At 37.9% G+C, this 60,948-nt stretch overlaps 3 protein-coding genes across 3 annotated transcripts; 1 reads left to right on the top strand and 2 right to left on the bottom strand.

The window, feature by feature from the left end:
- Window positions 1–2,317: 2,317 nt before the first annotated feature.
- LOC141480318 (uncharacterized) lies at window positions 2,318–19,151 on the top strand. The gene is made up of 2 exons (XM_074170228.1): window positions 2,318–8,942; window positions 18,245–19,151. Exons 1-2 carry the CDS (start codon window positions 7,821–7,823, stop codon window positions 18,245–18,247), a joined length of 1,125 nt encoding a protein of 374 aa, XP_074026329.1. The 5' UTR covers window positions 2,318–7,820; the 3' UTR covers window positions 18,248–19,151.
- A 3,892-nt stretch (window positions 19,152–23,043) lies between these two features.
- Window positions 23,044–23,931, bottom strand: LOC141480256 (uncharacterized). The gene has a single exon (XM_074170130.1). It carries the CDS (start codon window positions 23,929–23,931, stop codon window positions 23,044–23,046), a length of 888 nt encoding a protein of 295 aa, XP_074026231.1.
- Window positions 23,932–31,841: 7,910 nt separating this feature from the next.
- Window positions 31,842–32,480, bottom strand: LOC141480255 (SCAN domain-containing protein 3-like). Its single transcript, XM_074170129.1, has one exon. The coding sequence runs from the start codon at window positions 32,478–32,480 to the stop codon at window positions 31,842–31,844; it is 639 nt and encodes a 212-aa protein (XP_074026230.1).
- Between the last annotated feature and the right edge of the window lie 28,468 nt (window positions 32,481–60,948).

Below are 60,948 nucleotides of genomic sequence, written 5' to 3'. Positions count from 1 at the left end.
TTGTTCGTTTGGCCTGTCCTCGGTTGGCCTGGGGGTTGGCCAGACTGGGACCTCCGGAGTTTTACGTTCTCTGGTTGGTACGACTGGTACGCCAGTTATGGACGTCGTTTCCATGTCCATGGACGTTGTTTCCGCGTCCATTCTGATTTCTTCTAAATCATTTGTCGTTCTCTTCTTGGTTTTTCGGCTTTTTTTGGTTTCCACTTTTTGGAAACCTTCGTCGTCCGTTTCTGTCTCGGTTGTTACTACTTGGGCTCTTGTCCTCTTGGTAGTTTTGTTGTCTTCGTTTTTCTCCTTGTCCGTCTCGGGGGCTGTTGTCAGGATTTTATTGGCCTTATTTTTGTCCTCGTTGTCCTTGTCCTTTTGGGCTTCCTTCTTCTCTTTTTTGTTTTTCTCTTTCTCCTTTTCGGGTGTATCTTTTTTCTGGTCCGGTTTGTTTTCCTTCGTTTTCTTCTGTAGTTCCTCCTTGTCCTTTAGGAGTTCATCTATTCTTCCTTTCATGCTAAGGATAATCTCCTTCATTGCGGTGATGTCTTCCTCATATTTCTTGTTAATTGCCCATAGCTGCTTATTCTCCTCTCTAATTTCTTGCTAGGTTTCCTCTAGTTTCCCGTGCTCCATTTTTCAATGGGCTGGGTCCTAAAAGTCTGTAAAAGAAAAAAGAAAAGAGAGCTTAATCGCTTTCGCTTTAATCGTGTGCTTTCGCACACACAGTTCTGAAAAGAACTAGCTTCACAGTGTTTAGGTTAACGCAACACTGTAAACGTTTTATAATCGCACTGATTTTAAAATTCTAACGTAGCACTTTAGGTAACACTTCGGCTTTCGCTTCAATGCTTACACTTCGGCGTCTCGAGTCGAACTGAATTGTGGGTGGCAGTGGACGGCTGCTCACCGGTATTTTACCGTCGACGATCACCGGTCGGCGTGTGTGCCAGGTCCCGTTCCCACATGTGGTTCACTATTGGAATTTGGACGACCGGTACAAAGTCGGCCGTCCAAAATCGGCCGATATTCTATTGGTAGCGGGTGCTTGCACACTCACCGGATTTGTATCGGTCAAACAATCAGTTGCTTTGTTGTCGTAATTAGCACGCACTATCAAAACGAAGTTAATGCGTAGTAACTACAATTTCACCGAGCATTCGAGACTGGAATGGTCGGTAAAAAACCGGTGAGTATGCAAGAGTGTATTTAGTCATGTACGCCACTACTTCCCGGTACTGCCGGCGATACAGTGGCAGTGGACGGCTACTCACCGGTATTTTACCGGCGACGATCACCGGTCGGCGTGTGTGCCAGGTCCCGTTCCCACAAGTGGTTCACTATTGGAATTTGGACGACGGGTACAAAGTCGGCCGTCCAAAATCGGTGTGTGTGCAACTAGCGTTAGGTACAACAAACACGCTTGAAATGGCCACTTGGGACGGAGTTACAAGACATGCCTACCTCATTTTATGTTTGTGGAGTTACACAATTTTCTAAAATGGAAATTGTGACTGAGTTGAAAGATTGTAGAAAACCGTTTTAGGAAAGGCGGTTACTTGGGTTTCGCACTAACAGATGGCAACATAATATTATTTCGGGTATAATAGGGAGTTAGGAGCTTTGCTAATTAAGGCGACGAGATGTGAAATGTTCAATGCTTATATTTTATATCTGTTATAAAATATTGCACTGGATCTTATGAAAAGAAATATTTTTATCATATTAAAATATCATTTGTTGAATATGTTTTCAAATCGCAAGGTCCAGGAATATTTTTCAAGAAAACAGGTGTGAAGATTGCTTTTTCATTATATCAGTTACGAAACATAACAACTAGGTCTCATCACAAGGAGTATGTGCCTCATACCGAAATATTATTTGTTGAATCTGTCTTTAAATTGCAAGGTTTATTGAATTTTCTCAGGAAAGCAGATGTGAAGTGTTCAATGCTTATATTTTATATCTGTTATGAAATATAGCACTGGATTTTATAAAATGAAATATGTGCCTCATACTGAAATATTATTTGTTGAATCTGTTTTCAGATTGCAAGGTTTAAATTTTCTCAGGAAAGCAGATGTGAAGTGTTTCATGTTTATATTTTATATATGTTATGAAATATAGCATTGGATATATAAAATGAAACATGTGCTTCATACTGAAATATTATTTGTTGAATCTGTCTTCAAATTGCAAGGTTCATTGAATTTTGTTAGTTAGGAAAGCAGATGTGAAGTGTTCAATGCTCATATTTTCTATCTGTTATGAAATATAACACCGGATCTTATAAAATGAAATATGTAGGTCTTACTGAAATCTGATTTGTTGAATTGGTCATCAAATCGCAACATTCATTGAATTTTCTAATGAAAGCATATGTGAAGTGTTCAATGCTTATATTTTATATCTGTCATGAAATATTGCACTGGATCTTATAAAATGAAATATGTGCCTCATACTGAAATATTTGTTGAATCTGTCTTTAAATTGCAAGGTTTATTGAATTTTTTCAGAAAAGCAGATGTTCAATGCTCATATTTTGTATCTATAATAAAATATTGCACTGGATCTTATGAAAAGAAATATTTGAGTCATACTGAAATACTTCTTAACGCACATACGTAGTTTTTTGCACGGCCGAGAACTGCGAGAAAAATATAGTAGATAACCAGGAAATATGAAGAAGGAAGTCCACAACGAATTGCCATTCTTAAACGTATTGGTGAAGAGGACCGGCACTAAGTGGGAAACATCTGTATAGCGAAAATCCTCACACGGGACAGTATCTGAACCACGAATCCAACCACCATCAATCGTCTTAAAGATGAATCATCAATACTCTATTAGATCGTGCTTTCAAGCTCTGTAATACAAAGGAAGGTCTCGAGAAGGAACTATACATCATCATCATCATTTGTTGAATATGTTTTCAATTCTCAAGGTTCAGGAACATTTTTCAAGCAATCAGGTGTGAAGATTGGTGCGTCATTATATCAGTTACGAATCATAACGCATCAGGAGTATGTGCCTCATACCGAAATATCATTTATTGAATCTGTCTTCAGAATTGCAAGGTTTATTGAAATTTCTCAGATATGAAATGTTCGATGTTTATATTTTATATATGTTTTGAAATGTAGCACTGGATCCTATAAATTGGAATACTTGGGTCATGCTGAAATATATTTGTTGAACGTTTGTTTGAAGGTGGTTGACAATGTTTCGAGGTGTATTTATCAGTTCGGACTTCCATTGTCTAATATAATATAAATTGATTTGAAATCCCTGAAAAAAATAAAAGATTAACCGAAAATAACAATTTTATTAATAGTAAAAATTATACATGTCAAGTATAACCTCTGTGATATTTTGATAATAATTATAAGGAGTTCAATGTGAAACCAATTTTCCAATAATGACTATCCATTGAAAGTATATATATTGGTCTATATTAACTATCTTATAATATGGTGTAGATAATAGTTACTAGTTTATTATTCCAAATTACTACTTGAAATAGATTTGTTTAAGATTTCATATAATCTATCGAGCATGCACTTTAATCGGATCTATATATGCTTTGGGAGGGTTTTTGGATAGAAATTTAGAAAATTTTGTGTCAATTCCCTTTGCAATTTTATTAACACTTTTAGTCCACCAAAATAAATTACAGCGAATTATAATTTGACAAAGTTTTTTGCCTGTATCATGTTGAGGACAATTAAGAGGCTGAAAATACAATTTATTTGTTAAAATGTTCTCCAACATGCAGTTCCTAACCGAGGAATAATGTAGAAAAGATAATTAAGAGACTGTCTAACTAAGAAATTCAAACACTGCCCCGGTCGAATCAAATGACCTCGTTCATACTGTCGAGCATCTATAAAATCGTCATCCGACTCTGAGTTATACCTAAATAAAATATTTCTTTTACAATCATCACAATTATTAACAATTTTGGATTTTAAAAGAATTCTACCTATTGACCCACTCATGTACTTCAATGTACATCTTGCCAATTTTGTTTTACCAATATGTAAATTGTCTGGTATGCCAGGTACTAACAAAGTAGAATCATCTAAAGGATGAACCCCAGCAACATATTCTCCGCACAAAAAACTTCTTAAATCATCGAGAGCTCTTGTTGACATATCTCTTTCACAGTTTGATCCTGGCGAGTGAGCACACATGAAATTATTTGCTAATAAAGTTTTGAAAGAACTGATGAAATGAGAAACATCAGGTTTTGTATTTCTAACTCCATGACTTCTAATGTAACTAAAAAAATTTTCAAGTGCATCTTGATTGAATGCTGCCGTTAATATATATTTGAAATCGAATTTAGTTAGGAGAATATTTTTTAAATACAAAAATCCACGCAAAGTAAAATGTAGATTTTTCAAAGTAGGAGGAAGTATAAATTTATTTTTCTGTAAAGAAAAATATCTCATACGTGTTATAAGTGGCAAAGCTTCTTTCCAAAACTTGGAATGTCCTGAATGTAAGTGCACATTTTAATCTTTTTGCCTCTGGTTTTGATTTTCTTGAGACATTAAGACTGTCAAACAGCTCATCCAAAAATAAAATTAAATCGGCAGTGTGCTCTGCTTCAGCAGGTAAACTATGGTTGTTTTGATATCTGATACAGAAATATAAAATGGAATCAAGATCATAAAAGAAAAAAAGTAAAATCTACTAAAAATAGGAGGATTTATTGACATTATTGCTACATAAATAACTTCGAAAGCCAAATAAACTAACAGTTGATCACAAAAAACACAGTATGTGCCTCATTTGGATAAGAAAAGAAATAACTTTACAACAAAATGTTATCACCTTTGAGTACTCCTTATGAAAATGATTAAGGTTGTAATTATAAAATGCAATGATCAATCAGTATTCATTAAATAAGCACAATTACAAATAAAAATAACAAATATATCTTACCCCAATGTGCAATTATTTTCATTAAAGATCCGACACTGTAGCTGAAAACTGAGAACAGGTTTCAACTTTCATTTTATTCATCTTTGATTCATAAATATGAGCATCTGTTAATTTGTAGCACATTCCTAAAGATGGTTCTGACGAATCGAGTTGATAAAATATATTTACCCAGATAATTAGTCTTTCAGTGCTACCATCTCTAGGTACCTGAGAATATAATTACACTCATCAGTGTCGGATGTTTCCCTAATATTAACATTTTGGCGGGAAAGCGTGTGTTACTTTTCTATTGTTTACAATCAGTATTCTGTGGTATTGAGATCAAACATACAGACGAATACCAAAACAATTGATACAGGACAATTGTAATATGTTTGTTTCATTCGAACAGTATGATCGCAATCTCCATATTTGACTTTTGATTAAATTGAAGACAGTTTTGTAGGATATTGGAAGGATAGATGTGGTTGATTGGTAATTATGAAATATGATGATCTCAATAAGGGATAATATTGAAAAGGGTTTGCTGATAATAACATGTTTGTTTGACTTGGCTTTTTCGATAATACCGAGATTCATAATTATTGAAGTGATTTGCTAAGGAATATACTGCTATTTGGTCAAAACTAAATTTTCATGTCTGATTTCGTCAATTTATATCAACAAAATGTATTCAAAAGATGTTAACATATATTTTTGAGTTGATCTAAAATTGAAGTAGATCAAAACCAGTTTCAGTTATAAATTTTTTTCGAACAGCTTTTATACAACATAATTTAATGGTTATGTCAATTTGTCTTCGTGAAGTCAACATTGATCTTTCCTCTTTGTTATGTAGTGATTCTACAAGATAACGGATGTCATAGAAAAAGTGTGTTTTTATTAAAGATAATATTTTGAGGATCAATAAAAACATTCCAGTTAACTAATGATTTAAAACAACGTCTCACAAAATGTCAACCGAAAAGATATAATTTTACACAATATAGAAATATTTTTTTATTGTTGTCTGGTGTTTACAAAATATATGATGCAAGAGTTAAATTTAATATTTCCAGGAACATAAAAATGAGGACGAGGGTTGATATCATCAGGTTGGGAGTACATCGTTAAACAGTTTTCTTTTGCTCGTTTCCACACCACCCTGGAGGTAGAGCTGCCGGAGCGTTTGTTTTCGAGATTGTAGAGGAAAAACATCGCAAATAGCTCTATATAAAACCTCTCTCGAAAGAAAATAGATATGTGATTTAATTTGAAATAAAATGATAGTAGGGTTCACTTTTCTAACAGTTCTGTTTCGATTCACAAAAATTCACCTGTATCTCAGCAACAAGATAATATGTTAACAGAAATTTTCAATGTGATATATGGTTTTCACTTGAACATCGAATGTAAATCAATATTCATAGATTTTGAATTGAGTAATGTCCCCATGGAAGAGTATGGTAGGTTTTAGGAATTAAATAGCCTTTATCATCGTTAGGATTCAGGGCAATCTTTGTTTGTTCTGTTGAAAATGGGATTTTATTATTTAAAACATGTTTAAAGGCACCCATTCATTTACAGGCCGCCTTCAGGCCGTGGACTGTCGATCAAGTCGGCCGTCGGCGACCTTATTGAGGCCACACATTACTCAGGCCGCCTGAGAGATGAAGCCTTCAGGTTTCGGCCGGACAGGTCGCAGACTGCAGGCGGCCTCATATTTCACTACACACGTCAGTCCAGTTGATCCGAAGCAGGCGAAGACGGCGACACAAAATATACCAAAAAGTATCAAATATGATTAACTTCGAAAAAAGAAGAAAAATAGCGTGTTTATTAATAGTGTTATTACTATTAGAGAGACCACCTCGACAAAGAAAGCGATTTTGGGTGAAGGATTGGCTTCTTGAAAGAGAACATTTGTCACACATGCAACTAATTGAAAAACTCCGTATGTCTAGTACAGATGATTTAAAGAATTATCTTCGTATGGGTGATGTCACTTTTCAAAGGTTATTAAAACTAGTGAAACCTTTTATATCGAAGAGAAACACGAGAATGAGGAGAGCAATTAGTGCAGAGGAAAGATTAATTGCAACACTACGGTTTCTGAGGATTTAAAGTTTTCAACGCTCATTTCTCCACAGGCACTAGGAGTCATTATTCCAGAAACCTGCAACATAATTTACAAAGTATTGAAAAGAGAATATTTGAAGGTAGGGAAAAATAAATTTATTTCTCAAATTATAACAAAAATAAAAGACGTTTGATGTGAATAGGAGTGTACACATATTTCTTTTCATTTCTTGAAACTGATCAACTCCGTTAACTCTGGCGGGACATCTTGGACGGGTGGCTGATATTGTCGTTCGAAAACGCATGGCTGATTTGGGACTGGTATCTGATGGTTGTTTAGATACGATGAGTAGGATACATTATAAACAGTCTCGTTAACAGATTGGCTCAGTACAATATCAGACTCACTAGTTAGTCTATTTTGAATGGCGTAAAAAAGGGTTTTATTAATCAAATGTTTCGCGTACAGTCTCTGTTCTTCATTTAGTCGACGAAACTTGTGGGCGACGTTTTCTCCTATTGTATCAAATTCATCAGACTTGTCCTTCTCGGTCAATGTACCGCAAATCTTGTCAATAATTTCCCGTTGCTCTGTTAGCATTCTTTTTGAAGCAGGCACTTTTCTAGAGGAAGTTGTATATGTTCGAGAAGGGGTCCTACTACACCCGGTCTCGATTGGAGTTTCTGAAGAATTAACTGGCGTGATATTCGAGTCTTCAAGCTCTTCGTGAACCATTGATGCCGGACTGTTGATATTCTCATTGTCTGACTGAACTGTTTAAAAAAGGGTACTTTGAGTTTGTACACGTACTTAATAAACACTTTTTATGCTAACAGTACTCATTTTATTATCATTATTATTTCAGTTTCCAAGTACATCCGAAGACTGGCAAGTCATTGCGAGAAACTTTGAGAGTAGATGGAATTTTCCCAATTGCGGAGGATCTATTGATGGCAAGCATATCAGAATTGTCCAACCTGCTAAAAGTGGATCGTATTTTTATAACTACAAAGGCTACAATAGCATCGTCCTAATGGCAATTGTTAATGCCGATTATGAATTCATTTATGTCAGTGTTGGGTGTAACGGAAGAGTATCTGATGGAGGTGTTTTGGAGACGACAACTTTCTATGATAAACTGATGCAGGGAACACTGGGTCTGCCAAGTAAGGAATCGACGAAAGAAAACATGACTTTTGTATTTGTAGCAGATGATGCTTTCGCATTACATGAACACATAGTTAAACCCTTTCCTCAAAAAAACTTAACACCAGACGAGCGGATTTTCAATTATAGATTGAGCCGAGCCCGGCGTACTGTTGAAAATGCATTCGGAATTCTATCTAACCGATTCAGAGTTTTTCATACGTCAATCAATATGAAACCTGAAAAAATCAATTATATACTTCTTGCATCTTGTGCTTTGCATAACTTTTTACGACGACATTCATCAAACTCTTACTTGCCCAAAAATAGCATCGATACTGAAGTACTTGATACAGGGGACATAATAATGGGAGACTGGAGAAGTGATCACACATTAGGAAACTTACAACATGGATATGGACGCAATCTTGGGGAACCCCAAGAAAAAAGGGTCTGGGTAAAAAGTTGGCTGCGAGATAGAGAGGCTAGCTCTCACATGTCGTTGTTCCATGAACTGAGGCTGTCTCACCACGAGGATCTGGTGAATTATCTGAGGATGAGTGAAGAAAATTTCCAAAAACTTCTAAATTTGGTTGCATTGAAAATCAGAAAAATGGACACTCGTTTGCGCCAGGCTGTTACTGTCGAAGAAAGGTTGACTGCAACTCTGAGATTTTTGACAACGGGTCAAAGTTTCGAAGATCAGAAGTTTCCCACGCGAATTTCACCTCAAGCACTTGGGAAAATCATACCCGAGACCTGCAAACAACTTTACCTGGTGCTAAAGGATTCTTATTTGAAGGTAAGATTAAATTAAAAAAAACTTCATTCATCTTATTATGTTTTATTTTGCTCCATTACATTTAAAAATTATGTAAGCAGATATGTAATTGTGTATTGGAAATTATTGAGAGAAAAAAATCAGATAAGTATTTTAAATGATAACGGAAGTATTTTAATAACGTATTTTAATAAGTATTTTAATAACGGAAAGCTAATGCGCTTTTAATTCAATTCAATTCAATATATTTATCATATTTTGTTTGGTACAATATCTACTATAATAAAAATACATCGTAAACCCAAAGGAAACATAGAACATACCTAAGCAATGAATGCTTGTATCGTAATGTTCCATTCTTCCATTTGGGTATCTTAATTTACTTTTTTATACACTGCGAGTTTCGAACAATAAAAATGATAATATTGATAATATCGAGTAGATGAATTTGAAATTTATCATAAGATTAATTTTATATTAGTTAGGTTGGTTAAGATAATGGGAAAGAGAAAATAAGAAAGAATAAATAATAAATTATAGACTAATAGAGGAGTGTGTATCAGTTGAAAATTAAATTTATAAAAGGGTATTTATAGAAAGTTCACAGAATCTTTGAAACAGGAAGATATTTAATTAAATGGATTTCTGCTGATAAGTACACAACAATACATGGAAATTATTTCACAGCGCGAAGACAATTCGTACGCCGTAAGTGTGTCAACTGTAACTCCCTGACTGTCCTTCGATAGATGTCTGGGTTTTCGGAATTGGCAGCCACCTGCTAGGGCACGGCAGGGTCGGCCCAAGGCTGGGTAAAAGGGATTTGTTACAGTCTCCCCCCCTGGTCTCGAACTCGCCTCGAGGAGGGACCAGTTCTATTGGCTGTATTCTTCTTCTTCTTCGGAGGTCTCCCCCTTTTTCTTAAACCAAGCGCGGGTTTCTCAACCTCGCTGGCTTTTGCATGGGTGAGAGATGAGACATGGTAAACTCCCAATGGTGTGGTTTGGTTATCGGGATGGGCAACTTCATAACTGACTGCGGATACTTGCCTCAGTATCTTGTACGGTCCATCTCTTTTCGGATAAAACTTTGCAGTGAGTCCTTTCGCAGCATTGCTAAGCGCGTGTGTCTGCACCCACACTAGGTCACCAACCTTGAAAGGATCCACATCTGTTCCTCGGACATCTGCATAGACCTTTCGACGGTCTTGTGCTTTTTCATTCAACGCTTTGACCTCTTGCCAAGTGGTTGAAATTTTCTTTAGATAAGAAGTTATCTGGGGAATGAAATTCTCGGTATCCGTGACGACCCTGAAATCATGTTTCACGTCGTCAGGAGTTCGTAACTCGCGCCCAAATGTTAAGTAGGCAGCAGTCTTTCCTGTAGTTTCACACCATACGGAGTTCATGGCAAATCTGGTCGTTGCAAGCTTCTCAGGCCATGATCGATGATCGCTCCCCACCAGGATAGCGAGTCGTGGTTTGAGATCACGATTTTTCCTCTCGACCATGTTGGCTGATGGGTGATAAAGAGGGGTAAATGTCTCCTTGATGTCCAAGGTATAGCATACCTGTTGCATAACAGCGGATACAAACTGTACGCCGTTATCGCTAATGATTTTTCGAGGAAGTCCATAGCGGAAAAATATTTCATTAACTAGAGTGAGGGCACATTCCTCTGCAGTAGCACGTTGCAAGGCAAATAACTCGACCCACTTCGTAGAAATGTCTTCAACAATGAATATCCACCTTTCTCCACTTGGTCCTTCCGGTAATGGTCCGAAGAGATCTATTGCTAGGGTTTCAAATCTTTGCGCATATACAGGAGTTTGTAGAAGTCCACCTGGTTTCTGGTTTGTGGCCTTGTAGCGCTGACAATCTAGGCATTTACTTACATAGGCGGTCACGTATCGTCGCATCCCTACAAAGTAATACCTCTTCGCAATGCGTTGGAGAGTACGCTCAACACCATAATGAGCGGCTTCTGGTGCATCATGATATTCACTTAGAATTCTGTCTCTTTCATGAATAGGTACTACCAACTGTGCTTCTTCTTCATCTTCTTCTGGGAAGTAATGATATAGTACTCCCTGGGACAGGATATAACCTCGATCTGTCCACTTGGCAAATTCTGTATCCGAAGGATCTTCGAAACTTTTGATTATTTTTGACAGTTCAGGATCTTTCAATTGTTCGTTTCTTATCTCATCTGCCTTCCTATGAGGCAATTCGATAATAACCTCGCACAACTCGCAAGCCACTTGTTCTTCATGGTCGCAAGGAGGACGAGATAAAGTATCGGCAACAACGTTCCGCTTCCCTGGTAAGTACCCTATCTTGATATCGTAACCTTGTATCAATAAAGCCCATCGTGCTAACCTACCAGTAGGAGATTTCAAGCTGAGTAACCATCGTAGTGGTTGGTGATCGGTTTGCACGACTATCGGGGAACCTTCAACGTAGCCTCTGAATTTTCCTAGGGCCCACACCACAGCTAAGGCTTCCCTCTCTGACATGGAATAGTTTCGTTCTGCGGCATTCAGCAACCGGCTCGCGTATTCTACAGGATGTTCATCTTCTCCTTCACCTTGTAGCAATACGGCGCCTAATGCATAACTACTTGCATCAGTACGTATAATGTATGGCTTCGTCTCGTAACTTTGTCTAAGTATAGGGGCTGACACCAGCAACTGCTTCAGTTTTTCAAATGACGTTTGGCATTCGGGAGTCCACCGCCATACTGCCTTCTTTTTCGTTAAATCGCTGAGCGGGCGAGATACTTCTGCGAAGTTTGCTACAAATCGCCTATACCAGCTAGCAGTTTGAAGGAAGGATTGCACTTCTTTGACGTTCCGTGGTGGTAAACGTTCACTTATCGCCGAAGTCTTCTCGGGATCAACCGAAATACCTTCCGGAGTAATGTAATGTCCAATGTATTTTACTTTGGCACTCGCGAACACGCACTTCCTACGGTTGGCGCGAAGTTTAAATTGTTCAAGTCTATCGAACACGAGCTTCAAGTCATGTAGGTGTTCTTCAAATGTACTGGAAAGAACAATTATATCATCCAAATAGCTGAGAATCACTACACTGCCGAGACCACGTCGAAACTGGTCCATTAATCGTTGAAATGTTCCGGGAGCTCCTTTCAAACCGAACGGCATAAAAAGGTAACGATATGTCCCGAAGGGCGTAACGAAAGCAGTCTTATCTTTGTCACGATCAATAACTCTCACTTGATGATAACCCGATCGTAAATCAATCGTGGTCATGTAGAACGTTCTTTTGGCTGCATGTAGTAAATCGTCCATTCGCGGAATCGGATACGAGTCACTTGTTGTTATGGCATTCAGCCGTTGATAGTCTACGCACAGTCGAATTCCCCCATCTTTCTTAGGAACGAGTACAACCGGTGCGGCCCACGGACTTTCGCACTCTTCTATTATGCCTTCAGCTAATAGTCGATCCAATTCATTTTTCAGTAATGACTTCTTAGCTGGGAACATTCTATACGGAGGTAAGGCAATCGGAGGGTGATCGCCAGTGTTGATGTGGTGCTGTGCATAGGGAGTCGGTTCTCCCCCCAGACTGAATGTATTCTCGTGCTGATTCAGAAAGGGTTGGAGTCGAGAACGTTGATCATCTGTGAGCATGGTTCCTTCTTCCGGGCGCAAGTTATCAGCCTTTCTAGTTTCGGAAGTCGAGTAGGAAGCGATATCGGAAGAAGTGGTGGCAGATTCGAACATCAATTCGTAACGAAGCGATTGGTTTTCTGAGAAGTACCACTGCTTGTTATGAGCGTCTAGGATAAGTTTCGCATCCTGTATGAAATCTATGCCAAAGAGAGTTTTATTAGGCGCATCTGGGAAGATGATGAATTTGGTAGGTATATTCTTGCCTTTGACCTTCACGTCAACACAGGTTACAAGGACATTCTCCATTTTACCTTGACCATCAGCAAACTTCACCAAAATATTTTCTTCAGAAAATGATTGGTCTTCGCGTTTCAAAATATCATATAATGCCTTACCAGCAACACTCTGTTTTGCCGCTGTGTCTATGAGACCTTGACCGTAATGTCCTAAAATTTCTACATGAATAATTGGTCGTGAACGAGGAGCAATCAGCGTGTCGATGCTGAAAAATTCCATTGAAGACGTTTCAATATTATTACATGAAGGGCAATTAGTACGAATGAATCCTATCATACCGCATCCATAGCACGATAATGGAGAACTGGTATTACTCCGAGAAGTACTATCTGATGTAGGATTGGATGAACTAGATCGAGCGGTGTTCGAATCACGGGTGTTATTTTGCTCACGCGCAGATGTTTTAGGTTTTCCGTAGTCCTGAGAATTTCTGTTTGAAAGTTTCCTACATTCGTCTTTTGTGTGGCCTATGTTTTTACAGTATTGGCAGCGAATGCGCCTTTGAGTCTCTTTAGTGTCTTTCGTCGCGACCTTGTCAGTACGGTCGAAAGTTTCTTCAATCAACCTTGAGTTTGTCAAAAGTTCACTAAAAGTTTTTACTTTATCACGTGGAACTTTCTCTCTTATTCTACGATTCAATAACCCATAAACCATATCCAATTGAACCTCTTCTGTAAGAGTTCCAGAAGGAAGCTGTGCTAGTATTGAACGCAGTTTACAAATAAAAATGTCTGTTGGAGTATTTAGGTCTTGCTCGGTAGCGAATAGTTCACGATAGACTCTATATGGTGGTTTTTGTGGACCGAATGTGGTTTTCAATAGAGCTAGCGCATCATCCCATGTTTGCACTGTAGTCTTTACGCCTTGATACCACTTTGCCGCGAACCCATCGAATAACATCGGAAGTCCTTTGAGAGCATTTGCGTCGGATACTTGAGCACAATCTTTATATATACAAACAGCATCAATGAAAGCATTCACATCAGAGTCTTTAGAACCGTCAAAACGTGATAAGCACTTCGAAAAATTACCGCCAGTAGTAACACCCTGTGTAGTGTTACCTGCCAGTGATATTCGCGACATGAGTTCCGCGAATTGTTCGTTAGTCAAAACTACGTTTGCCATTGTATTTCGTTTTTGAGTACGTTCCTGACGTTCAACCGCACTAAATTGTCCACACGAACGTAAAAAATACGGGTGACCACCCTGTTGATCCGTGATTGTACTTGGTTTTCACAAAGTTCAGCGAGTCAAAAGTATAAAGCGTACTTATAGTTTTGCCGCTACGATGAATACTATACCAAATTCCAGCTTATTGCATCCCTGTTTTCGCTTGGAAGTCCAGAATTACAAATCACCAAATGGCACACACTTATATTTTAAATATCCGAACAGATGAACTGAATGCACAATAAACGAGTCATCAGAGTTCTTAGAATTGAAATCCAGAAGCAACGACGAGCACGTTGGTCGTTTCCAATTGTTTGATGTCCATCAATCGGTGAAACCGGGAACAAAGAAACAATTCTGTATTTGTCACACACGGCACGAAATAAAACCGGTAAAAAATCCATTAAGAATCTTACAACTTTTTCAAATATTCTGGCCACTAGTTGGAGCGCCACTATAAAAGGGTATTTATAGAAAGTTCACAGAATCTTTGAAACAGGAAGATATTTAATTAAATGGATTTCTGGCTGATAAGTACACAATAATACATGGAAATTATTTCACAGCGCGAAGACAATTCGTACGCCGTAAGTGTGTCAACTGTAACTCCCTGACTGTCCTTCGATAGATGTCTGGGTTTTCGGAATTGGCAGCCACCTGCTAGGGCACGGCAGGGTCGGCCCAAGGATGGGTAAAAGGGATTTGTTACAAATTTAGACTATTGTTTTCGAGAATGAAACTTTTAATGTTTTGTTTGTAGTTCGCCATTTTTGTTATTTGCTTTTCTTTTAGAGGTAACTTATTGTATAGTTTAGGTCCGAAATAGAATATAAATCTTTGTGTATGACTTTTTCTGAATTTGGGTATTCTGATAGATAGATCCTCAACAGATCTTGTATATTTTTCAGCAAGATTTTTTTCGTAGTTCTGTTTGTTTTTGAATATCCACTGAAGGCATTGATAGGAATATAGACCCCTGACATTCAAGATCTCGGAATTTTTATATAGCTGATGTGTTGAGAATAACCTAGGTTTCTTCAATATAATTTTCATCAAAGTGTTCTGTGTTGTTTGAAGTCGTTTTATTGTTTTATTATACATTCCACCCCAAGCATTTATACAATATCTCAGGACAGATTCCGCTAGAGATTTATACAATATAAAGATATTTCTTTTATCCAAAATATCTCGTAATTGATAGAAGCTTTTAATTAGCAATCTGAGTCTTTTCACTACGTAATCAGAGTGCGCGTCCCATCTCAGATGCTGATCTATCATAATACCTAGATATTTTAGTGCGTTTTTGATTAGTGCGTTCAATTTATTTCTATATAAGTTAAATTCTTTTTTAAGCTCTACTGAAGGAGTGCGTGTCAAATTATTTTTTAGTTTATCTCTTTCGAATGGATGTTATAAGTCCTGATGTGATCCATGGTTTAATTCTGTAATGTCTTTTTACGGGTATGTTATGATTATGGGAGGCTAATTCAGTGTAAAATTGGAGTTGAGAAGTAAACCTGTCATAAGCTTCCTGGGCATCTGAACACATGATAATATCTTCCCAGTTTTCGCTTTCCAGATATTCATTAAGTTTTATGTAGTTGACTTTCTTTATTGACCTATTAATAATGGTTTGTGTGGGTATATTTTCTTGAAATATTTCTAGATAGGTTGTGTAATGATCAGTAAGATTTGTATGAAATATGACAGGCGTTGTTATTAAATTTTCCAAACCCTTTTTTTTTCTTAAAAATATATGATCAAGAATACTTCGTGAATCTTGAGTAACACGGGTGGGCTTGTTGATAAAGGAAAAATAACCATATTGCATGAGAATATTTACATATTCATCAATATATGTTGAAGATCTATCCATCAGATTCAAATTTATATCACCCATGAAAATATTTAAATCTCTTTTTCCAAGGGAAGAGAGATAGTTACGCAAGTCATCTATGTAGACTTGTGTGTCAGTTGACGGTAATCTATATGATGCTGTTAGTTCTATACACAGGTTGTGTATAGATATTTCTATTGATAGTAAGTGTGTTTCTGTCAATTTGACAATTGTAGCTTTTGAGTTCATATTCTCTTTCACGTATACAATAACACCATCATTTTGATTTTTTTCGAGTTATTATAATATATTATATATCCTGGTATTTCATAGTCACTAATTGTGTCGATATTCCAAGTTTCAGACAGAACTAAAACATCAGTATATTCGTTTAATTCTTGTGAATATATTAATAGCTCATCAAAATTTTTATTTATACTCCTTATATTGAAATGTGCAATTGATAACACACCCCTCCCTTTGTCCTCTCTTATATCTCCTACAAAATAGTCTTTGATGTGGTTATATTCTAAAGTTTCTATTTCCTCATTCTCATCTAATAAATTAAAAAATTCTAACATTGTAAGCACTTATGCCTATGGATCGGAAACAATGTCAAATTAGTAAGTATTACAAGAGGTACACTCCCATGCGATATTTCATTTTTATTTAACGAAGCGAAGTTTTAATACGCACATTATAGTATTTGTATATAGATGAATATATTATGTAAGTATATTGATAATTCCAAGAAATATTAAAGATATAAGAAAAGAAAAAAAAGAAAGAGGAGTTTTTAACTTAATAGTACATACAATATCATTCAGGATACGAAAAGTTTGTTGTAATCTTCATGTGATTTGATGATTGAAACTTTCCCATTAAAGGTGACGTAGATTTTTCCCGAATCAGTCCATGTGTTTCTCAGAGAAACTTTTTCTATAACTTTGTTGAGAATTCCGACTTTCGTTTTGGTGAGGTCATCACGGATAACTACTCTCGTACCTTTAAGCAATCTTTTCTTTGTATAAATCATTTGCTTAATGAAATAATCACTGAGTTTTACGAATATTCCTCGAGGTTTAGTTTCAGATTCCTTTTTCCCTATTCTGTAGCAAATAATTATGTCAGTATCTTTCAACTTGATAGACATTTTTGAATTTAGGAACTTGATCAATTCTTCTTTCAGGCTTTCCTTCGGTTTCTCTTCATAGTTGAACACACGTATATTATTTTTTTTCATTTCCTGCTCTATGCTGTCGTATTTTCTTTCCATAATTTGTTTTTCAGAGTTCATGGTTTCTATAACGCTGTGTAGAATGGTTATTTTCTCATTGGTATTCTTCCTGAAGTCATTGAACTCGTTTTTCAATTCATAAACATTTTTTTCAATCTCCTTTAGTTTTTGTTCAATAGAATTTGCGACTGCTTCGGCGACACTATCTGCTATGTTTTTCATGAATGTTTTGTCCTTGAGGAGATTCAACATTGCATCGTTTACAGATGATTTTATTTCTTCTGATAAATCCCTTGTAAAAACCATTTTTGATGGAAAAAAATGTGTTATATTTACTATTACGTAGTTTTCACAGGAAAAATTCACAAATAGAAATGGGTATATAGCACTTCATCAACTATTGATTTTTGCTCGTTTTATGGGAGCGACACAGATATACGTCTACTCACGGCACATTCGAACACTCGAATGGACAACTATTTTCAGACAACTACTTCAATAATAACAATTCAGACAACTGGTTATCAGAGTCAGCATCAGCAGATACCAAGTATTCGTTTGTGGTACTTCCCCCTCCAGTTCTCGGATTGAAGTTGTTAGTAGTCTGGGAGAGGTTTTCATGTTGACCAAAGAAGCAGGGAATCTGTGTTTCTACTCGACGAACTGGTGTTTGCGGCTGTACGAACTTGAGACCCAGGAAATCAGTTTCCTCTTGAAGCCTTCCCTTCACACCATGCATCAACACTTTGTTGATTAACATTTCAGTTTTTGAACTCCATCCATATGGCGTAATTTCCATGCGACGTTGAGCCCAATGCCATCGAACTCATCGTCCTCCTTCAAAGCTTTCAAAGCTGCGTCGATAGCATCTTTTCTTTTTTTCTGATTGCCCGATTTTTTTGTATTTCCGGATGAAGTTGATGGGCCTGATGAAATACTGTCAGACCAACTGAGGCTAGCAACTGGGGAAGGGGGCGATACTAGTTGTGATGACGTATGGTTTGAGGTTTCATCCTGACTCTCCTGGAACATAAATTGAATAGAAACTTTAAAAGCTGAATAACATATAATATCACATAAATAACATATAACATAAAATATTAATTAACATATAATACACCTTGTTTTATATTTATTATTTGTTTCAGTAACCAAACTCTGAAGAGGAATGGCGACAGACAGGGAAAGATTTCGAAAACAGATGGAACTTTCCTAATTGTGGAGGGGCCATTGATGGGAAGCATATCAGAATCAAGAAACCTCCAAACAGTGGCTCATATTTTTATAATTACAAGGGGTTTTGCAGTATAGTTTTGATGGCAATCGTTAACGCAGACTATCAGTTCATATACGTAAACGTTGGCTGTAACGGCAGAGTCTCTGATGGAGGTGTAATTGAATGTACCGGTTTTTATACGAAGTTACTAAACAAAAGTCTCAATTTGCCACCGAACAGTGCCAACAAGGCAAACCTCAATTTTGTATTTGTAGCTGACGACGCTTTTGCTTTGCATGAAAACGTACTTAAACCATATCCACAAAGACAATTGACTTATGACCAGCGCATATTCAACTACCGTTTGAGCAGAGTTCGCAGAATAGTAGAAAATGCTTTCGGCATTCTGTCAAGTCGTTTCCGGATATTTCACACAGAAATCAACTTGAAACCAGAAAAAATAGATTTCATTGTGCTAGCAGCGTGTGCTCTTCATAATTTTTTGAGGAAGGAAGCAAAACCGTTGTACATGCCATCAAATTCACTCGATGTAGAAGATATTGATAGTGGGGAAGTTATTCGAGGGGATAGGGATGAAAATCAGATGGTGGGTCTACGACAGGGATATAATACACAAGTTTCATGTGAAAAAGCAAAGGAGAATCGTGATAATTACAAGAACTATTTTGTTGGAGAAGGTGCAGTTTCCTGGCAAAACAAATTTGTCACCAATTAGGGTGAGAGGGTGAAATATTATACTGTGAAAATTTGTTTGTACTGTTGTATGTATTTGATATGAATTAAAGAATAAATTAGAATAGAATAAAAATAGTAAGTTACGAGTTGTGATTCCTCACTCCCAATTGTCGCTCTAGTTTCTTCATGGTCGGCTGTAAACAATAGCAAGTCGAAATACCACAGTGATGGGGTATACGCGTCATGTCCCGATGAGCCCGACTTTTGCTGTTTTACTTTCTTCAACTCTTTACGGAACGCACATCTCAAGTTATTAATTTTTTTTTCACTGTGTCAACGGTGGCTGACGGCACAGTTTTTTGATACAATTTCAACAACTCTCCGTACGCCTCATCCCGCGATCTTTTATTTGCGTCCTTGACTTTCCATAAACAGGGGTAGGCCCGATATAATTCAATAAATTCGGAAATGAAAGGAGGTTTCCCGTCCATCTTTCCCCGTCAGTCCAATCTCGGCTGGTGAATGCTCTCACGAAAATTATCTCACGCAAAACTGATGGAAACGGTGACAACAGATCGCTTGCCTGCAGGCTGACAGTGTGTGGTGGGGGCTGCATGAGATCATTATCGGACAGGTCGCTGCCTGTCGCGAATCTCTCATCCTATCCCCGCCTGCCCGGCGACCACACACCTTCAGTCCGGGCGAACTGCAGTCCATTATCTTCAGATCAACTGATAAATGTGTGGGCAATCCCAGCCTTACAATTATCTTCAGTTGAACTGACAGTGTATGGAGCGCTTAAGTTTTATGACAACTTGAGCTACCCTGAAATCTGTTTCTTGGCTGACTGATATTTCTATATCGAGTGGACACTGGAACATAGTTGCAATATCTTCAGCAAACCGACCTATCTCGTCGGCAAACCATTTCATACAATTTTTACAACGAAATGATCGATAAAATGATAGCGTATCATCATAATAGCATTTTACATAATATTCAACAGATGCCGGAATGTGTCGGCATATATGACGAAATGCGATGTAATTTTATTTTTGAACTTCAAAATATGTTTTCCCTCCATGGGTAATTTTGGTAGGCATTTTTTTGTCTTCGAGCAGTCTTCAAGGTGTTTATCTAACTTAGCTTGCGTGAAAAAATACTAAAAACATCCATTGCAAAAATATTTTTTTTCATTACGGTTGTCGAGTTGATTGCTCACCAAACTAGATAGAAATTTATCCAAACAAAGTGTTTTCTGGTTGGTGACTTAACACCGTAGACATTCGTATCATCGAATCATGAGTAGATTCACATGTTTGCTTTCATTTTTTGCTATGCTCAATCTTAGCGGTATTACAGTATACTTGGATTCAAAAAGTTTCAACGTGTAAACATTGACTGAGAGATCACTTTGCTCTTCGAATCCATTTACCTGAATAATTGTCATCGGAAAGTGAATACCTTTCAGCATCAGAACTTTCGAATAGTCAGGATAAGATAGAATGTCATCTGAAGTCCATGGGGAACTGGATACAACGCCGAAGCAATGGCCCAAGCGAAGCAGGCGTTATCATTATTTTTTACATTTATGCATGCTCTTTTTCGTTTGTTTTGAGAAGGCAGCTCAATGTATGAGGAGCCCCTCTGTTGCACAAATTTGTTTTTGTTAACCCCCAAATTCACTACTGCTTTCAACGTCCAACCACTGTCACGTTCCTGAAACTCTTCTAACTTTATCATGATCCATAACATGTTCCAAAAACCACATATTCATATCAATTTTATTATGGATGGATGCGTTAGATGTTGTGAAATACTTGTATTCGTTGAAGATTGCAAGATGCATTTTGAAATCGTCTCATAAAAAGGATCTTACAGTGGATCAAAAATGAGGTGGGGTCCTTATATTTGAGATTACTAATTACTCCAGTCCGGATACGAGAATTGAAAGCCGATACTGAATCATCCCAATGTACTCGATTAGAGGCTGTCTCTTTCCGGGAAATCACGCCTGCTCTTTTCTTCATTTCAAATTTCATCTGATTTCGTAATTTTGTAATATTGGTCAAGAGTGCTAATAGATTCTGTTTCCCACTCATAGTAGTAGTATTTCTCAAAGCTTTTTTTATTCTTTTAGAAGCCTTATAACTCTCTTTGAAAGTTCATCCTTTGCTGTTTTCTCCTCGTATTCATCCTTCATGAGGCTGAGGATAGATGCGATATGTTTCACCATATGAGCAAACATTTTTCAAAATTGCAGAAGCAGGTTCGACAATAATTGATTGTCGAAGTGGAGCGCTTAAATGTATATAAATAACCTAACCTAACCTAACCTGGAGGTGGAAAATTCTTTATGAACATCAGGTGAAAGTTCCGGAGCGAGCTCCGTATACCGCACTAAAAACCACCCTATTTGCCCCTCCTCTACCTGGAACCATCTATTCGACATCAAACATCAGGTAGAGGTGGCATTTATGTATACGGCTGTAACCTCATACTTCTGCAATCCTCTGCAGTTCTCTCTCCTCCCTTTCCTTCTCCTCCATCAGGTTTCGAAGAAATGTATGCCCAGTTTTCAACAACACCGGACTACCGATCATCGCCCTCACCAGGTTCTCGGGAGCAAAACCCCCTCCAAATACTCCTTCCATGATCCTTCTCTCTCTGTGCCATCTCTCGCACACAAATATTGTGTGCAGCGGGTCGTCGATCGCTCCACAATAAACACAATTATCATCTGTTGTTTTCCCTATCCTTTTGGTGAAGGATCTGAAAGAGTCATGTCCACTCAGTGCCTGAGTAAGATAATAATCCGTAGCCCGGTGTTTGGAGTCCACCCACTCCCTTATGTCTGGGATTAACCGCTTGGTCCATTGTGCGTTTACATTATTGGCTTCCCACCTGTCCTGCCACTGCTGCATAGTCCTCCCCCTCTCTTCCTCCTTGCACGCCCGATCAGCTACCCTTCTGTTGTAGATGCGGGTCCTTTCCTCTATCATGAGGTCGATCGGGGGATTCGCCGTTATTACTGCGAGTGCCTCTGCCGACACCGTACGGTAGGCCATCGCAACACGTAGTAACATCTTGCGCTGTGTTGCCAGCATAGTATCTCTGTTCCTCTTCACTCTCATAACGTGCCCCATATCGGCGAAGCATAAAGGAGTACTGATTGTACTACGCCGTACATCACCCTTCTTCTACATGACCTAGGGCCCCTGGTATTCGGTAGAATTCTTGTCAGGGCAGCCACCTGCTTATTGGCCTTCTCGCATGTCTTTCTCACATGTTCATTGTATATCATCTTATCGTCGAGCCATACTCCGAGATATTTGACATATTTGCTCGGCGAGATAGCCGTATCCGCTACCCTAATGCGGATGTTCTCCCTTTTCCTGGACCCCTTCACGATGATGGCTTCCGTTTTGTGTGGAGCGATTTCCAGTCCGTGCTCTGTGAGCCACTTGATAATCATTTCAATACTCCGATTGGCAGTGACAACCATCTCCTCCTTACTATTAGCACCGACTATGAGAATCAGATCGTCAGCATAGGCCACAGTCCGATCTATTTGTATAGTCCGTTTGGTGAGGTAGTCCCTTACCACCCTGTACAGGTGTGCACTCACCTCAAGGTCCCTTAGCTGCCAATCAATCAGGTGCCATTTAGCAGTGTTGAACGCGTTTTTGACGTCGATCAATATAACTATTGCCCACGTCGTCCTCGCGTCCTTCACGGCGGCCATGACAGCCTCTATGGCTCCCACAGTCGATCTATTATTCCGGAATCCAAATTGGGAGTTTGCGAATCCACCCCTTTCCTCAATCTCCTTCACCAGCCGAGCCTTGAACAGATATTCGTATATTTTCCTGAAACCGTCGAGTAGACAGATCGGCCTATATTTCAGGTCTATCCTGGGATCTCCTTTGGGTATGAGAATGGCCTTACCCTGCTTCCACTGCTCAGGTTTACACCAAGTGTAAACGAATCGTTGAATACCTTAAGTAGAGCGGCTGGTGCAAGCTCCATTACCATCTAGACTGCTTCGGGTGTAATGCCGTCTGGTCCTGGGGCTCTCCTACTCTTCAATCTACTTTTTGCCACTTCCAGCTCTTCCGCGGTAAAAGGGGGGGATGCTGCTCCGTGCACCACCTCGTGTGCCTCTTGGTGCTCCGTATCCATTTCAGGGAAGAGATCCCTCAGCAGTGTTAATTTCCTCGATTGATCGAGATCATACGGGGTTTGGTAACCCTTAAGCTCCTTCATGACTATCCTATAACCCTGACCCCAGGGATCATCCTCGAGCCGATCGCATAGCTCCTTCCATCCCTCCTTCTGGGCCTTGTTTATTTGCTTCCTTAGGCTTCGTCTTGGTTCCTTGTAGACCGCCTCCTTAGCTGCAATATATACAGGTTCTAATCGCGCTCGTCTCGCCCTAGTGAGCTCTCTCCTACATCGATTACATGCTGTCCTTAGGTGTTGAATGGCTTCACTCCATCCGGCTGGTTGCTGCCTAGACGTCCCATCCTCCCCAAATCGTTGGCTCATTTTCTGTGCACATTGCGTTGAGGCTATCAGCTCTGTCACCCCTACAATGTTGTGGCTGAGCAGTTCGAACGCGTCCCTAAATGCCCTAGCATCCACGTATATTTCTTGGTGCCTCTCGATTTTTGTAGCCTTACGCTCGGTCTCCACTCTATACAGCACATAATTATGAAGGCTGCCACTTTCAATCTGCGACACATGCCAATCTGATATTCTGGTTGATAGTTTCCCAGTGGACAAGGTGATGTCAATGATGGAGGATTGCTCAGCTCTGCTAAACGTTGGTACCCTTCCGGTGTTATGTACCGTCATGTTCACTTCGCTGATCCATTCCTCCACATATTCTCCTCTGTGGTCAGTGCTGTCTGAATTCCACATAGTAGATTTAGCGTTGAGGTCCCCGAAACAACCACATCTTTTCTCCCATTCCGTATATGCTGCGCCAGTCTGTCAATGTATTCTTTAAAATTACCTAGTACAATGTTGGGAGAGACAGCAGTTATACACGTTCCACGTGTCGAAAGCTATGCATGTAAACCCATGCTCAGACTTGTGGCCCACGACACCGCATCTTCGGTTTCTACACCAAATTACGGTGTCTTCGCCTGGATCCGTAATGAAATTAGGATGCTTTCGAACAATGGCTCTATTTGGTTCCTGTATAACAACCACATCCACATTTAACTCCTCCGCCATACGTTGCATCAGGTAATGCGCATTCCGTCTCCTGTCGGTATTAATCTGCAGGATTTGTATAAGTGGCTCCTCCGAGGCCACTCCCAACGTCAAGGGAACCTTCTCCCATGTCCTCCTGTGAGTTTCCTTGCGCCAGGTGTCCCTCCTCATGGGTAGTTTCTGTATTTTCCGGTAGCTTGGTTATGAATTCTACGTCTTCAGGGAGTGCGTTCAGTCTCCTTTTGTGCCTATTGTTTTTGCTGGCACCCCTCACTGCTGCTTTGAACTTGGGACATCGCATGCTACCAGATTTATAGTCCCGTTCTTCGCAAACAGGGCAATATTCTGTATTGCTGCGCTCCTGTGCCTTATGACCTGCCTCACCACACCTGAAGCAATGCATAGTCCTGTCTGGGCCGGTGCAGTTTTCTTTTTTGTGTTCCCGGCTCCAGCACCTCGTGCACTTGGATACCGGGACTCTCCTTTCCAGGCGACATCTCACCATACCGACTCTCAGTTCCTCCCTTTGGCGAAGGTTTTCGGCCAAGGTCTTTGGTACAGTGACCGTCACCGCTGCCGTGTCGTCCCGGAGCAGCCTGATATCACTCAACCTGCAGTCCTCTGTCCATCGCCCTATTATTCTAGTGATTGCTTCTCTTACTTCATCCTCGCTTCATCCTCTCCTTCCATTCCCCTGAGCTGGTACGTCTCTCTGTTACCCCTGCCCAGCTGTCTTGCTTTGATGTGTCCTTCACTTTCTATAGCCCTTTTTATTTCCGTAAGAGCCTTCGGGTTCTTGTCTATAGTGAGCAAGAGGCTGCCATCCCTAGTTTTCCTTATGCCCTTTATGGCTTTCGCTGCCTCCAACAACATTCTTGACTTTGCCCAGGATATCTCTGTATGTCTTCCCGCCTTCACTCACCACGATACCATAGTTATTTGGCTCTTTAGTGCCGCTTTTTTTTGTGCTGTCGTATAGATATCCACCGAGGTGGTTGATGCATGGAAGATGGTCTCGACCATCTTCCTCAGCCGCTCAATAGGAATGTTTCTCAAGTGATGAATGCAGATCTTTGCATCACTCTCCGTATCCGCTTTAACTACGTTTAGCTTCCTCCATAAATCAGATTGCGTTCCATCGAACATAACCTTAATGACCCTCCTATTGGTCGTGGCACCCGTTCCTTTGACCCTAGTAATCTGTTCGATCTGTTCAACTTCTCCCTGAAGCAAGGGGAGTTCGGGGAACTTTTCTTTGAACATTTTCTGTGTGCTCATGTTCATCTCGGGATCATCCGGCTCTACTAGGACTACCTTCACCACGCTGTTTTGTGTGGTCAATGGATTGCCATAAATTATATCCGTTTTAACGTAGACCGTGTCTTCCCAAATGCGACTCTCAAGAGTCTCGTACTCCAGAAAGTCCGCTATTCCATCCAGTTCCTCTGGTCGCGTGAGTCTAGAGGCCAGGCATGTGCAGATGCACATGCAGGTACTCTGCCCTATAGCGACCGCTTCATCCGTGATACTCTTAGCCTCTAATTTGGATATTTGCGCTCTGAGCTCCCTTACTTCCGTCTCCAGTTCATCCACTATGCTTGCAGCTTTCGCCGCTTTCTCCTTCGCGTCAAGTTTACCTTTAATTACAATCTGTTGGCGTATATTATTCTCCTGACTTCTCTCAATTGTCGCGTTCGCTGCCTTCAGATTTCCCTGAACCTGTGAAAGAAAATTTGTTCTCTTCTTGAGGGTGTTCGTTTCGGCGCTAATACGTTTGGATATGGTCTTAATCTCAACCTTCGTGTTGGTATTCGCCTTCACCAGTTCCATCAACTGCGCAGCAAGCTTCGACATGTTGTCGGTTGTCTCCCTTAGTTTGCCGAATTCTTGGGATTGTTCGTTAATCATTTTGTTCGGGGACTTCTCGGGAGTTCCCTTGCGTCTTCGCTTCCTTGGGTTCCCCTGTCCATCCAATTCCTGTTCATCCTCCATGACCATAAGGCCATAGATGGGGCTATTCCCCAGTTCCTCATCAATGAAGCCATCTGGCGATGTCACATCACTCTGGTGAGGTGTGTTAAAAACACCATCACCATCCTTTCTGCGTTCCAAGTCAACCTGTTCGGTGGTAGAAGTAGATGTCCTTGGGGATCTCGATAGCCTGTTTTTTCTAACACTTTCTAGAAGTTCCCTCTCGAAATTCTCTCTCAGTGTCCTCTCCTCTTCTGTTTCTTCCTTGTTTTTGTCCTTTGTTTTAGTTTTATAAATTTTATCCATATTCCGTCCCACGAGTAGCTAGGGAAATTTCAGGTCCACCCCTACAGAGCCCTGCTTGCAGGGGTGCCACGCATCCCTTCGGCACGATGGTGCTACACCTTGGGATTGAGGGACGCGGTGATCTCCCTCACCCCCCATCCCCGGTTTGGGGGGAGCAAGAGGTAGACTAGAAAGAGAAGAGGATGCAGCCGCCTCCCCTGCATCCTGTAGTGGGAAGATGGAAGAGTGACCCCTAGCCCTCGGGTACCCTAATAGCGTCGGGGTCAGGAGAAACAAGAGTAGGCCAAGGGAGGCCGATAGGAAAGAAGAGAAAGTAACTTACCCAGATGAGTTGAAAACGGGGTAAGAAAGGCTGGAGAACTCCCAGGGTTCGCCATCCCTGCACACCAGCTGTGTGTCTCCAGGAGGTTTTTTATCGAGGATTCCCCCTCTAGATCCGATGAGTCGTCGAGCCAGACGCCGAGGTACTTAACATATTTTTTTGGCTTGATTTGTGTTCCCGCCAGTTCGAAGGCTATGCCTTCTCTTTTCCTCAGCCCTTTGAGGATTATTGCCTCGGTCTTACCTGGGTGCGATCTCCAGGCCATTTTCTATTACTCATCTCCCAACTTGTTCGAGGGTGGCATTACATTTTTGTATCAGCTCTTTTTTTTATTTGCTCTCACAATCAGAGCCAGGTCGTCGGCGTAAGCGACTGATTCGCAGCTTGATGGTAATTTTAGTTCTTTCAGCACACCGTTATATAAGACGTTCCACAGAGTGGGCCCTAAAACAGACCCTTGTGGGACTCCTTGCGACATTTCTTGCTTGTACTTCCCAGATAGCAGGTTTCTGTTCGAGAGGTAGTCTCTTACGATTCGAACTAGGTAGGCACTTATTCCAATATTTTGTAGACGGTCGATTATAATATGCCATTTAGCTGTTTCGAACGCATTTTTAATGTCGACCAATTTAACGGTTCCCCAGGTTTCCCGTGTCCTGGTAGCCCTGTCTACGACATATTTGATCGCCATGACCGTGGATTTTTTGGGTCTGAAGCTGAATTGCCTAGTTGAAATCCCAGCATTTTCGCTCAGTTCCGGTTCCAGCCTGCGTTTTAGCGAATACTCGTAGAGCTTTCCTAAGCCAAATAGGAGACAGATCGGTCTTGCTTTGAGAGCTAAATCTTCTGCGGCGCCTTTTGGTATAAGTATTACTTTGGCAGATTTCCAGGTCTCAGGAAAGGATCGTGTTATCAATTGGTCATTCATAATTCTAATCATTGTTTCTGGTATTATTTCGGCTGCCAGTTTTACAGCTTCGGGAATTATTCCATCAGGCCCTGGAGATTTTCCATTTTTTAATTTGGAGATGGCTTTACCCATCTCCTCTGTGTTGAATAGGGGCGGCGAATTTAAAGGTTCCTCTAGGTTAAGAGTTCGAATACTATTGCCATTGTGAGGAGGGAAAAGTTCCTTGTTGATTGTTATTTTTCTTTCCTGTCCAAGGTCGTATGGGGGTCTCATATGTTTGATTCCTTTGGTCACAATCTTGTACCCTTGTCCCCATGGGTCTTCCTCCAGCATGTCGCACATGGCCCTCCATTCCTCCTTTTGCGTTTTATTAATCTCTTTCCTCAGTTGTTTTCGGTTGTTTTTGTATTCGGCTTCGTATGCTTTAATTTCCTCCGGATTCGCCCGTCGACTCCGTGCCCTTATTAGTCTCCTCCTATTCTGCTGGCATTTTTTCCGTTGAGTGGCTATTTGGTCATTCCACCATACTGGTTGCGATCTGATTCTTCCATTCTCTCTTGCTGATACACTTATCTCCTGGGCACTTTTGACTGTTCTTGCGAGGCTCTCAGGATCGTTTATGCCAGTTTGCATCATAGTGATGGCGTCATGGAAGGTCTTGGCGTCTATTTGCTTCTTAGGAAACCATACTAGCTTACCTTTCTTTCCTGCCTTGTTTGCTTTGAATTTGATATAATTATGTAGGCTACCGCTTTCTTCTAGCGAAACCTGCCATTCGATTACGTTAGTAGCTATTTGTGGTGTTGAGATGGTTATGTCTATGAAAGAGGTTTGAGCCCCCCTTGTAAAAGTGGGTGTATCTCCTTCGTTATGAATAATCATATCTAGAGAGTTCATCCATTCCACCAGGTATTGCCCCCTTTCGTCTGTGTACCGGGAATTCCACATAGTGGATTTAGCATTAAAGTCGCCTACAACAATCGCCTCTCTCTTTTGATCCATCACTTTCTGCATCACCGAGTCGACAAAACTTTTGTATTCTACTAGGGTTGAGTTTGGCGAAATATAGCAGTTATATAACGACCACTTTTCGAAATTCAACCATGTGAAACCTGGACCGCTTCCGTGGCCTAATACCCCGCATTTCCTATTCCTAATGAGAATCGCCGTGTCTGTTTTCGAGTCTATTAGCCAGTTAGGATTCTTTTGAACCAGTGTCTTATTAGGTTCCTGGGTTAACAGTATGTCCGCATTTTCCTCTTCCGCTGTGCTGAGGAGCAGGTGGTGTGCATTTCTGCGTCTGTCAATATTAATTTGAATAATTTGTAGAGACATTTTAGATGTTTTGGAACGTTATCTATGCTATAAGATCGCGGAGAATGCTGGGCGACTCCATCACCTTTTCCATTGTGTTATTTGCGGTCTCTTTTGGTGAATTTGGTATCTCTTTCTGAACCTCATCTGCTTGTCTTTCTTTTTTGTTTTCCCTTCTGTTCCCTTCTGTTTTTGTCTCGCCCTTTTCAGGGCATGTCGTTCCCAGCCTGTGGCTTTCCTCTTCACACACCGGACAATATTCTTCATTCACGCATTCGTTGGAGTTATGCGCTTCCTGGCCACATTTATAACACAAGTTCGTTCTGTCGGGCCCTTCGCATTCTGCCCTGCTATGTTCGTACGACCAGCATTTCGCACATCTGTCAACCTTCAGCCGCCTTTCTAGCTTACACCTGGCTAATCCTACCTTAAGGTATCCCCCAGAGAGAACTGACTTGGCCATTTGTTTTGGCAAGGAAATTGTGGTTACCGTTGTATCATACATAGTTGGTCTGATCTCGCTGACCTTGCAGTCGTCGCTCCATGACCCAGTGACCTGCCTCACGGCTTCAACCACCTCTTCTTTGGTTGCATCTGCCAACATGTCTTTCACGTATATAGTTTCTAGCAGTTCTTGTCCGAGTTTCCTTATGCTGAGTTGAGTGTTTTCCCTCAGCGCGTTACTAATTGTGTTGAGTGCCTCGTCGTCCCTGTCCAAGGTTAGCAATAATTTTCCGCCTGTTGTGCTCTTAATGAGTCGTATGTGTTTTGACGCAGTACTCTGTGCTACGGATGTCTTGACCGACTCCAATGTTTCTTTGAAAGTTTTTACTCCTCCGTTAACTATGATTTTCCGTATGTTGGCCTGATTTTTTCTTTGCCACTCTATGGGTTGAGTTTTTTTCCGGTGGTGTAAATCTCAATGTTCGTCAGGGATTAGAAACAGCACGACCTAGTGGGAAAAGCTTTGCGTTAGAAGTAATGTGATCAAATATGAATATGAATAAAATCCGCTATAGAGAGAATTACACATGTCTTATGGAATCATAGTATGTCAGAAAAAATATTTCTATGATGATATATTAGTCTGAAACACTATATTTATAGGAACAACAGTAAAAATTTTGAAATAAATTGTTTTCGCGCTATAACAATATCCAATTTGAAAGCGCCAAGTTGTATTATTGTATCTTCATCATGCAGCACGTAAATGTTATACTGATTGAAAGAATAGAGAAATCAATGTGTGAAAACTCTATATTAAATAAATTGAACTGAAAGAAATTCTTAGATACTCTTGTTCGCATTCTTCAGCCTAGACCAGGGGTCGGCAACCTTTTGAGACGGAAGAGCCAAAAGTTACAAATTACAAAATTTCCCAGTTTTCAAAGAGCCACTAACATTTTTGTTTCAATATTATGGTATTTGATTAGGATTAGGTAGATAAATTTGATTTTTTATTTAAAATAAATAGCTTTAAATATGTATAACATTTACAAGTTTTTCATTAATGGGAGCATTGGCCTTGCATGCCTTTTGAAAGTTTTGGTAAATCTGGCTCATAGCTTGTTGTTTTTAGTTTCAAGCACGCCTCTAAATTTTTATTTGTTAGCTGGCTTCTTGTTTTACTTTTTATTATATTCATGCAAGAGAACGCTTGCTCGCACGAATATGTTGACCCGAAGATTGTCAGCACGCCAAATGCCAACTTCTTCACCTCACTGAAGCATTCTGGGAGACTATTCCATGCATCAAATATGAGTGTCTCAACTCGCGGCATTTCTTTTAGAGCTGTCCACTTGTGCTGCGTAATGTGCATGCTTTTCTGGACCTCCAACTCTTCTAATTTGCTCTTGAGTTCTGTGAACTTTCCACTCCACAAATGTTTGGTTTTCAAATCCAACAATTGCATTTGAAACGAACCAGCATCAATCCCAAATGGCTCAATATTGATCTCCTTTAAATTTGTGGTGAGAGGATTTACTATGAACGCCAGAGTAATTGCGTTGGTTTTAAATTGCTCAAATCTCTCAGCGAATCCATCCTTCATTTTATTTATAGTAATGCTGAAGTAATTTGTGTCAATAGTTGCATTGTTTTCATCGCGATATTGCTTCAGATTTTTGAAATGAAGTAATTTTCCACTCTCCATGTCTTCGATGAAAAGAAGTAATTTATTTTCAAAGCAAACCACTTCTTCAAGCAAGGCATAGGCTGGGTTTCCCTTTCCTTGCAGTTTGACATTTAGCTCGTTTAGTTTCATTGTGATATCCACCATGAAGTAGAATTTTTGCAGCCATTTGTCTTCTTTCAATTCGGGATGGACAATGCCTTTTTCATCGAAGAAAATTTTTATTTCAGTCAAGCAAGAAGCAAAACGTTTCAATACGTTACCCTTTGAAAGCCATCGCACTTTATCGTGCAGAAGTAGATCAGAATACTGGCTTTCTATTTCTTCAAGAAATTCCTGAAACTGGCGATGGTAGAGTGCTTTTGCCAAAATGCTGTTAACGATCTTAATAACCAAGTTCATGACCTCAACCATTTCAGTCGGGAATGTTTGGGCACAAAGCGCCTCTTGATGAATTATGCAGTGAAACGTTAAAATTTCGTGGTTTATTTTTTGCCGAAGATTCGTTGTTACCCCTCTATGTATTCCTGTCATACTTCTGGCTCCGTCAGTTGCTATGGAAACGATTTTATTTATATCGATTTCATAGTCTTCCAGGCATTTTTGCACAGCATTTGCTATATCTTCTCCACGAGTTTGCCCTGAGAGCGGCAGCAATCCTAGCAGTTCTTGTTTTGGACCTTGACGAAAAGGGTAACTTGTGCCGTGTCTTTTATGTCGCAAGACTCATCAATAGCAATTGATAAAGCAGAAGCCAGTTGAATGTCTTCCACTTGCATGTGTGTTATATTTGAAGACATTTTTGAAGTTCTATCTTGTACTGTTTCAGCAGATAATGGCATATCTTTAATTTTCTTCATGATTTCGGTTTTGTTTTTGAAATCACGAAACAGTTCTTCAGCTCCACGTATGAAACAATCTTTGACGTACTCACCATCTGTGAATGGTTTCCCTCTTTTTGCAATTTGTAGTGATATTGCGAAGCTTGCCAGGTTTACATTATTTGAAGATTGCGCCCAGTTACTTAGCATAGAACTCGACTGCTGTTTTTGTTTTTGAAGCTCTTTAACAGCTTTTTTTCGTGTGTCACCGGATGAATATTTGGCAGCGAATTGGGTATGTTTTGTAGTGAAGTGTCTCTCCAAATTTGACTTCTTATTGTGTGCAAGTTTTTCTTGGCAAATCAGACAAGTCGGAAGGCCATCTGTGTTGCATATGAACGCAAACTGCTCTGTCCAATCCTGATTAAATGCTCTATTTTCTTCTTCAGTTCGTCTCTTCTTTTTATCAGATGCCATTCTGATGGCGGAGCTGAAATAGATTTTAAAATTTTTTCAGCTATCTAAAACGGGGTTAATAAACCTTTAAATAATCAATTTCGTTAATTGCTAATGTGTAAAGAAGTGAACTTTGTTAAACGTTAAAGCGTATGCATAAGTAGTGTACCTCCAGACAAATTCATTTTTTTAAATTAACCATAGAAGTATATTTGCTTCCTCGCTACCGAAAGCTCAACACATATAAATCATATTCATATACAGTAAAGCGTCTTTATAACGCTTCTCTTGGCGAGTAGAGAACACGCGTTTTAACCGTGAAAGTGTTATAAACGGGAAATTTTATATTTGACAATATACATCATCGATAAACACGTTGCATAGTGCACAAATTGTGAATCTGATATTCACAGAAATCATTCTCAAGCCACAGAACAAAAATCACGGTGATTTGTGTGTTAAAAATGAATGGTTTGAAACAGATAAAATTATTTTGTTTGAACAAAAGCAATTAACATCATTTTACAAAATGGACAATTTATAAAAGATTTAAAAAATAAATCCTTTTCAATGATTGGCGCAAAATCATTTTAATTTAAAATCATGCTATTGTAATCGTAGATGATTTTCATTTTTTCTTTAACTGTATGATTTTCGCGTTGTTGAAGCCACCGCGAAAACAGGTTCAAAATTTAAAACTCTCGAACGGTTTTCACGTTGAAAAATGTTTTACGTGTGTTAACTCTCGAAACAACAACAGGAAACGAAACCAATACATAAGAAAATTAAGTGATGGAAACTAGAGCAAAAAAAAAACCGGAAAGCTTTCCCCGTTTAATGGGTTCTGAGAAAAAAAGGACCTCTGAAAATCACGTTACATCCATTGAATTAGTTAAGTTGTCGAACATTGAAAGGAATTTGTAAAGAAAAACAAACTTGAAGAACTGCATAATTATTACAGTATAAAATTGGAAATAAAATTAATAAGAGAATGTTTAGCGATGAATTACAATATATTGTTGCTAAACCAAGTTCCATTTTGGCAAGCAAAGTGTAATAACGAAAAAATTGTCAATGAAATTTAATAGAAATGATTTTGGGATAAAGAAAAACAGCACTATATCCGGGAAAGCGTTATAAACGGGGGGGGGTTATATAGAAGTTTTACTGTATAATACGTATCATACCAACATGAAACAAACAGAACACAATAGTACTATAACTATATTTACCTATTGATTCTGAGAGAGTTCTGACTCTGACAGCGAGCGTTGAAGTACACAGTTTCTTTTCTCTTTTAACAAACCGCAGCGCCTTACCGTTTCACTCTCTTATCTAATATTCAAGTTGTATTTAAACAGCGCACCAATCAAAGTTAAAAAATCTTTCATTTAAATATGTCTCTTTCTTGTCTCACATAAAGAGAAGAAGATAATTCTTGAAATGGTTTCTTGTCTCACATAGTTCTTCTCACCCCCACTTATTCACACTGTCTTGTTCTCTGTTGAGTGTTTTTAACCTACTAAACAAACAGAACAGTGTTGCCAAAGCGGGCAATCAACCGTCCGTAAACTCTCTACCCCACTTATTCTCACTGTTCTCTGGTGACTGTTTTTATCCTATTTAAAACTTCAAATAGAATAAATTTAATTTAAATTTAAAACTTTTTTTTCCAGTATAATATTTTTATGAGTTTTAAAAATAAAATAATATAATTATTAATATTTGCGCATGAAATTGAAGAGCCACAACTTGGAATCAAAAGAGCCGCATGTGGCTCGCGAGCCGCAGGTTGCCGACCCCTGGCCTAAACTGATCAAAAGTATCGATATTAGGTCGAATTCCGTCTCTCATTCCGGTAAAAAATTTTAAGCTAAGGTAACAAATAATTCTAGGAACTCTCCTTTCACGTCCCTGAGGTTCTGTTCAAACAATGAACTCTTCATGAAATCTATAAGTGAAAACAACGTGATATAATTTCACCTAATTGATGTTGATCACATGATTGGAACAGAGAGAAAGCCATTTTTCCTTCGAGAAAATTGAATTCGCTCATGCATATGGCCTGGATTTCTGCTTTGTTTGTCTCCCTTGCATATTTATCTTTTGAATAGTTTTCTTTTATTGAAATAATAAACCTATTAGTAGTCATCACAATTGTGTCCAACATTTCATCGTTGATAAAATACTGCCATAATTCTAAAGGTTTCTTCAATATTCTTGTGGGTAATCTTGAAATTGGAAGTCTGGTTACCATATTTCAGCTCTCGTACTCACATTTTTTGACGGTACCATTTTTCCCATGTTATACCATTTTTAGCTACAAATACGTTTGAAAATCAATCCTCTTCATTTACTTCTTCCTGGTCAGAAATGTCTTGTTCGGTTTCTGAATCACTATCCCTTGTTTCGAAAATATCATCATCAGAATCAGAGGGCATATCGTCGGGCCCTTCATCAAATTCTATATCAGATTGTGCTAGCACCTCTTGCATGAGATTCATGAGACGTTCCTGCTCCTTTTCATAGTCTCCCATTGCTGAACAATAATGAAAAATATCCATTCTATAATGCTGTTGGCTAACACATGAAAAAATTATATGGGAAGTAATTAAATTGTCAGAATGCACAGAAATTAATGTCATAACAGCATGAAAAATACCTACCTTTCGGAATAAAAACTCAAACACCGTTACCCGCTTCGATCTCACGAACCGATTTCCTTTCTGAATGCTGCACTTCCGCACTGATCTGGTAATAACTTCGCACTGACGTCGGGCGCCTCAAGCTAGGAAGGTACTCGGGTGGGGAGGAAAATACGACTCTTGACGGCTTGAAACAATTCGCGGCAACACTGTGTCGGTCTCAGAGACCGAGTGCGGGTACCGAAGGGTTAAGACCTCAGACTGAGTAGTTTCTTCTAGGTAAAATTGATTAAATAAGATTTTTTTTGAGAAGCGGTGTAGTTGATTTTTATCTATTATTTTCTCAGCCAGTATTTTACCTATGTTAGTAAAATGGCTAATAAATTCATTTGCTATTTCTTATCATTTTTTATTATATCACATGTCCCTTTTTTATTTCATTCATTACTTTTTCTTTTTAGATCCCAGATAATTTGTTTACAGTTTTCCATAAACCGTTAAAGTTATTACCGTTCTTCTCAATTTGTTTTTGATAGTACTTTTTCATTGTCGTATCTATGATTTTATGTAGTTCATTTTTCATTTGATTTACTTTGTTTTATTTTCTGATGTTGATTGAATTCTAAGTTTTTTATGAATACGGTTTTTCTCATCAGTCAGTTCAATTATATGCCTGTTACTTCAAGGACTTAAAATTTTCTTTTTTAACGTTTACTTCATTTGTACTGCTTTAGATTGCCGATTGTATTTTTTTCACGTGTATTTCTGTTGATAGTTCAATGTTTTCAGCCGTGTAAATTTCATACCAGTTTTTCTCCTGAATATTTTTTATCAATTTCTTTTTATTCAGATGATACTTCATTATGGACGGATTATTTATATGTTTTTTTTGTGATGTGAGTTGGAGAACTATGGGAAGGTGATCAGTTATATGTTCCTGTATTATGTAAGGCGTATATGTGAAAATGTCTGTTTGATCTTTCATAATAAAATTATCTATAAATGTTGTTAAGCCTTGTACGTGCGTGTATTTATTAATATAAGAAAGGAAACTAAATGTGTCTTCCATCTTCAGGAGGAAATTTACAGAAATTTCTCTAATCGCCATTTTTTGCAGACATACACAATTGTGGTTCGACACACAATCGTCGCTTTTGAATGTGAAATATTCAGAGTTATACAGAAAAAATGAATTTTCCGGTATAAGTGCCTTGAATTGACTTTGACTATATGTGGGGATTGAAGTGGTAGTATTTGCTATTTTTGGGGTTTAGTATTACTATAAAACGAATATATATATATATATATATATATATATATATATATACATATATACATCATTATAAATAATTAATTATATAAATCAAACTCTGCTCTACTTTCGCTTCTATTGGGAAGCTTCTTCAGGGCGTATAATTTAATGAGTTATGAATTTTTTCGCCATTGAATAACATTACAATTGATACTTACAGTGAAAATGAGTGAAAAACAATTAATTGAACATATAAATTGACAAAAAAGTTTAACATTTATAGGATTTTTTGTGGGTTTGACAAATTTCATACCTTCACATAAATGTCATTTCTTAATGGGTGTGATGATTTTATAATTTTTGACTCTAAAGAAAGAGTTATTGATTGATGTAATTTTTGTTATTATTATGTTTCTGATGTAGTTCCAGTAAGTTACTGTATATGCTGCTGAGATTATCAATGTCAGTTTTCTTATTCATACAATCAAAAGACTTATTAATTTCAACCATTTCAAGAAAAATGCCTTTGGAAATATTTTTTCTGTATGTAAAACTTTAATATTAGTGTAATTTGGTTTATGTTCTGTTTCTATAGAATGTTGTGCTAATGCACATGATTTCTTATTGACCCATTAAGTCCCACGGCCTTTTTCATTTTAAATCAAATTTCTGAACTGTGGATGAGTTTGAAAACTTTATTATAAACAAAATGATATAAGACAGTAATGTTATAATGTTAACAGAAAGTGAGCTATATATAATATATGTACTTAAATGAGTACACTGGAAACTATGGCAACATAAACGATAAATTATTCAGAATGATAAATTTGGAAGCAATCACGCTCAATACATGAGGTAACTCCACATTTTGCGCAAAACCATCTAGCTCTCATATGGCACTGCTTACATCTCAGTTGTTTATCCAATTTATTTGGAAAATGGTCACCTTCTTGGAGTCTTATGCCATCGGGTACTGATCCTGAGGGCCTAGTTCTTGAGAACTCTCCTTTTAGAAACATAACTAGGTAGTGCCGTGCTATATCTTTTTGAAAAGCCAACAGATCCATTTTTTCTTGTGAAGCTAGTTGATGAAGCGTCCATCACAACTGACACATTGATCATGTGTGTGAACAGTACCCACCACCATTTCTTTCCTCGAATGTTGATTCGATAGTTATTTACAGCTTGGTCCTGCAGATCAACACCACCCATACCATGGTTGTAATTTTCAAAGACTTTGGGCGGTGGAACTTGAACTTTTGATTTTGCTGCTGTCGACCACCGTCTGACTTGTCCGAGCGGCTCCACAGAATCATGATTTGTGGCCATGGTTACTACATTATTATCTTTCCAACGTACGAAAAGTAATAGAGAGTCGCTATCGTAGACGTATTCAAATTCGCCTCGGTCCCTTTTTTGAAATAATTTTACTGCTGAAAGCGGACATTTCTTTGTTCTGTTTTCTCTGACTGTGCCTGTGGCTCTTTGGCCGCTGGCTTTCAAAGTTTTCAATAAAGCGTGGCTGGTAAAATAGTTGTCGAAGTAAACAATATGATCAGATGGAACTGCCACAATTTCCAACAAATCCAAAACCACTCTGATTTTTTGATATTTTTGCTCCACAATAAGTGTCAAATGCGTAACAATAGCCCGTGGATTCGCACAACATCCAATCTTTGTACCCAAACCGGACCGGCTTTCCTCTTATAAACTGCTTTGCTGAATGATGGCCAAAATATTTGACCATGGCTTCGTCAATGGAAAGTTCTTGATGAAATACCCCATATTGTTGAAACTTTTGATTCAATGACTTCATGAGTGGTCGAATTTTTGCCATTTTATCATTGTTGTCCAACTCATCGTTATTTGCCAAGTGGATATATTTTTTAATTTCCTGGAATCTGTTCCGTGACATAGCGTTTGACACAAAAGCTACACCAAGATCTTCGTCCAAGCTCCAATAAAGTTTTTCACGTGGTAGCCTATGATATCCACTAAGCAATAAAATGCCAAAAAATATCTTTAGATCTGCAGTTGATACAGAAAAACTGTGATTATTTTTCTGAGTAGAATACAGGTTTGTTTGATCTCTAGTATGTTGAAAAATGTCATCGTCAAATTTTTTTTCGAATATTTATACAGGACTGAAATTTTCAAGATCATTCTTCATTATTTCGAGTCGATCTGCATATCCATTTGTTTCTGGCATATCAATTTTAGTAGGTCGTTGTTCCCATTTCGGTTCCGGAACTTTCTTGGCTGGCTTTTTAGTTTTGTTAGATTGGCTTCTAGAGCGCTTCGTCAAAACTGCCAAAGGAACATTGTCTTCGGAATCATATTCTAAATCTGAACCATCTGAATAATTGCTTCCACTATCATTGTTATGAAAATGTAATTCTACTTCTCCGGCTACATCTCTGGGAAGTGTATTTTCTCTTTCTTGTATGTAGTCATCGTCATCATCTTCTTCGTCCGTTTGAGAATCTACATTGGGTGGCAAGACCACAATATCAACAGAATTCTGTGTTTCAGATGTTTCCAAATCATCCAAAGCCATATCCAAATGTTTGTAGTGTTTTCTACCATAAAAACTCTTCGTTGATAAGGGTTGAAGTTCATCAGTATCCAGTATGCCTATAAAAAAAAATTGGTCTGAAAATCTCAGTGTACTCAATCAAGTACAGTAGAAATCAAATGGTTTTGCTGTTATGATAAAACACTTGCGTGAGATCAATATAGTATAAAATAGTATTGTAACACTTAGAGAAGTTGAATATATAGCACACACTTGCCTAAAACCGTCAGCAAGCAGTATAACAATTTTTTATTACAGGACTGAAATCATGCACACGTTGTTGTTGACAAAACAAATTCTTTCCATGTAAACAGGTATACAGAAATCTGCACCATTCAAGAATTGAGCAAAAGATACCTACCACACACCGAGTAGACAGTCGAAACTTATGAAATGTATGTATAGATGGCACTAGGGTCATTTTAATGAAGTGTACCCAAATGAGTACATTGGGAATTAATGGCTTAAGCTTTATAACACTTTTATGTGAAGTTATCCTATCATTCAGAATTCTAAATGTTGTCCCAATATAATCCACTATATATATATACAGGGTGTTTCAGAATTCGACGGACAAACTTATACCACGTCATTCCTCTTGCAAAATGATGAAAAATGAGGTAGGACATGTGTGTCCGGAAATGAGCCGTTTCAGAAATACAGGGCGTTGAAGTTGCAAAATAAAAAGACCCTTTTCGTCGTAGCTCCCGGACTAAAAGGAATAAGTTAATGAAACTCAGCAAATCGATTACGAGCTAGAATGTGCTTCCTCCAGTGGTATGTTTGCTTCAGTATCAGTAGCCAGTGGCGTTCCAGCGGGGTAATAGCTTATATTTCCCCCCTTATTTTTTACGCCACTGACTTTATATACACAACCGTCTTTTTTTTTTTATTCCTTGATCAATTTTACGTAAAAACCAAATGAACATTCACTATGAAAAAACCAGTAGTTTTCGAGAAAAATTGAGTTGAACTGATAGGTGCATTCTCATATGGGAATATTAATAATCGAGTAAAATAATCGAAATTCCAAAACCGAAATTATTTGAACTCTTTCATCATTCTACCATTCATTGTGTGCTTGAAAAATTATTCACTTCGGTAACATATTGCGGATTTTCTACCATTTTACCAACTTTTTTTGCAGATATGTTGTGAGCCCGCAGACCTACTGAATGGCTTTACCTCGAGATTTATTTTTTAATAAAATGTTCCATCCAAACGATTTTCAAAGACAATTACGAATAGTTGGCAAAACTGAACTCAGAATGTTTTATCGAATTATCTTCTCTCACTGGGTAAAAATCCAAGTTTTATCGATTAACCAAAATACCATTACTTGTTTCAACCTTAGCCATCTACAATGTTTCCTGGGCATATCTATTATAGTTTTGTTAGATAACTGTACCGATATTCTCGAGTTCTTCAGCCACTGGTTGAATAGTTTCAGAATACATTCACGTGACTTATAACAATCTTTGATCCACCTAAGCAATGAGGATTACTTTATTCATTGACAACAATAAATTTGTTAGGGGGCAGTGGAAACGAAATGAGATTCGTATGACACTTCCAAGTTAACGTAGCTGTCAGAAAGTGTTTGATTGTGTATTTCGTATAATAAAAATGAATTTTACATTCGAAGAGTTAGCGGACATGCACCTTATTTATGGAAAATCAGGACGAAATGGAAGGTTGGCACGAAGAATGTATCGTGAAAATTTTCCTGGAAGAAATAGAATTCCTAATTGGAAAACGTTCGAAAACGTGGACAGAAGACTCAGGGAAACAGGAAGTTTTTTAATTACCAGAAGGAATGCAGGTATACAGAGAAGTGTAAGAAATTATATCACAGAAGAGGAGATATTGAACTATGCTGCTGAACATCCGTCTGAAAGTAGTAGATCTGTAGCTAGAGTGCTGCATGTGTCTTCATCATCTGTTTGGAGGACTTTGCATGAACAGCAGTTATACCCATATCGACTGAGAAAAGTTCAGGCACTGAAACCAGAGGACTATCCAGATCGAATTGAATTTTCTCGATGGTTTTTAAGTATGTGGAGAAATAATCCGGAATTTATCAAGCAAGTGTTATACACTGATGAGGCAAAATTCACAAGGGAAGGTATTTTCAATTCTCGCAATAGCCATATTTGGGCCGAGGAAAATCCTTTTGCTATTCATCCTCATGGCCATCAAACAAAATTTTCATTGAATGTTTGGGCAGGAATAGTAGAAAACCGTTTAATTGGTCCTTATCTTTTACCAGATAATTTGAATGGGGACAATTATAGCACTTTCTTGGGAGAAGTATTGCCTGAATTGTTAGAAGATGTTCCTCTGAATATCCGGAATGGAATGTGGTTTCAGCACGACGGTGCTTCTGTTCATTTTTCGTTAGCTGCTAGAGAGTACCTAAATCGGAAATTCGGTGACAATTGGATTGGTCGAGGTGGACCCCACAAATGGCCTGCCAGATCACCAGATTTGAATCCTGTTGACTATTTTCTTTGGGGTCATATGAAGTCACTGGTTTATGAAACAGAACCAAAAAGCCAAGAAGAATTAGTCGCCCGCATTCAAGCTGCATCGATAACGATTGCCGAAAATTTAGAATCATTTGAAAAAGTGCGATTTTCTATGTTGCGCCGTTGCAGATCGTGTATAAGTGTTGACGGAAAAAATTTCGAACAATTACCCTATTGATTATTCATCAGATGTTCTCATTATTATTCAAAAGCACATTTGAATTTTCAATGTAAATTTCAAAAAGAAATTCGTGTTTATGACTCACTGTTCTAGAATTTCAACAGTATTGTTTCTTATCACATTATCTAAAATATGTGTAGAGAAGGTATATTTTGAACATGATATTTCTACTCAAAGATGAATTATGAGTACCGATATCCAATTAAGAGTTATGTAATTAGCTGTAAATAGACAACTTCCATTTCTTCATTTATTTAAAAAACTTCATTTACTGACTAGAGTTAGCGAAGATCTTATCAGATGGTTATTCAAATAAATTGACTTCTTCCAAATACATTTCTTTTTTTCAGGCGTATAATTAGAGTCTACTGGTAAAATTTTGTTTTTCGGCTTCATCTGTAAAAATTTGAAAACACTGTATACTTTGAGAATGTTTCTCATTTTCTCATTAATGAATATTCTTCAAGATATTTACGATTCTACAAAGAAAAGTGTGATTTCACGAATGGGAAAGACAGGATAATTGTGAACAAAAAATAATTTTCCCAAAATCCAGAATAATGGTGTTATTTTAGGATTATTGGAGCCTAACTCAGTCGAGATTCCGAATGATCGCAAATTTTATTTGGGGTCACTTTTTTTCAGATCACAAAGTCACTCGAAGATCTGAGAACAATGAAAACATTTCAACAATAAAATCTATTGACAAGCACGAAAATAAGCCTCAAGAGTTATGATTTGTCATTACAATATGCTAAACATAAAAATTGGTACGATGATAGAAAACCCACAATAATTACCATCACTTGCAAGCGCTAAATTAATGGTAAAATCATAAAAGAGTTCAAATAATTTTGGTTTTGGAATTTCGATTATTTTACTCGATTATTAATATTCCCATATAAGAATGCACGTATCAGTTCAACTCAATTTTTCTCGAAAACTACTGGTTTTTTCATAGTGAATGTTTATTTGGTTTTTACGTAAAATTGATCAAGGAATTCAAAAAAAAGACGGTTGTGGATATAAAGTCAGTGGCGTAAAAAATAAAGGGGGAAATATAAGCTATTACCCCGCTGGAACGCCACTGGCTGATACTGAAGCAAACATACCACTGGAGGAAGCACATTCTAGCTTGTAATCGATTTGATGAGTTTCATTAATTTATTCCTTTCAGTCCGGGAGCTACGACGAAAAGGGTCTTTTTATTTTGCAACTTCAACGCCCTGTATTTCTGAAACGGCTAATTTCCGGACACACATGTCCTACCTCATTTTTCATCATTTTGCAAGAGGAATGACGTGGTATAAGTTTGTCCGTCGAATTCTGAAACACCCTATATATATATATATATATATATATATATATATATATATATATAAAGCGATGGGTAGTCTTGACTGACTAGTTAAGGAGAAATACGGAATAATGTTGGGGATGCAGTCAAAATTGCTGGGCTGTTGTTTAAAGAATACTCTTTGTTATATGGTCGAGCTTTCGAGAATGTTTATTCCCTTCATCAAGACATCTACAATAAATTGATAACATTCAAGCAAAATTGTAAAACAATAGATAAAAAGTACTTACTAACTTGAGGTTATAGTAAAAAGTCGAAAATTTCACTGAGAAACACAAAAATAGTCCTTTTCATTATGTAGAAAAGTGTCACACATTAAATTTTTATAGTTTAAAGAAAATATATATATAAAACTTATTCAGAAAAAACATTTAGAGGATTTGAAATTTTAAATTTTATTTTAACGGCCATGCATGGCACTTACTAGTGGCGTGGTAGCAACAAGAAAGAAAGGAAACAGGAAATATCTGCAAATTGATAATTGACATTATGACATTTGAAGTTTAAAATTTGAAAATTGACAATATAACTAAACCAGGATTACCAAAAGGTATACCAAACAACAGTGTTGACACTAGCAGTCTCAAAAAGTATCTGAAAATGGATACGGTGCTGCCAAGTACTCATAAAAGAAGTGAGTAACAAGACTCAACAGTATCTCCAAACTCACACACTATCTGTTACTTTGGGAACCTGGGGGAATCAGTTCCAATTTCAAGATATAATTATAAATATTACTGAGGTTGTTAATCTCAGTCTTTTTGTTCATGTTGTTTGTATTCCTTTTGATAAAGAACATTTCTTTAAACAGCCGTTTCTGTAAATTACTTTCAGTACACAATACTCTAACTTCGGTGTAATTCATTGTGTGTTTTGTGTTGATTACATGTTCAACCAATGCACAGGTAGCTTTGTTCATATTACAATCACTTTTATGTGACGTTATACGTCCTGATAAAATTCTAGATGTTTGACCAACATATGTCTTATCACATGTATGACAAGGAATTTCATATACTACATTAGACTTTTCTAGGGTTTTCAAAGGAGTTTTAATTTTGGAAAACAGACTATTCGTAGTGGTGACAATGTATTGAGCAAATTTAATATTTTCACTCTTGAAAACGTTCAAGAGCTTGGGTGTTAAAGACTGAAAATATGGTAAGGTTTTGAAAAATAATGAAGTTGGAGGTATATCTCCACTGTTTGATAAATTTAAATTATTATTATTTATGGGGTTAACTAAATTATTTGAAACAGTAGTCACTGTGGAAAAAGAGTTGAAAAGTAATTTATTCAAAAGTTTGCAAGGATATGAATTTTCAAGGAGGATACCTTTTAGTTCTTTTATACAATCATATTTGAATAGTGGATGTGTCAGATTGATCACCCTGTTTTTCATGGTGAGGACTAAATTTATTTTCATCTTTGTAGGATGGTATGAATGGTTGTTCTTGCGCATGGTTTCCTGTACCATCTTGTTCGTAGAACGTTATCTGTGTTTCTGCACACTCGCATATCCAAGAATGGTAAACTGTTGTTACCTTCCTCTTCAGCTGTGAATTGCAGATGTTCGTTCTAACTGTTAAACGTTGTTAATGCTTCATCAGTTCTCCCACGAGGCACAGATAGGATCAAATCGTCCACATAGCGTTTAATGAAAGGAATATTGAAAGGGATTCTATCCTTTACATTCATAATTAAGTCATCTAGTACAAAGTTTACTAGAATTGGGGAAATGGTTGACCCCATTGGGGTACCAAAATTTTGTTTATAGAAAGTGTCCTGAAAAACTAGGACATTAGAGTCAAAAATAAATTCTAAAATTGATTTTAAATTTGGAAAATCAAGCATACAATGCTGAGAAATGATATCCCAGTGGTTTTGTAGGCTATTAATTATTAGAAAATATAAGAAAAATGGATAAAGAACCTTACAAACGTTGAAATACCTTCTGATATTAAACGTTTTCTGGCTCTGGGTCCAAAATTTGGAATTTGTCCTTTAACTAAAGAAATTAAACTTTCTAACCTTCTTGCAGATTTAGAAAATATACTATTCAATATTGATAAAAACTTTCAAGATATCTATCGTGCTCAATGCACAAATATTATTACAAATTTCCTCCATAAAAAGTCAGATAATTACCATTTTTTAAGAAAAACTTTTGATCAATGTAAATCTTTTTTAAAACAACATCCTGAGATCTATGTAGTAAGAAGTGATAAAGGCAATGTGACGGTCATAATGTTCAAAGAGGACTACTTTACCAAAAGTTTTGAATTAATAGTGATATTAAATATTATAAAAAGTTGAATCATAATCCAGTCAGCACCTTACAGCAAAAAGCTAATAAAATAGTTTCTAGGATTAAGAAGGATAAACTGGTGGATGAAAACACAGCCAAAAAGCTGACTATCTATAATGCAGTAATTCCTAGATTTTACTCATTACCGAAAGTACACAAACCTGAACTACCGATGAGACCCATTGTGTCATCAATTAACTCACCTAACAGCAAACTGGCTAAATGGTTGGCCAATATCTTGTCAATGTCATATAACACTGACAACGAATTTTATGTGAAAGATTCAATTTCCTTTAGTAATTTTATTAATGATTATAAACTTCCTGAAGACTATGTCCTAGTGAGTTTCGATGTAGTTTCACTTTTTACAAATTTGCCTTTAAATGTAATAATTAATAGCCTACAAAACCACTGGGATATCATTTCTCAGCATTGTATGCTTGATTTTCCAAATTTAAAATCAATTTTAGAATTTATTTTTGACTCTTATGTCCTAGTTTTTCAGAACACTTTCTATAAACAAATTTTTGGTACCCCAATGGGGTCAACCATTTCCCCAATTCTAGTAAACTTTGTACTAGATGACTCAATTATGAATGTAAAGGATAGAATCCCTTTCAATATTCCTTTCATTAAACGCTATGTGGACGATTTGATCCTATCTGTGCCTCGTGGGAGAACTGATGAAGCATTAACAACGTTTAACAGTTAGAACGAACATCTGCAATTCACAGCTGAAGAGGAAGGTAACAACAGTTTACCATTCTTGGATATGCGAGTGTGCAGAAACACAGATAACGTTCTACGAACAAGATGGTACAGGAAACCATGCGCAAGCAACAGGTTACTGAACTACCATTCATACCATCCTACAAAGATGAAAATAAATTTAGTCCTCACCATGAAAAACAGGGTGATCAATCTGACACATCCACTATTCAAAGATGATTGTATAAAAGAACTAAAAGGTATCCTCCTTGAAAATTCATATCCTTGCAAACTTTTGAATAAATTACTTTTCAACTCTTTTTCCACAGTGACTACTGTTTCAAATAATTTAGTTAACCCCATAAATAATAATAATTTAAATTTATCAAACAGTGGAGATATACCTCCAACTTCATTATTTTTCAAAACCTTACCATATTTTCAGTCTTTAACACCCAAGCTCTTGAACGTTTTCAAGAGTGAAAATATTAAATTTGCTCAATACATTGTCACCACTACGAATAGTCTGTTTTCCAAAATTAAAACTCCTTTGAAAACCCTAGAAAAGTCTAATGTAGTATATGAAATTCCTTGTCATACATGTGATAAGACATATGTTGGTCAAACATCTAGAATTTTATCAGGACGTATAACGTCACATAAAAGTGATTGTAATATGAACAAAGCTACCTGTGCATTGGTTGAACATGTAATCAACACAAAACACACAATGAATTACACCGAAGTTAGAGTATTGTGTACTGAAAGTAATTTACAGAAACGGCTGTTTAAAGAAATGTTCTTTATCAAAAGGAATACAAACAACATGAACAAAAAGACTGAGATTAACAACCTCAGTAATATTTATAATTATATCTTGAAATTGGAACTGATTCCCCCAGGTTCCCAAAGTAACAGATAGTGTGTGAGTTTGGAGATACTGTTGAGTCTTGTTACTCACTTCTTTTATGAGTACTTGGCAGCACTGTATCCATTTTCAGATACTTTTTGAGACTGCTAGTGTCAACAATGTTGTTTGGTATACCTTTTGGTAATCCTGGTTTAGTTATATTGTCAATTTTCAAATTTTATACTTCAAATGTCATAATGTCAATTATCAATTTGCAGATATTTCCTGTTTCCTTTCTTTCTTGTTGCTACCACGCCACTAGTAAGTGCCATGCATGGCCGTTAAAATAAAATTTAAAATTTAAAATCCTCTAAATGTTTTTTCTGAATAAGTTATATATATATATATATATATATATATATATATATATATATATATATATATATATATATTTTTTTTTTCTTTAAACCATAAAAATTTAATATGTGACACTTTTCTACATAATGAAAAGGATTATTTTTGTGTTTCTCAGTGAAATTTTCGACTTTTTACTATAACCTCAAGTTAGTAAGTACTTTTTATCTATTGTTTTACAATTTTGCTTCAATGTTATCAATTTATTGTAGATGTCTTGATAAAGGGAATAAACATTTTCGAAAGCTCGACCATATAACAAAGAGTATTCTTTAAACAACAGCCCAGCAATTTTGACTGCATCCCCAACATTATTCCGTATTTATATATATATATATATATATATATATATATATATATATATATATATATATATATATATACGTGTATATGTGATGTTTTTTTTTTTCCATTTTTGGTAACCAGTTGTTGTCCACCTTTGCAATTGGCTGCACCGCGCTGATGAGGCCAATAGCCAGAAACACGTGTCCGCGGTTTGCCTCCATATTTCTTGAGTGTCATGTCCACGATTTCCTCCTTTTGATTTATATCATACACACTCAATAATATATATATATCTCTGTATATATATATATATATATATATATATATATATATATATATATATATATATATATATATATATATAAAACGAATCCAGAAATGATATGATATGATATGACAAAGGTTAATGCAGCCAAGCTGCTGAAAAATAATTCCATGAAAATCAAGATAAATAGATGAGTACTTTCTGATCATTCCCATATTGATTTCAATATATATATATATATATTTAAAACTTGGAAATTATTTTTGGATGATTTATTTATTATAAATTATTAATATGAAAGGTCACAACTTACTGTTAGTGAGCTAGATCGAAGTCCAACGAACCTTTGGATGTAATTACGAAAAAAATGAGCGGTGTAAAAGTTGTCTAGGGCAAAAAAAAACATTTTTGACTAACTTGAAGGAAAAAAAATGTTTTTTTTTTCCAAAAACGCGAATTTCTCAGAAACTAATTAACTTATCGCATAAAAAAATTGCTACTCATTTGTGATAAAAAATAGTACAATTGCATAAATTTTCATAGTGATACGCCTTTTTTTCGTCAAATGAAAAATAAAAAACGAAAAAAGTGTTTTTTTTGCGTTTTACTCGAAAATTTAGCTGTTGAATTTTTGTCCCAACATTACTGACTATCTTCCCAACCCATTCCCGTTGAGTTTACCCTGTGAAGAATATTTCTGAAAAATCGCTATTTTTCAATATAGTACGCCTGGCTATATGCCGCGTCTCGATATTCCCATTCCTTCTTGCAGAAAAATGCGTTTGAAATATATAATATTTTTCAAAACTCAAAGGCTAATAAAAATTGAACCACGAGCACAAGAACCGTGATCGAGGTGTCAAACGAAAGCTACTAAGAATCTCTATCGATACTCCTTTGAAGAAAGCACGATTTACCTATCTAGATAGCTGAAAAAGCCATTTTCCATAAAATCAACTTTTTCTCTATTTGAAAAATTGGCGAAGGCTACTAATCTTGCAAAACATTTTTCTATCGCTTAGGAAACGACATTTCACATCTCAATTTTCAAAACTAAGCTGAAATATCTTTGGAAAATCAGCGTTTTTCCATGTTTTCTCGATGTTCATTCTGAGTGGGCGGTCCTTGAACTGGAGCTCGCTAAAATCATAACTAGTTTTGTTTCGTGACAAGATCAAGTTTGCTAGATATAGATTATCTAATTTACTTCATCATCTGATCACGAAACAGGGACGTCAATCTAATAGAATGATCTTTTTTGGTTTAGTTTCTGATAACATCATCCGAAATTTTATAATTAGATACTATGTGAACTTTACCAAATATGTTTTCAATTTTGAATCCTCAAAATTTCATGACAATCAAAAGGTTATTTTTTCAACCAACTGTATTTAATAACACAACGCCATAGGTATTGCATTTTTCTCAAATCCCAAAACTGAACCTCTATTCAAAAATGTAGCATATTCAATGTTGGAATACAATTAAAAAACGATCAGTTTGGAATTGTTCAGTGCAATAAGTGATTTGATAATTAATAATCCGAAGAAAATATTTTACATCAATGAAAGGAAGAAAAATAAAGAACTGCTTGATTTAATATTCAGTGAATAGAAAAAAAATAGCATAACGTTTTGAGCTGTTTGAATTATTTCCTCGCCATTCAGCTGAAATAAATTGTATAGTAACTTGAATTGATATTTTCCTCAGAGGCAGATATGCTAGAGTTCAAACCTGATTTCTCTAGTAAAAACTAGTTGTTACTAAATGCCTATGTTATAATTAGAATTCACATCAAAAATGAATATCAGTTGGAGCGAGTTCTAACAAAAGCTAACCTAACATAACCTAACCTTTTTTTTTTGGTGGGCACTGATTGCTTGGTGTCCATCGCGAATCAGTAGTGCCGGACTTTTACCGACTAAAACCACCCCCGTGCCCTCTCCCGTACCCGGAACTATCCGAAAGACATATCATCAGGTACAGGCGGCATTTCACTGCCTTCACTCCCTGTCTTCTGCTTCAAACCTTCTCTCTTCATGCTCCTTTTGCCTCATTGTTTCCTCCAAGTACCTTGCTCCTCTCTTCCACTGATTTTGACTGTTTATCATCTTTTCCATCAGGTTGTCAAGATTTATTTCTCCTACTTCCATCTCTAGATTATTTCTCCCCCTTTCCCATCTAGGGCATACAAATAGAGTGTGCTCGGGCGTATCATCACTTTCGGGACAGTAAGCGCATTTGATGTCTGTTGTCTTTCCTGTCTTCCATGTATATGCTCTAAAAGACCTATGTCCGCTAAGAGTTTGAGTTATGAAGTAATTTGTCTTTTTAAACTTACACCTCCACCATCTGCCTATATCCGGGATCAGGCGCTTGGTCCATTGGGCTTTTACACTGCTATAGTTGCCACTCTGCTATAGTTGTCTGCCTTCCTACCTCTATGCGCTTTCATCTACGAAGGGTCTAACATCCATCCTGATACGCTCCCTTACCAATAAGTCAATGCGTGGAATCGCCGCTATTACGCTTATTGCCTCTGCAGATACCGTTCTGTAAGCCATTGCCACTCTCAGTAAAATTCTTCTCTGCATCGAGGTTATCATCATCCTGTCCCTCTGCACACGCATTAGCCCACCCCATATCGGGGCTGCGAACAGAAGCACGGACTGAACTACCCCATACATCGCCCTTCTCTTTTGTACCCCTGGTCCCCTTATATTTGGTAGGAGCTTGGTCAGAGCCGCAGTCTGCCTATCTGCTTTCTCGCATAGTTTCCTAACCTGCTCATTTCATATAACTTTGTCATCCAAATACGCGCCTAAACATTTAACATATTTTTTATACTCGACTTGCGTTCCTTGCAGCCTGAAGGATACATTGTCTCTCTTTCTAGGAACCTTCAATATGATTACTTCAGTTTTGTGAGGTGCGAGTGCCAGTCCATTTTCGTCCATCCAACGGTTTATGAGTTCCATCGCACCGTTTCCTTTCCGCATCAGATCCTGTTTATTTCTGACTCTAATGACTACTGCAAGGTCATCTGCGTATGCTACTGTGCCACACCCGTCCGGCATATTCAGCCTCAGCACTCCGTCGTACAGGACGTTCCATAGAGTTGGTCCGAGAACCGAGCCCTGTGGAACCCCTCTGCGACATGTCAGGTATATATTTTCACTTCTGAAGGGTTCTGTTACTTAGATATGAGCTCATTACTGCCAGTAAATAGTTACTCACCCCCAGATCTATCAATCTGTTCATTATCAAATGCCATTTTGCAGTATTGAATGCATTCTTGACGTCCAGCTTTATGACAGCCTCCCACGTAGTGTTTACCTTGCGTCGCTCTTGATATAAGTTGGTTCGTCGCTGTCACAACCGACCTGTTGGCTCTAAAACCGTACTGCGCCTCTGATATGCCTCCTTTCCTTTCCAGCTCTATTTCCAGTCTGTTCTTGATCATGTATTCGTACAACTTTCCAAATCCATTTAGAAGACATATTGGCCTATATCCTTTACCTATACCCTTAGGTATAAGGACCACATTGGCTTTTTCCAGTCGGGGGGAAATTTTTGCTCTATCAGCAACTGGTTCAAAACCCCCAGAATCGGGATAGGGATTTGACCCACGGCTTCCGGAAGTATGCCATCTGGGCCTGGCGCCTTTTGGGGCTTTATCCTGTCAGCAGCTCCAAACAGTTCTTCCAGAGTAAAAGGTGGTGGAAGCTCGGTTATCTCATACGCGTCTACCTCGACCTGATCGTATGGCGGGAATAGTTCTTCAATGATCTCAATGCATGCTTCCTGTTCTAGGACATACGGTGTCCTGGGCTGTTTGAGTCCCATCTTGTAACCTTGACCCCAAGGGTCCTCTTCCAGCCGATCACATAGGAGGTTCCATTGCTCTTTTTGGGATCTCTTAATAGCATTGCGTAATTCTCTTCTATTTTCTTTATATTCCTTCTCTAATCGTTCTATGATATCGGGTTGTGGAACCATTGCACCTTGCCCTTAGTGCGGCAAATTTCCTCGTTCCATCACACCGGTTGCCTCATGCTACTACCCCCTGCATCCTTATCCATACTCACCTTTTGCGCATTTTTCACTGTGCCAATAAGCTTCTCTAGGTCACTTATGTTACCCTCTGTAAGCTCCAGAGTGGTCTTGAAGTCAGCCTTGTTCAGATGTCTTACCGGGTTCCATACTGCTTTATGTTGTCTGCCGCTTAAATTGACATTGAAGCTTATCGTCTTATGCAGACTCATGTTTTTTTTTTCACGGATACCTTCCATTCAGACACCTTCGTCGCCATCCCCTGTGAGGAAAATGTGAGGTCTATGAAAGATTTCTGGTTGCCTCTAACAAATGTGGGTGTTGTTCCTTCATTGTGCAGTACCATATTCAAGGTATTCATCCATTCCTCCAGGTATTCCCCCCGTGGATTCGTAGAGCTCGCATTCCAGATGTTGGATTTTGCATTGAAGTCTCCTGCAATTATGACATTCCTCTTATATCTGGCATGCTGCATAATTGAATCTATGTGTGTCTTATATTGAGGTAGCGTTATATTTGGTGATATATAGCAGTTGTATAACGACCAATCTACAAAGTCCAGGCATGAATAGCATACTCCGCTTGTGTGACCTTTGATGCCACAGTTTCTGTTTTTGCATAGGACGGCTGAATCCATATTCAGATCTTTTATCCACTCCGTATTCTTTTTGACCAGTGTTTTATTTGGTTCCTGGACCAGAATGATGTCAATTTTCTGTTCACTTGCCGCCTTCACAAGTAAGTGGTGCGCGTCTCTCCTCCTATCCGTGTTTAACTGCAAGATCTTAAGAGCCGTTTGAATATTGTAATTGCCTCCTCGCCAGCCGGGCCCTTCTTCGATCTTCAATCAGTCTCTTGTATATCGGGCATCTAATCTGATCGTGCCTATGTCCAACCTTATCGCACTTCTAGCAGTACGCTACTCCCCTATACTCTTTAGCCTTATGGCCCTCCTTCCCACATTTAACGCATTGCTACGTCCTGTCTTCCCCCTTGCATTCTGTCGGTCTGCGACCAAAATCAAGGCACTTGAAACACCTGGGTATGACCACCTTTTCCACTACCCTGCACCGCATACAGCCTATTTCCATATGCCCTTTACGCAGGAGCATGGTGGTTGTGTTCCAAGGCATTTCCACCGTGGCCGACATCTCCTCCGTTCGACCTATCCTGATTCCCTTTATTTCTATTTCTCCCGGGTCCACGTTTATCGCTGCTGACATAATTTCTTCATCTGTCGTAGTGTTGTCCATTCCCGATATTATAATTCCTGTGCTTTTCCTTCTTTGCCAATTTGCCCTGAGGTCCCCCTCCCTGGTATTTATCGCCTCCCTCACAACTTTGGCTTTCGCCTCTCCTCCATCCACCGCCAGGAGAAGCTGTCCCCCGGTCGCCCTCCTTGCCCTGGTTATCTTCAGAATGGGATCTGCCCCCCTCAGCTCTTCATTCACCTCCTTTAACAACTTCGCATATGTCCGCTGACCCCCGTGAATCACAACAACTCCGGAGTCTTTATTTATTCTTTTCCTATCCCTCCGTAGTTCTTGTTGGTGATAGGAGACATTATATACCACCCTCACCGTACTGCCGATGAAAGCACTTTCGATGATTTTCCTTACAATTTCTCCGTTCACTCCCTCTTGCGTCGCCAGATGAAGTATTTCTCTTCCCTGTCTCTCCGCTGTCTCCCTTAATCTCCTCATAGTGTTGTATAGCCCCTCCCAATTATCTGGGCCTTCATATTTTGCCAGGAATATATATTTGGTTTTGACCGTGTCCCCCCCCTGCTCGTTTTTGTGTTTGTCTCATTTATAACGTACTCCACTTCTTCATCTTCCATTGTTTCCACAATCCCCCTCAGTTCTGGGCATCTTTCCTTCATTCCCTTTAAATATTTCTCGTTTAGGGCTTCCTTTCCTTTGAGGATAGTGATATCCGCCGAGTCACTGGCCTTCACCAAGCTCCCACACTCCACCGTCGTATTCACGAAAAGGTGCTCCGGCCACGCTCTGTCTATGACCTTCATTGTATCTTCAAGACTGCCGATCATCTCTATACTGACCTCTTCCTTCTCTGTCTGCATTTCGGCATCTATTTTATTTTTGCCCCGGGTACTTTCCATATACAGCTTCATTTCCTCTGAATGGTATTCGAGATGGCACTGGCCTCCCATGCTGCTGTTTTTATATCCGGGTCAAGGTTTTCCGTTTCACTAACCATTTCCGTAAGTTCTTTCAACTTTTTCTGCAACATTTTGACAGCGGTTTCTAACGAGAACAACCCGCCCTTATTTTTTTTACGACTGTCCGGGCTTTCTTCAGGTCTTTCGAGATTCCTTGTTCTCCGCGTCCCTCCTACTCAACTCCCCATCTGATCCAAACAGCAACGCTAGCAGAACACTTTTCTCTGCCGCCTCTCGTTCCTCCCATTTGCTGGTAGGGGTTCTTTGCGGCACCGTCCTCGTCCCGAATGGGTCTTCCTGTTCCTTCACCTGCTCATTCCCTGCAGTTTCCTCTTTCTTTTCTCTATATGTACTATTCATAAGTTCTCCTATTCCCTCTCCCTTTCTAACTCCTCCTGCAGCTCAAATATAGGGCTGCTAAGCAAGTCCTCATCAATCATATATTCTGGATTGGGGCTTCTTTGTGTCTCTTGAGGAGTCGAGAAAATTTCCTCGGTTTTTCCTCCTTTCCCCTTGTCCGGGGTCCTAGCCAACGACGATCTGCATACCGTCGGGTCCGTTTCCTTCTCCCATTCATATTTAGTTATATTTTTCTTCATATTGATTCCCACGAGCAGCTAAGGAACTTCGGTCCACCCCTGCAGATCCCCGCATGCAGGGGTAAGGCATTTTACACCAGGAGGTTGCCATCTTCCCGGTGGCTCCGTCTAACGACCATATTTCGTCTGATCATCCACCTTTTGGTACGGGTCGCATGACACCTTAGGTTACGGATTTTTGGAAGGGTTCACTCCCTGAGCGAAGACAGGCTGGGAAGAGATAATCCCTAGCCCTCGAATACTCTACTGACATCGGGATTAGAAGAAACAAGAGTTGACCAAAGGAAGTCGATAGATCAAAGATGAGGCAAGGAGACAGATCCACCCAAGACAAGTTGAAGAAAGGTGGAATCCGGGCTGGAGAAATCCCAGGTTCGCCATGCCTGCACACCAGATGTGTGTCTCCAGGAGGATTTTTTCTCGAGGATTCCCCCTCTAGATCCGTTGAGTTCTGTAAGAGACAGTCCGGCCTCGAGTAGGCACCCAGCGGTCTTGCCGGTGGAGAGGCTATTCGTCTCCGCATCACACCGGCCTGAGAAAGGTAGATGTTGCCACTTCCCTCGATACATCCACCTTGAGGCGGTGGATTTATCCCAAGTCCCTCGGACCGAAAACATAACCTAACTTAACCTAACCCCCCAATCAACACTAAAAATTGTTTCCAATTGAAAACGTTGGAACCAGTTTTAACTAAAATTCAATTATATATAACAGTAAACTCCAGTTCCAACTAGAAAAGTCTAGTTAAGATAAATGCATTTGAGAAAATCTAGTTTTTTATATACAGAAAAAGCTTTTCTACCAAAAACGGGTTTTAACTGTAACAGATACATTATTTATTCCTATATAATATAATATTTTAGTTGGTAAAATAATTCAATATGAATGTATGAGGTGATACCTACTTCATCGTTGAATAGGAAAACAAAAAATCAAAGTTTCTAAACAAGAGTAATACATTAAAATAAATTTCTGGTTGAGTGTCTTTTTGCTAGTACAAAACGTCAGGTTAGTTTCAATATTATAACTTTTTTATTGATTGTAAAAAAATTGTTATACAAATTTTATGTACCCTCTTTGAGGGGCTGTATCTTAACAAGGGATGCTCCAATGAAATTTTTTTATATGAAAGATCCTATCTTTTTTTCGATGAGGAATCACCTCCTTGAATGTTTTACACTTATTCAGTTACACCCTCTATTAAGATGAAGATTTCAATATCACAACATTCTTTCAAACTTTAACTAATGTTCATTCCAAAAGTGGGAGAATGATAAACGTTATGTTGTTCATATCCAGAATTGATTTTAGCGTCTAAGACTACAATATCAAAATATTGAGGATGGAGCTAATCGTATAAATTTTTTAAATTGGAATGAATTTTTTGTGATACCAACAACATTTTTGCTAATTCCCTTATTTTTATGGAACATATATTAATGTGCCTCTCTTCCCTATGCGTGCTCAAGTATCTTGCACCAAATGCACTAATGAAATAATCTTTTTTCGCAATGAGGAAGACTTTATCGAATCACATTCTGGGAATACTTTCAGTTTAAGTTCTGGATTTACGTCCAAATTAGTAAGTAGATCACTATGCGTTCTGTCCAACAATTTATTCACAATTTTTTCTGTGCTTCCACAATAATTTTAGTGAATAAAACCCCAAACAAAATTGACAAGGCGCATAATTATCTACAGAATGGTCAACATAACTTTTATGAACAGGTTTATATAAAACTTCGGAGTTTTTAAAAAAAATTCCTTTTTCCCGCAAAGTGGCAATGAGACGTTTTCTTTCAACTGATTTAGGAGACAATGCAGAAATCCTCTGAACTTCAATTTCCTGAGAATGATTATGTGCAATGTGTCTAGCAGAATTTTTCACCTCATTTTCACAATAATAACAGAAATCTGGAAAACGAAACTCTTTGAATTATCTCTTCTTGATTGGATTTCATTTTTTGAATAGTGTTGTTGGATGGAATCTGCAGGACCAAGTTCCTAAAAACCATTTGTTATTTAAATATTTTTGGAATAACTCCAGAAATCATAAAGAACTAGCATGTGTCTGAAAATATCAACATTGTTTCAAAATTGAACGTTTCAATACTTTTGATGAAATTCAAATTCTATTTTATCCCTCAAATTCATTCAACATACATCGGTATATGAAATGGTATCATTTTCATAAAAACTAGTTAATGATATAACCAAAATGCTTCAAAATTAATTCATGTTGAAAACAATCCATAGATTCTACTTACTGAAACTTTCGAATAATTTAATTGATATTTTGGCCTGGAGACTTCATTAGGTTCATCTGAATCTGAAGGTTCATAAGTGGGATCTTTCTGATCCTCATTGGACGAAAACAAATAATCTTCTTTGGAATTGGACAAGTCTTAAAATCATGAAAAGACACTTTAAATTCAGTTTCAGCATTCACATAAAAATTTGAGTAATGTTTACTAACCTTCCTGATGTGTTGCTCTCTGCATCATTCTGTATTTTCCTCACAATACTCTACAGTTTTTCCATCATCAGGGAAAAAATAAATTCATTCATAGATGAAATGTCTATACCTGAATAATAAGATGAATCATAAATATGGAATTGTTTTGAGAATTAAAAGTCGCTGAATATTTATTTGAGAAATGCAAGAAATTAATTTTGTTCGCTGTAAAATAATGAGTCTCTGCTTGCATGTTGACATGAATATAATGTAAAATGAATCAATTAATTAATAGGTAGAATTGGAACTTCCGACGTAAAATAATTACAAAGTAATCTAAATGAAAATATCTTGAAAAATAGATTTTTATTGTAAAACAATGATAAAAATACAAACAATAAAAATTAATTGGCGCGACTTCATTGATTCCAGTGGCGCATTTGCTTTTTCAGCTGCAGGAAAACCCGGAAAAACCTGCAGCACCATATCGTCTGAAGATCTTGATCTGCCAATGTCCTCTCTCTAATAAAATGAAATGTAGGATGTCTCCAATAGATTCAATACATCGCCAGAACACTTCGTGGCATGACTGTCGTCAAACTTAAACCAGTCCGTTTCGTCTTTGACCAAGGCGTAATAATGACCAAATTCAACGCCAGAACCACAGTGAACAATGACTGCATGAATATTATAATAGTGGTCTGCTAGGCTGAAATGTTCATCTATTTCGAACCTTCCAAAGAGTTTCTTGCTTCCGTTAGAGGTTGAGTCTTGTTTGAAATTCATCAGTGTTATCATTAGATTGACTGGTGCCTTGTTTCCTTATAACAGTCAGTTAGTTTGGCGCATATTTGGCAATACAGTCGATCGTCACCTGTCAAAAGTTCCATTTTCAGATGATTTAACAATAAACTTTGCACGGACTGGTCATTTGTCATATTAGGAAACGCTAGATGAAGTTCCAGAAATTCACATAAGTGACACTATATGTTGAACATTTACTGCAAAGTAAACAAGTGAGGGTTTTTACAGCAAAAGATTTACAAACACAAGACGAGATGGACTGACTGTACGGAATCATTCAATCCAGAGCGGTAGGAGTATTGATTTTGCTATTGTTTTGCTCACGAAGAGTATTCAACAAGAATCCCAAGAATTCGAAACAATCCTCTTGTTGTCCTAACGAGTATCTAGTGGACTTAAAAGACTCCAGGAAATTGCTTGGAGGGAAAGATGATACGTTCTTACGAAACTGCAGCTGCATGAACATGTGTTTGAGTTTGATAAATAAGTAGGGAACATTCCCGTTCTCGTTCATCATAAATACCTCGTTCTTGAAATTCTTCGTCATGAAAACAACACTTGTAAAATGCTATTCATGTAGCAAGTGTTTCCTAATAATAAATTATCCAAACCAATTTTCTTCTCTACATTTTCAGGACAACTCTCTACTGATTCGTAAGGAACAATATGTTTCATATAATCTCCATAAGAACCATTTCTCAAGCTGCGATCGATCCTTCCAAGTAAAGAAGGGTTTCGTAGAGGGATCCATTTGGCTCTTGCTTCATGAAGCTCTTCTACTGAATAGGGAACCAGAACTTCGAGGACTGCCACTCATATTTGGGGGGCAAGAATGACCTAAGTCCAATGACCGCATTGAAAAAGAAGAAGGTGGATCAATCACTTGTGAATTTAGGGCAATGCATGATCTCCTCAAAATTATGTGAAGGAGAAATAGTTCCAAGGACCGAAGCAGCATTGCCACGTTAAATATCAATACTTATTCTTTCCATCAAAAAAGAGGTAGAACCGTGATCTTTCGTTGCTTGGCCTATTCTCCTTCCGAGTTCATGATCGAATAACAGAGACTCCGGGCCATAAACACCAAAAGTTTCAACCACTACTGGATGGAACAGATAGTTGCTACCAAGATTTTTGTATTTTTTTCTTTTCAATTTCTCGCCAGACAATGCTGCAGTTCCAGCAGACTTCGAACTCCCGGCTAGGTGGGAAGCCGCGACCGTGTCAACGCAAGTGAAGTCCTATACCACAAGTTTACCGTATTTTCATGGTATGAGAGACATACCATTTGGTCGTTTACCATCATCTCTACTGGTACTTAAGGGTTCCAGAATTACAGGAACATCAGCTGACAACAAAGCTCTTTTCAAAATGTCGTTCACTTGGTGATGTCGAGATGTACGCCCTGCACTTCTCCTACAACTCAAATCATGTGTACCTTTCTCATCAACTATACTACCGCAAACACAAGTATGAGGAACACAAATAGATGAACCCATCCTACTGCTATTCTGAAAGATTCATCGTCTAATAATGTTCCAAGAGATGCAACAGGTAAAGCATTCAGCCAAGCACCCGATTCCTTGATCATTACTGCTTTCAGACGAGCCTTATCGTATACACTTGTTTATTTCAGAAGTTTATCAGTTATAATGTTCAGAAGAGGTCGGTCCCATGCACTTTGTTTTTTGCTTTTTATCTGTAGGAGGAGCAATATTAGTTGCGGCATGCCAAAGTGATTCACCTTCAGCATAAAATACTTCAATAATTGAATAGAACTGGCCGATACTTGATGAAAATCCATATATAAAAAAATAATAAATAGAGTTTATTCTATGATTTTCACTATAAGGGTTTTACAAACAGCGGTTTTTGTAAAACCCTTATAGTGAAAATCATAGAATAAACTCTATTTATTAGTTTTTTATAAAATACTTCTTGGGTATTGATAAACATGGAAGGAAGGAAGGAATCGATAAGATCAGATACAACTATTGACTGATGACAAAAAAGCTGGTAAAGGTACGGAAGAAGCCGCACTAGTCCGCCAAGGTTTACAGGAAGCGTTGCTTGGAGCTATGAATCATTATTGAAATGATTGTTTTTAACATATTCCGTCGTGTTGCGGAGTAAATTATCAAATTCGTCAAGCTCTAACTGACTTGAACAAGTGGGTGAACGTCTGAGAGCGTACATGAGTTTTGGAATCGTCCAACAATTTTCTTTAGAAAGAGGAGCACCCAGAAGACTCCATTTAGACTTTTCCAAAATTCTTATGCCAGGTGCCAATTTCAAAGTGATGGATTCGGAAATATTACTCGCAGTTGAAAGAGTAATCAACTCGCATCTTTCAAAATTCAGTTCAAGTCCAAGATGTTTTGAATAATCAATGATTTTCTCTAAATCCTTTAAAACACTGTTTTCATCGCAAGCGATCGAGCCATCGTCCAAATACCAACAATTAAATTCGGATGATAAGCTTCTAGTGAGTTCGTTGATGGTCAGACAAAAAAGAGCAGGTCCTAAGGGATCACCTTGTTGAACACCTCTCTCAGACAGAATCAGATGTTCACCAAAACTCAAATAAGATGCTGATTTATAACACTGACTTAAGAAGGGATATAACCCTGGAAACACATCTTTAACCTTACGAAGCATAATGATTCTATCAATCATGTTGAAGGCATTTTTGAAGTCTATTTTCAGGAAAATTTTTGAATCGGGATTTGGATAAAGAATAATATATCTACGAAGCGCCAAAAAAAGTGAAGTGCCAAAAAAGTATAGGACAAATTTCTAAAGAAACCCTTCCAGTAAAAATGAAGTTAAATAATTTTGTAACAGAAGAAAGAAGTTTCTATCCTGAATTTCCAGAGCTGTGAATAATGAGGTATTGCATATGGCTAGGGCGGAAAGAATCTAAACCACCAGCAGAACCAAAACGAAAAGAGCCTCCGATACTTCTTGTTTTGAAAATTGGAACACCGGAAACTTTGAGAAATCATGTGGTGGTTGCAAATTAAGA

This window comes from Leptinotarsa decemlineata, unplaced genomic scaffold (assembly GCF_025532065.1).
Source record: "Leptinotarsa decemlineata unplaced genomic scaffold, Ldec_3_MD MMD2_P_RNA_scaffold_7, whole genome shotgun sequence".
In the NCBI taxonomy this organism is placed as follows: Eukaryota; Metazoa; Arthropoda; class Insecta; order Coleoptera; family Chrysomelidae; genus Leptinotarsa; species Leptinotarsa decemlineata.
The sequence above is the reverse complement of the archived record's forward strand: the minus strand, read 5'-3'. Positions and strand labels throughout refer to the sequence as shown.

Coding starts and splice junctions, on each gene's coding strand:
- LOC141480318 (XM_074170228.1), top strand. CDS start 7,821: ATGCTAACAGTACTCATTTTATTATCATTATTATTTCAGTTTCCAAGT.
- LOC141480255 (XM_074170129.1), bottom strand. CDS start 32,480: ATGGCATCTGATAAAAAGAAGAGACGAACTGAAGAAGAAAATAGAGCA.
- LOC141480256 (XM_074170130.1), bottom strand. CDS start 23,931: ATGTGGAATTCAGACAGCACTGACCACAGAGGAGAATATGTGGAGGAA.